At 37.0% G+C, this 72,089-nt stretch overlaps 2 protein-coding genes across 3 annotated transcripts; both read right to left on the reverse strand.

Moving 5' to 3' along the window:
• Window positions 1–9,808: 9,808 nt before the first annotated feature.
• LOC145680598 (uncharacterized) lies at window positions 9,809–25,331 on the reverse strand. Of its 2 annotated transcripts, none has more exons than XM_081751275.1 (3): window positions 25,148–25,331; window positions 17,127–17,425; window positions 9,809–13,267 (listed from the first exon to the last, which is right to left on the reverse strand). In XM_081751275.1, the coding sequence occupies exons 2-3, from the start codon at window positions 17,375–17,377 to the stop codon at window positions 11,743–11,745; spliced, it is 1,776 nt and encodes a 591-aa protein (XP_081607401.1). In that variant the 5' UTR covers window positions 17,378–17,425; window positions 25,148–25,331; the 3' UTR covers window positions 9,809–11,742. The 2 variants fall into 2 exon arrangements, with proteins under 2 accessions (XP_081607401.1, XP_081607402.1); XM_081751276.1 differs by lacking the exon at window positions 25,148–25,331 and adding an exon at window positions 24,873–24,892.
• A 13,182-nt stretch (window positions 25,332–38,513) lies between these two features.
• LOC145680599 (large ribosomal subunit protein mL62) lies at window positions 38,514–61,057 on the reverse strand. Its single transcript, XM_081751277.1, has 5 exons — window positions 60,762–61,057; window positions 53,147–53,192; window positions 48,947–49,089; window positions 47,770–47,939; window positions 38,514–38,674 (listed from the first exon to the last, which is right to left on the reverse strand). The coding sequence occupies exons 1-5, from the start codon at window positions 60,906–60,908 to the stop codon at window positions 38,584–38,586; spliced, it is 597 nt and encodes a 198-aa protein (XP_081607403.1). The 5' UTR covers window positions 60,909–61,057; the 3' UTR covers window positions 38,514–38,583.
• Window positions 61,058–72,089: the final 11,032 nt, after the last annotated feature.

Genomic DNA, 72,089 nt, shown 5'->3' on the forward strand with positions numbered 1-72,089 from the left:
TATATAAATTATTAAAACTGGAACTTTGGTCATGATTCATCCACAGTTAATTAGGTTTAATTTCGCCATTTTTCTTTAATACTCACAGGAAGACTGAATTATTATATGTTGAAGAAATTTGTAACTGTAACAATTATCTGAAGAATGTTTGTCCATTACAGCATTCTATTCTTTTATTATCATTTAGGCGGGGGCGACTAAATATTGTTTATTTACACTTACAAAATGTCTACAACCGATCCTGTTACTGTTTTATATATATCCTCCTGGAGGGATTTCAAACGAATTTAGTATACGTATACATTACCATCTGAACAATTTAACCCTAAAAATGCTTTCGATCACTGAAATAAATTCCTGCCTACGCTCCTGTAAAGCAGTAAGAATTTTAGGGACTGATCATGGGGTAATGCCTCCCTGGAGCAACGACAGTTCCCCAGAAATCATACCTCTGATAGGTCCGGATGTGACACCAGTATTTGTGTATTACCACTCCTCACTCTAAGTGTATTGAAACTTAAGTCAAAGGAACTGTTCTGAAATCTTCACCGGTTCTCTCCTCTGAAACCGCATGCGAATGGGGCCAACCTTGGTCATATACCACATCTGGAATATTACCGTTTATGTCAGAGATCCCGAAAAATATATATTCGACACAAATAAAGGATGTTTTCGATTTTATTTTATTTTATTTATTTATTTATTTGCCTGTCACCCTCCCACTCTGACCTCCATGCCAACCAAGGCTTAACTTGAACTTCAGCAACATCGACAGCGTCACTATTCATCTGCGACTACGAAAACTAATACCATAACGATTTCGATATTAATATTGTTCATATTGAGTACTTTTACATGCCACTTGCCTCCTTATTACGGATGACTTCAGTGCCTCGCCCCCACAACTATGGAGCAATTTCAACAAACTTACGTATAGCTATAAACCACCATCTGTAAAATAAATGTGCGGGTGACCTTTTTCGGGGAGGAATTCATTAGCTACTTTTCCAATATCAATGTGGTAGCTTTTTTCTCTTTCCATGCTAAAGATTGCCGAAGAGTTCAACTGCATTTGCACCACTGTCCTATGAATATAGATTTTAATGGCATTTACTTTACTAAGTGCTTGCTTAGGTGTTACAGGAAAAGTGAGATTCTGTTATAAATGAGTAGGGGTCTAAACAAATACGGAAAACTATTAGTAATGATACTACTCGAAATGAGTTTTCGCAATATAATGGAACAGTATTTTATTCGAATGTGAAGGAAATCATTGCATAAATTGGCCCTTCCCCTCCTTACAAGTCTAAGCTACAATACGTATCTAATAATTTTGAATTAGAAATATATGCATCGAGTTTCATATCCTTAACTTTAAGGTCTCCTGAGTTAAGTAAATGACTAACCTTCCTGCTAACGAAAGAGTAAAGCTTTGGGCTTTAATGGTATCTGGAGTGTAATTATTAATTTCAGCAACCCCGAAAACTATTGAATAGACACTCATATCTTACATTATTACATTTTCACCCCTCCCATTAAACCTCCATGCCGATAATGCTTTGATGTGAACGATATAGAAGGTTTCATAATTCATGTACTCAATAGCTATGGATTTAACATTAATATAGTTTATTTTCAATTATTTTTGCATGTCCCTGTGTCTCCAGGGGCGCCCATTAAGGGAGTAAGAGGGGGCGATTGCCCCCTCTAGAGGAAATTATACTTTGCAAGATCGAAAACCCAAAAATTGTTTGAATATTTACCCCAAAATTTGGAACTATATTTGAAATGTCGCTTATACTTGCCCCCTTTGAAAACCACAATATGGGCGCCCTTGTGTGTCTCTCATGATAGAGCTAGAGATGATACGGGTTTCGATTCCCGGCAGGAGTCGTGTGGTTCGCGTTCCACGTTAAGTCGTAGATGCACATCTTGTATAGAGTCACAGCTGAAAGACACGCTGAACTCTATGTCACCTCACCTCGTGAGATATTCTATTTTTGCATAATTTCTAAACCACTTTTCTTTCTTTGAATCTCCTCCTTCCTCTTACGACACGCATAGGTTCAAACCGAATCTTTCTTCACGGTTGGAGGACGCAAGGCTACTGTACCATACGCGTACAACCCTTATGAGTTGCGCAGTTTGAATAGCACGCACGAATAAACCACGCTTACATTTATTATATATCATTAATAAAATCTCATATTAGGACTAACTTCGCACACCAAACTTTTAACAACGACTTTTTAAATTCTGTTCATCATCTTATTTATTATTATTATTATTATTATTATTGTTGCAATAGCTATATGAAGCAATTATTTCGGCCAATTTCGTTAATACACACCATTCAGCAACCGGTAGTTGTAGAAATCAGGCTTTTGCAACAGCAACTGTTAGCTCAATCGGTAGAGCGCAGACTTATGGATTCAAGGGTTACGAGTTCGAATCTAGCCTAAGCCAAAAGATTTTTTTCTGATATATTCTTGAGATGGAAATGTTTCTCTCTTCACCTCTCTTCACAAACATCTCGTAATTCTGAATAGAGATGTTTGGATGTGAAAGAAAAAAGTATACTAGGATATAAGAAAAGAAAGATAAATTACATGATACCTTTTGCAATTTTTAACTATATTTTCACCTATCTAGGACGTTTTTAAAAAGTTCAGACTTCTAGACCCCCTTCTCGCTCTCTTACGTGTCCTTTAACTAATTTCTACAATTACTTATTGAGTCTAATTTACTTATAATTACTTATTGAGTAATTATACATATATTACAGATGTCTCATCTCTTTCTCTTTTCTCTACATCATGTCTTGAGATGAATGTTTTGACAATAGGTTACAGACACGATTTTACAAAATAATACGATCTGCGATATCAGTGATACATATTGTGGTGTTTAACTTAACATATAAAACAATAAATAGAAAAACTGAGAATACGAATCTTTTCGTGCACTGATGCTTCAAATCTGTGTCTACTCCCTATACCTATGTTAATTCCCTAGTCAAAATAAAAACTCTTCAAAATTAATCAAAAATTCTTATACAACCATCCTTCCTTGGGGTACTGCGCGGTCACATACCCGTCACTGTGATGTAAAGGCACTTCTGGCGACGAGGATACAATAATCACACAACTTTGCTCGTATAGGTACAAAGAAAGAAAGGATTTTTAAGTTACGAGGGCTTCGACTCAAGTGCTGCAGATTATTTCACTTATCTGGAACATAAATCAATAAATAATAGTTGCCAGAAACAAAAACAGACATTTGAAAAAAAGAAAAGAACGATATTTTTTACTTAAAAAAAATCTTCACAGAGAAAAAAAACTTTTTTACAACACTAATCAGACCTTAAACCTAAGAATATTAAAAAAAAAAAAAAAAAAAGATAGATAGAAAGGGATTTCGTAAGCAAAATAGAAAACGTGCATTTCGTTTCTTCTACACATTATACATGAGAAATATCATACATATTCTAAATCTATGGATTTAATAATAGTATAAAAAGGCATGATTTTGATATGGAATCGTGAACTCCACGTCGATTAAGTAATTCCCTAAAACTTCTAATACTAGAAACTACAATAGTAACATAACTTATTTTCGTTATTTAGGGGTCAGGAGTCCCATGAGGCTTTTTATCAACAATACTTAATTATGAAAAAAAAAAAAAATGGAGACCTTGTGTCTGGAATCAATTTTTGTTATTAAGTTTGTACGGAGTTCGTAAGAGAATCAGCAAATGACGTGATTTTATTATGACTGGTAATTTTAGGTCGTTATGTAGCACAACTCGCATTTATAGTTATATAATCTCAACGCAGAACTGAAAATAGCAGTATTCAATAAGTTATAGAATTTTCTACAGATAAATAATTTTATCAACCTTTGGAGGTTAATATCTTACATAATTGAAAAAATTGAATCCTTTCAAGATATGAGATTAGTGCGAAAATGATAATAATAAAATGCTAGAAGCGCTCTAGCCAAAACTGCGCAATCTAGCTAAAGCGGTTTGAGAAATTATAAACAAAGCTACCTAAATATAAATGCTTCTGAACCATTTGATGTCTGTGTAATGAATTTTAGGAAGACGTGGTTGGATATTTCCTCTTGGATATTTACTGAGATAGGGGTAAAAAAAGTTTATTACTCGCTTTCGTTAGACACGTTAACTTTCAAGCTAGGGTTCTTTTTTCTTTTCATCTTACGATAGCATGTAACTAGAGAGGATGCAACTTTGACTCATAGCTATTTGATTAATTATTTGATCTGTATTTCTTTAATTTATATAAGGAATTACTTTTCTAAGGTTATTCTCCGACAGAAGTAATTTTTGTAGCAAATATGAGCGGAAATTCCACATGCCACCTGTCACAAGTAGAGCTTTTATACGGCAAGACTTATTAACATTATAATCTTTGATTATCTCGAAGGCGGCGCATTTTTGGAATCCATATAATGTAAATAAACAAAACACTGGAAAGAGTTGAGTTGATTTTGAGTTTAACGTCCCTGTCAGCAGCGAGGCTGTATGAGACGGGACCTACTGATTAACGTGGAATCCGAACCAAATGAGCTCCCGCCAGGAATCGAACCCGGGTTTCCCACGCCAAAGGCGCATACGCTAACCGCTTAGCTACGGAGCTCAAAACACTGGAAAGAAAAATCGTTGGAATCACCTAGCACATCAGTAATAACGACTAGGCATTGCACACTCTTCCTTAATATCATCCCTTACAGGTATGTTGCAAACTAAATTTTCATAATTTTGATAGCCATCTGTCTGTAGTACAGATACATGTAGCAATATGTATCTTAATTTAAAATCATGACTTTCATCACTAAAATCTGAATTCTGGCTGTTTACAATTAACCAATATCAATCAAATATTTTCCTTTTATATTTCATATACAAAGCGCGACATTGCAATAGAACTAAGACGCGAAAGTCTTATAAAATAGAATATGCTCTATGAATGAGATATGCCAGAGAATATGCTATGGTAAGAAACAAAGTTACACAATTTATACTTTTACATGAAAGCATAACGAAGACAGAATTCTCGCCAAAATATATCGAATAACTACGAGGTGCATTCAAGTTATAACACCTCCAATGTTTTTTTTCTCAAGACTGGTAAGATAGAAACGTGCTGCTTTGTTTAAAAATACGCAAGCACTCATTGTCAATGCATGCCAGAGATGGCAACACCGTACGGCACACAGAACTCTAGTGGCAACGGTGAGAATGATGAACTTTTTTGATACTTACGATATTTACAAAGTGGCGACGTTATCATCACAAGAACAGGGGGTACTCACTCGTTTTCTCCATTTGCGTGAAAGGCCCATTCATGTCGTCATCACTCAACATCATTTCCTGACAACATGCCACGCGTCTAACCTTGTGGTCGTCCGTCCGTCAGCATTCGTGGCACCCATCTGGACGACACTTTTCGTATTTTCAGATCTTTATGCAGGATTGTGTGCATAGATATACGGAAATGTCAATTTTGGAGGCAATGTGTTCCACATTCATTCGGCGATCCTCCAAAACAACTTTCTCGACTCGGTCGATCATGTCGCCAGACCGACTTGTGCGAGGCTGAGATTGTTTTGGTTTGCTGTTACACGACGTTCTGCCTTCTTTGAACTGCACGAACGCACATTAGACACCACCATCATATGTCTCACTCAAGTGGCGATAAATTTCAAGTGTTGTGACACCACGCAAATGAAAAAAAAAGAAAAAAAGAAACAACGAATGATTAGGTCGCCATTTTACGAGTATTGTGTCAGAAATAGTCATTACTCTCACCGTTACCGCTAGAGTTCTGTGTCGCACGGTGCTGCCATCTCTGTCCCGCATTGACAACGAGTGTTTGCATATTTTAAAACAAACAGGACGTTTCTATGTTACCAGTCATGAGAAAACATGGAGATGTTATAACTTGGATGCACATCGTAATGAAGTTGTAAAACAGGCCAATGTTTGATGATATTTGTCGCAGATTATATTATGCACGTATGTTCTACGGTATCCCTGTGATTTGAGACTAATTAGTGCGAAAGATCTGTATTCCGTTTAATATGTCATGTTTGCTGGTGTATGAGATTTTCTATATTCAATTTTGAGAATAAATACATAAGCAATGCATATTATAAGTAGAGCATATTATGTAATATCAACTCCCTAAATATGTAAAAAAAAATCGCTTACAAATGTAAGAAATATGTAATATTATATAAGAGTATGTAATATTACATATTTATGAAAACGTAATATTAACATGCGTATGAGTATTCAATATTTAAACGAATTATGAAAATAAAAAGGAAAATCTACTACACTTTATCCTGCTTAATGCAAGTCCCCCAATGAAAAATGTTTGAACAGCTGAGACCATACGTCACTGACGTGACTAACTGCAGGATAATAAAAATCAGACGTGAATGAAGGAAGATGTGAATCGGCTAGAGAAACAGGAAAGCCCCGAGAAAAGCAATGCATACGGCATTTGTATGTCAGCAATCTCATGTGGTGTGGTGTGGCCCCGTTTCAAATCTAGAACCTTTTACACTAAATGCGCATCCGTCACCACGGCCCAATTTTGAAATGAAATATACGCAATATACAAATTTCAATACTAAAAGCAACATAAGACGAAATATATTGTTTTATATATATTTATTTCATGCAGGGGAAAGCAGTCCTATATCTTTGAAACAATACCAGCTGAACTAAGATTGAAGAATATTTCCACTAATGAACATTTTAAATTTGAAATAAAATACAAAAGATGTGCCTGCAGTTCAACTGTGTGTTGTTACACAATAGGTTACAAGGTACATTTCCAAATGATCAGAAGTAAAATTTTGTCGGCGATCGGATAAAATATTCTTGTATGGAGAGAATGATCTCTCCACATCACATGAGGTAACAGGGGAATGTAGTTGGGGGAAATATCTTCAGGGGGGTTTCTTGTTTCACCACTGAGAAACTCACACACTGCCAATAGGCTGTCGTAACACGGGTTTCTTTCTAGCACTGCATTTAGTTTCTTTCGAACTTTTTCTCCTACATCTCCACACACACCTTGCAGTAGTCTTTTTGCATCCTCTATGATTTCCATGGATTCCGGAAGAGGTCGCCCAACAGTCTCCAGCTTTTTAATGCTTGTAGGTAGTCAACCAAAATTGCTGTCTATGTACGCGATGAGCAATGCCAACTGACACAGGAGACTCCGATGAAAATGAATGAACAACAGGCTTAATCTTTTGAAACTGTTCATTGTAGAAATGTACTGCCGGTATCCAAGTGCCCCATCATGTTAGCACAGGCTCCAGAGGAAGTGGCACGTCTGGCAGTTGATCTCTGTAAACTTGAACACGTTGTGGTGCCTTAACAAACATGTTTTTCGTGGAAGAAACTAGTTGATTTACTTCGCAAAAGTTGTCTCTCACCTCTTCAACAACACACTGAAGAGCATGGGCCATACAGGTGAAATGAATTAAGTGAGGATGAAAAACTGTAAGTGTTCTAGCCGCTTTTAACATGTACGCTGCACTGTCTGTATAGAGAACAACGACCTTTTCTTCATGAATTCCTCCCGGCCACAACACTTTAAGATCATCGTTTACAAAGCGAGCAATCGTGGAATGATTCGTGCGTTTCAGCAATTTACTCGTAATAAGATAGGATTTAGATGGAGCATCTTCACTTAACTTTCCAATCACTAAATTTGCTACATAACGTCCCAAAACGTCTGTTGTTTCGGCCAAAAAAATCCAAATATATGAACTACCTATTTCTGCCCTAATGGTATCTATAGCTTCCCTATAACAAACTTCGAGATAACACTTTCGAAGAGTGGATTCGTCAGGAATTTGACGCCGGCAGTACTTCTCCAGAAAAGCACGGTATTTTGGCACTTGAACTTTGCTCCAAGTATTGTTTGCTGCTATCATTGTTTGGCACAAGTCTTTGAAAAACTCACTCACTGAAGTATCTTGTTGCATTTGTGTAAAGAGTACTTGTTTTTTTGCAGTTCGCAAATTATTTCTTGCATGCAGTGCACTTCGTACATGTTGTTCTAACTAAGATTTCATTGAACATCCAATTTTTTTATCACACACTTGGCACAACACCACTTTACCGTCCGTAGTAAACGCATCATCGATAGTTACCCACGACCGCAATTTCGCGGATAAAGTCGAGGCAACCGGAGCCATTTCTAACTTCGACGGTCAATACAGAACACGTGCGTTTTGCAACTGCAATACTAGAGTACTGTCCTCCAATCATTCAGTTGTACAAGCGAAGTTCTTTGAAAGCTTAGGTTACCTGCTATGATATTGCCATTGTCGCCAGCTTCTTGGAACGAACTCTTGTAAATTCCTGGAAACACACTAGCATACAGCTTTAACTTGTATTGCAGGATTTGCTTTCATCTTGTTTCCCGTCCGACCTCCGATAACAATCAAATAGACTTCATTTTAGGAATTTCCTGGCCAGTCGCCTGTCAGGCACGTGATCTGTCTTCCTCCAGAGTTGAGAATAAAAGGCGCTGCTAAGTACCCCGGAGGGAGAAGTTTTACTTGTTTCTCATATTTCTTTTGTTATCGGCGAAAATTCTATGAAACATGGTTTGACAAATTAAAAAAAAATATATATTTCTCTTTCGGTAAAGAAACGAAAAGATAGACATGTCAAAATTGAATTTAGATGTAAGCCTTGCACAGTTGGATTTTTTTTTTTTTTAATTTTAAATTAAAATTTCAGTAAACGCAAAATTTTAAGACAGTTTTATGTAAAAAATATGTAGAAACCATAGGAATATGTAATATTGGTCAAAATATGTAATATGAAACTTGAGTTGAAGCACCCTACAGGTGTGAATCACAAACATTTAAGGATTTGACGAACCTACATATGAAGGAAAAATATGTAATTACATACAAATCCGGATATTAATTATAAGGATTCTTTCTTTCTTTTCCTTTTAAATATACAGTGATATTTTAACAAGAAACGTATACGGAGTTAACAATGCGTAACTCCAAACTACTTTTACTGAATTACTGAATTGTATATAGCTGGAATGCTACTGTACACTGTAAGGAAACAAGGAAGACATTAACCCATTGGTGCAAATTCCGTGGGGGGGGGGGGATGAAGGGGACATGTCCCCTCCAATTTTGGAGCTGAGAGGCTGTTCCCCCAATAATCCGGTTTAAAATGTTTTTGGGGAGAAATTTGATGATTTTGTCCGATTGACACAAAGGAACGTGAGATGAAATTGATGTCCCCCAGATTAAGCCTTAAATCTGCCCACCTCCCAACGTTGAAGGGAACTGCTCCTCTGATCCTTCACAACTTTGGTTTTCAACTTCATAAATATTTTGGACATCGAAAAAAATAGGAACTGTTTAACCCCCCCCCCCAATTTTGAAGACAGTTTTGCGCCGCTGCATTAAACAACGCAAAATGGGGAATACTTATGGAAATTGAAATAACTAAAATTTGTGTATCGGCATATTAGATGCATTCCATTTTCGGACTTACTTTTAAAAGAAAATAAGTGCGTCTTATGCATCGATAAATACGGTAGTTAATGAGTTATTTTATTTTACCAATTAAAATAATTTCTCTTCAAAACCATGTGTTGTAAGTGTTAGAATGCTTTGTCTTTTTCTTTTTTTTTAAATTTGTTTTCCTTTTTAATGTAAAGATAACCTGGCAATTACACAATTGATAGGGGAGAATCGGTATCTGTAGTTCAAATGAATTCGGTTTCCAGTAGAACAATTTTCCTTAATTTATTAGGAACTTTTTACATATAGTTATATGTAGTATAAATTCTCCATTAAACATAAGGCACCCTTCCTATACTATAACTTTTACTTTACTTTAAATAATAAAAATAAACCATAAATATTGTGCAAAAAGAGTTATTCAATAACAGAAGAGAAATAAAATACGGAAGAAGATCAACGAGAGAATCAATTAATGAAAATTTTAATACAAGCTTACCACTGCACGTTTAAATTACTATCACTGGCCACTAGGCACTTTAATATCAGCGATATCTGCAGTCGATAATTGATCTTACAATAGCAACCAATCAATGGTAATATGTTTTTCATTGATAAAAAGCATAAGCCAGATTGATAAAAAATAGTATTAATCGGGAAGCTCATATTACCATTATTGTCATATATTTTGAATTCGTTCATTATTAAACCTTCATAAGGACATATTGTGAGATGTAATTTACATGAATTAACACTATGAAAAATAATTCAGCGTCGATTTTATTTGGTCTAGGAATTAATTCGTGCGGTTTTACAAAAGATGGCGTAACTAGCTTATTGTCCCATAGTTTCGTTGATCCAAACATGCGTTGAAAACTACTGTCATTGAGCATCTTGTTTAGTATATGTCAGTTGCTTGAAGCGGAAACAACAACATTTTTTCTTCAACTGAAAATGGCGCATTTTGTGCCTGATAAAGTGTTTTTGCGGGGAGTTATTCTTCATTGCTTTAACATGAAGAAAAGTGCTATCGCAAGTCATCATATTTTAGTGGAAGTGTTTGGTGACCATGCTCTAGCTGAGCGAACGTGTCAGAAGTGGTTTGCACGGTTTAAAGATGGTGATTTCAGCTTGGAAGACCAAAAGCAATTTGGACAGCCAAAAGAATTTGAAGATGAAGAATTGAGAGCATTGCTTGATCAGGATTCGTGTCAAACGCAGGACGAACTTGCAGAAGCATTTGGAGTTGAGCAAACAACAGTTTCCAAACGTCTCAAAGCCATAGGAATGATTCAAAAGATGTCTTATTGGGTTTCACATGAATTGAAAAGAAAGACGTTGAAAGAAGAAATACCGTTTGCGAATTGCTGCTTCAAAGACAGAAAAGGAAGGGATTTTTGCATCGAATTGTAACTGGTGATGAGAAGTGGATTCATTACGAGAATCCTAAACGAAAAAAGGCCTGGGTGAAGCAAGGTGAACCAGGTCCTTCACAACCGAAACGAGATATTCATTGTGCAACGGTTATGCTGTATATATGGTGGGATTTGAAACGTGTGGTGTACTATGAACTTCTGAAACTTGGTGAAACTATTAATGGACACCGCTATCGACAACAATTAATGCGTTTGAAGCAAGCTCTGGCCTGAAAACGACCAGAATGGAATAACAGGCATAATAAACTTATTTATCAAGATGATAACGCTCGACCACATGTCGCAAAACCGGTCAAAACCTATTTGGAAAATGTCGGATGGAAAGTGTTACTCCACCCGCCATATTCACCAGACACTGCTCCGTCTGACTACTACTTGATCGATTGCATGAATAACGATTTGATTGGACAGCGGTTCACTTCTTCAGAAAATATCGAAAAATGGATCTTTGATTAGATTGCGTCAAAAGATGAGGAATTCTTTCGACACGGAATCCGTAAATTGCCTGAAAGATGGGAGAAAGTAGTGGCTAGCGATGGACAATATTTTTGGTAACGTATTCATTTACTTTGTTTTTGAAATAAAGCTTCAATTTTTATTAAAAACCGCACGAATTAATTCCTAGACCAAATACAAAATATTAAAATAATAAGAAAAATACTAAAAGAGACAATAACTTGCAACGGAAGACTGTTTCGACGAAAGTAACGTATATCGCAATTTCTATTTCAAATACAGAAGCTTGTACAACTATCTTTCACGAATGTATTTTTAATATATGTCTTTTGACAGATTTTCTCTCACAGAAGGTCTTGTCACAGATATTGCATTTAAATTGTTTCTCTTTTGTGAGTTCTGTTTCGTTGATATCCACATACTGTTTCTCATCGAAACTTCGTTGACAGTACTTCTTTTGGTGGCACCTGAGGTTTCCAAGATCAAAGAACGCTTTATTACACTGCTCGCACTTGTAACGCCTGTCACCTGCATGTCTTCTCATATGAGCCTCCCACGCAGACCTCCACGTAAAGGTTTTATCACATTCATTACAGCTGTAAGGTCGGACACCCGTGTGTATTCGCAAGTGGCTCTTAAGGCCAGAGCTTGTAATAAAACCCTTCGCACAAAAACTACAACTAAATGGCTTTTCACCCGTATGGACTTTATAATGTACAGTTAAATGTTGCTTCTCCAGGAACGATTTCCCGCAATGAGTACAAAGAAACTGTCTCAACCCCAAATGGTTCTTCTGATGCCTCTTTAATTTTGGGAGATCAATAAATGCTTTTCCACAGAATTCACACTTGCATGGCTTCTCTTTGTTGATTTCGTGTGTCTTCGAATGATGTCTCAAAGTGCTTCTGTCAGAGAAACTTTTATTACATTGCGTGCATCGAAATGGCCTTTCTCCCGAATGAATGCGTAGATGCTGTACCAGAGTATTTCTTAACGCGAAAGTCTTTCCACAAAGTTCGCAACTATGACTTCTGTCTCCTGAGTGACAAAGGAGATGCATTTGTAATCCATGTTTAGAAGTGAAAGAACGAAGACACTGATTGCAGCTGAAAGTCTTAAGTCCTGAATGACTGCGAAGATGGCTCTCCAGGTTCCCTCTGTCGTAAAACTCCTTTCCACACAATTGACACTGAAATAACTTCTCGCCACGGTGACGTCTTTCATGAGTTAAGAGGGTAGAACTCGTCGCAAAGGATTTTGGACAGAAGCGACACGAATAGGGTCTCTCTCCAGTATGTGTACGCATGTGACTCAGTAAGTTAGCTTTGTGAGTGAAAGCTAATTCACAATACTGGCAATGAAAAGGCTTAACACCTATGCATCTTCTTACATGACTCTCTAAATTTCCTCTATCATGGAAGGTTCTTTGACACACCTTACATTCGAAAGGTTTAACTCCTATGTGTCTTCGTAAGTGTACTTGTAGTGTTTCTTTTCCCTTGAAACCTTTACCACAGTGATCACAATTGAACGGCCTCTCTCCTGTGTGACATCTCATATGCCTTTCCAGGTGAGAGATAATAGCAAACGCTTTGCCACATATTCCACATAATTTGTCTTTCTTCCTCACTCTTTTTTTCTTTTCATTTCCTTTACATTGTTTTTCTCGATTAGCACCAAAAGTGGCCAGTAACGCCTCTAGTGAGGTTGAGAGAACTCGAGTAGAACTTTCTTCATTGCCTTGGCTGTTCACAGATCGTACAAGTTCCTCAAGATCCTCTGGAATTTCTTCTTTAATCTCAAGAGACACCAAAATGTCTTCTTCTCTAAAAAAAAAAAAAAAAAAATAAAATATAACAAAATTAATATTTTCACAAACATATCTTTTAAAGAATCAAGGCAAATGAGTATCCATACCCTTTTCATTTATGTCAACTGTGAATGAAAGTAAGAGTTTAGTATGCAACTCCTGCTTGTGACTCCTTAATGGAGAACAACGTTCTGATCATGCAACTTCAATACTAGCTTTAGAGTTATGTCCTAAGAATTCAGAATTTCCTTCAAAAAATCTTGGGCACAACTCTGAAATTTTTATTAGTAGTTGCTGCGACCAAGCCTTCGGCCCACTGGATACTATAGGTTAAAACCGTGCTTAATTAACAGCTTTAATTGTTCACGATTAATTAACAGCTTTAATTGTTCACATTTATTTATTTATTTTTAAGTCTCCCCCAACTAATTTACTGTTAAACCAATATTAATGGTCAGATTTAAATATGGTACTGCTCTTGTCTTAATAATAAACCGCAAAACCAGTGGTGCTATTCAGCCGGCGCCGAACACATCGTCCCACAAAATTAGGAAAGTACGCAAAAAATATGTTATTTACATTCTTTTACCATGCACTCCTTTTTCTTCCCTCTTGTATTTTCATAGTTGTTTTATGATGTACATACAGGTGATGGACAAAACTATAGAAACACCTGAAAAATTGCACATTACCTTTATTAATAGCGAGGAAGACCACCTTTGGCACGCAGAACGGCCTGCAATCGACGGGGAATGGTGAAATGCAGGTCGCGTATGGCTGTCAAAGGTATGTTGTACCATTCTTCACCAAAACAGCTGCACGTTGTTGTAGAGACGACGGTGGTGGGTAGCGGGATCGCACCTTGATCTCTAAAAGTGATGACAAGGGCTCAATGATATTGAGGTCTGGCGATTGTTGAGGTATGGCATATGTGACACTTCATCTTCGAGCTCATCAAACTAGTCCTGGACGCTGTAAGCTTATGAACAGGGGCTCTGTCATCTTGAAACACGGCATTACCATCTGAGAACAAAATTTGCACCAGGGATGCAGCTGGTCACTCAAAATGGTTACGTAGTTCTTGGCAGTGACATGTCTATGCAGGGTGATGATGGGTCCAGCACAATACCAGAATATGGCTTCCCAAATCATCACTGAATCACCGCCATGCGTCATGGTAATAGACAGTCTGTATCGTATGCTTGTGCTGGCGTTTTCCACACGTAAACTCGGCCAGCAGTGGGAAATAATGTAAAGGAAGACTCATCCGACCAGAATACAGTCTTCCACTGTCCAGTTTTTATGGGCGTTGCACCACGGTCTCCGTATAGCAGCATGGTAAACAGTCACTAGTGGTCTGGGAATTGCAGATCTGCCATAAATACCCTGCTTGGGAAGTTCTCTTGTGACTGTTTTGACGCCAACAGGGTTTGTAAGCACTACTCAGGTCAACTGTGACTTTGGCGCAGTGGTGATCTGCTTGGTTCAATCCTACCCAATGTGCGTCTGTCTCTGTCACGCAACACACACTTGCGTCCACGCTGGTGCTTCGCTGATGGGGTTTTTCCAGAACACTTGTAGGCAGTCATGATTTTCTAGACTGTGCCTCTTGATACACCAAACATTTCTCCTACTTTCGTCACGGAAGCTCCCACCATACGCGTACCCACAATTTCCCCTTTTTGAAACTCTGTCAGCTCCGACATGATTTACGATAACCTGCACGAACCGGTAGCTGAACTGTAACTCCCACCTGTTCCACTGGAAAGGTTGTATACTTCACAGGATGTGCTGATGTGCTAGTGACTACAGCGACACCAGACTACTGCCCTGCTAAGCGAAAAGGCCTTATCTCCATTTCACATACTTTCGAGAAAATAAGCAAAACGCGTTTTAGCTAGGCTGTACGTTCAAATTTGTTGTATTTCAGTAAAACTTTATTAAATATGTTTTCACGATCTAAAATTTGTGTGGTAATACAGTTAAATATTTTTGCTTATGAATTGGCACTTAAGGTCTTTTTGCTTACTTTCAGTTATAGGTTTGAACATAAGGTAAACACTCATAACGTCATTACCCCCTACCTATTGGTCAAACCACGTCAATTTCACTTTAGATAGGTGCAGAATTGTACTACGAACATTCCCATACCAATATATCGATTTTCGGAAAATGTGGAGTTAAGGTCTTTTCGCTTAGGACGGCAGACTACCTCTTTTACACCAGCTGTTTCCATATTTGTGTCCACCCTCTATGTATATATATATATATATATATATATATATATATATATATATATATATATACATACATGACCTTATTTTTAATTAAAACCGCATAAGAAATATAACGCAGGGGCTAAACGTTTTTTTTTTTTTTTTTTTTTTTTTTAATGGAAAACCGAACTTGATCCACATGACATATGGCTAAAATACGAACCGTTAATAACTGTAAAGTTGTTATGTTTTTGTCCAAGGAATTTTGTACTGTATATACGAGGAAGTGCTGAAGAGTTCTTGGCTTTGCTTCTTCCCGTCCACATAAAATCTTGGGTGTAGATTTATATGAAAGCTTATATGTATTTGTGCAAATGTAAGTTTCTTGTGACTACTTCAGATTTTCCTTCTAGACTTGATGCAGTGATGGTAAAAATTAAATTTCTAGTTTAACGTCCTACCGAGGTTAAGGGTACCGGTGAGATGGAGAAAGTAGAAGGGAACCTGAAAACCTCGAATAAATCCACGCACATAGTTTTTGGCCCCCACAAAGTCCACTTGCGCTACCTGGGATCGAACCAGAGACTCCACGCACCAGAGGTGAGCGCTGTACGAGTGAGTCACTACAGTCCCATTGATTGTGGAGGCCCAAGTAAGTTTCACATCGTTGGAGTATCGGACAATCATAAAGTTTTTATTTTTCAAGGGAAAGTCTGCAAAGGACATTTATACTGAGATGTCACAAACATTGGGAGAACAGTATCTTTCCTACAGCCCATTAAAATCTGGATACCTCGTTCTGAGATTGATCATTTCACGCTGAAGATGGGTCTGCAGCGGATATCCTCCAACTTCACCTGATCTGGCGACATGTGATGCTGTTCATGAATTGACGTTACTAGCATTATACTGAACATGCTCAAGCTTTTCAGCAACATGGGTGCTAAAATGTCTGAATAATAATCAGAAGAACAACGAGTTGAAGCGTCCAAAGCAGTTTTGACCTATTTTGAGGCTAACGTTCTGATATTTTTTTTTCTTTCTTCGATTCGTGATTGAGGACGAAACCTGGCTCCATATATATGATACTGAGACCAAGGAGCAGTCAGTGGAGTGGCACCACTTCGGATCTCCGAGGCCAAAGAAGTTCCGCGCTCAGAAATCAGCAAAAAGGAACGTGGTTCAACTTTCAGGGACAAAGGCGGTATTCCGTTAGTGGGCTATCTACCACAGAACTCTAGTATCACCGACGAATATTATGCTAACCTATTGGACCAGCTACACGAACCAATTAAGACGAGACGCCAAGGAAAGTCGTCCAACAGAATTCTGATTTTACAAGACAATTGCTCAGCTCACACGTCCCAAGTTGTGAGTGCTAAATTGAACAACCTGGTATTTCAATTGGTCCACCATCCTCTATTCGCTGACTTTGCTCCTTGATTACCATTTGATCCAAAACTTGAAGGGACATTTTTTTTTTTTTTAAGGACATTCCTGACGTCCAACATGTTACAAAGGTCTGGTTTCAAGTTCGATCAAAGTATTTTAATTCCATCCCTCTTGCCCTACTCGTTCTGGACAAAGCTGGGGACTTTTCAACACTCCGTCATATATATGGGTAAAAATTCACAAACTAATATTTTAAAATTAACTAACCTGAAGAGTGGAGGATCATCTATTGCTCTTATAAGGTTGTCTAAGGAATCATTTGTATTAAAGTTCAGATCTTCATCCTCTTCAGTTTTAATGATTCGATTTTCTCCTTCGAAAACTTCAGCATCTTCAGATAAATTGTTCTTACTTGAAAATTCAGTTAAGCTATTAGCTTCCTCTTTAACATTAACAGTGGAAGCCAAAGAAACACATTTTTGTTTTCTTCTAACATTACATCTTCTATGTTTCCCCATTTGGTCCCTTCAGCATCAAGAGCAGTCTTTTGCTTTCAAATGGAAGCCCTGAAAGAAACATACCAGCTTAATCAATTTACACATCTAATAAATTTAAGAAAATTAGTGCTATATAAAACTAAACGTTACAGCCCACGAACGATATTACTGCACAATACATTTATTTATTTTATTTTTTTAACTCTCAGAAACGATCGAACATATAATAATCAGAATAGTTAAGATCGGTTAATACTTTTCAATGTCATTGTAAGAAGTACTAAAAACTGAGCATGGCAACACAATGAATGAATTTTAGCTGCGTGAAGAGTGATCAGCATCCGCTTTGTACACCTGAGTTTCATATCTCTTTTCCAGGACTACGAGCGAGCCATTTATCTATATGCAGGACCAAAATCAGTTCCATTATTTTGAAGAAAAATGGCTACTGACTTTTATCGACGGCTATGAAAAAAAGACACAATTTACTTCAGAATAAATGACTATGCAGCGTTAATTGTTAATAACAAATTATTACGAGTATAATAATTTCTATAAACATTAGCCTAATTTTTAATATATTCTGAGCTAAAGAGTCGAATCTAGCGTCGTCTTCTTTAAATGAGAAGCTATCTTCATTTGTATTGGCTGCATTGTACGATGAAATATAAGGATACATCAGTAATAACTGTTTGAATGACACAGAATAAAGAAGAAAATGAAAAAGCTAATTTCCAACATCATTTCTGGGCGTAGTGATATATAGTAGTTATTCATTTGATTAGATATGCTGAGTTGCCGTCGTATAGATTCATTTACGTGAAGGTCTATCCAAAGAAATAGGACAGAGGTTTATGTTCCTTTAGTTCTTAAATTGAGTACTATCTCGGTAAGGATTAGAGATACAAGGGCTCGGAAAAAAACGTTTTTTTTAAGAAAAAACTTATTTTTTTTGCTTCGCTTTTTTGCTTGGGAAATTTTGGGCTTTTTTCAAAATTTTGCTTAACATACTTACATTATGAATTCCAAAGGATTAACCAATATATATATAATAATCTTTTAACTTCTTATACACAAAAATAAGTACTTTTCTTAAAGAAAAGATACACAAATAACTAGCAAAATTGTATGTAGTATTTTTACTTAAAATATCACACACCCTCTTTTTGAAACAAAAAATAAAATATGAGAGAAATACGTTTATATGATAATCTTCAAAGCTGCACATCAAGAGCTTAGTTTCGGGTGGTTCTGTACATTCTTGAAATTTTTTTTAAGTTTTAACTTTCATATACATTGTATGAATATTTCGAACAAATTTTTCATTCATCGATCACATACGTAATAATTTTACCACCTATCATGTGCTTGGAATCTGAAAAATCGGTAAAATTCCGAGTTCTATAATGCACTCACTGTTTCTTAAGCTTGTTCAGAATCGGGAAAATAACAAATTTTCTGTTAATGGATCATATGCTTAATAGACTGTTCATCTGATCGTGCGGTTTCCTAGACTTATAACCACCACCACGGTTTACCCACTCCTGAAGGTTTTTGAAATTTTAACGACAGGAATTCAATATATCATTACGAAACTAAAAAACTATGGAATACATTTAAGAAGAATAGAAAAAATCAATCACTGTTCCAATTCACAAGAAAGCGACAAAACTGAATTTAATAATTATTGAGGCATTTCTCTTAACATTCTATTAACAAGATTGATTCCATACGCAGATGAAATTATTGGAGATTATCAGTATGCAATTAGGGAAATCGATCAACTATCGACCAAATATTTACTACTCGATAAATACTCGAAAAGAAATGGGAATATATTACCCAGTACATCAGCTGTTTATTAGCTTTATAAAGGCTCACGACTCGGATAGGAGGGAAACATTGTACAACATTCTTACAGAATTCGGAATACCGAAAAAGCTAGTTAGATTAATTAAAATGTGTTTAAATGAATCCCAAAGTAAAGTCCAAACAGAAAAATTCTTCTCCATGAGCTTCCACGTCGAGAATGTATGAAATAAGGAGATGCGTTATCGCCATTATTGTTCAGCTTTGTTCCGGAGTAGGCTATAAGGAAAATTAAAGATAGCAACCAGGCGCTAGAGTTGAATTGTATTCACCAGGTTACGGCGTATGCTGATTATGTAAATTTAATAGGGGATGATAGGAGAACAATAAAAAGAAATGCAGAGTCCTTATTAAACGCTTGCAGAGACATTGGTTTAGAAGTAAATGCAGAGAAAACTAAATACATGGAAGTCGACCAGGATCGTAATATGGCAAATTATGGATGCGTTAAAATATCAAATAATACTTTCGACAAAGTGGATACTTTCAAATATCTGGGATCAATATCACCAGACCAAAATCATATACACAAAGAAATTAAATGTCGACTGAAATCAGGAAATTCGTGTTATTATTCAGTTCAAAGTATTTTGTCGTCGTGAATTCTGTCGAGGAATTTGAAGCTTAAAATATATAAAACGATAATCATACCTGTTGTGTTTTATGGTTATGAAACATGGTCGCTTGGGGGAAGAACGCAGACTGAAAATATTTGAAAATAAAATCCTGAGACGAATATTCGGACCCAAGAGGAACGGGAATGAGGGAAACTTTATTACCAAGAACTGCATAATTTATATGGTTTACCAAACATCGTTATGATCATCAAGTCTAGGGCAGGTCATACAGCCAGAATGGAAGAAGGGAGGAACGCTTTCAAAGTTTTAACTGGAAATCCAATCGGAAAACGTCCATTAGGAAGACTTAGGCGCAGATGGGAGGACAACATTAAAATAGATCTCGCAGATATGGGAATACAAAGTAAAAGCTGGATCCAGTTGGCTAACAATTGAAGTCAGTGGAGAGCTTTTGTGAAAGCGGCATTGAACCTTCGGATTCCATAGGCCATAGAGAGAGAGAATATATTTAAGTTAAGCACAACTGCACAACAACCATAAGTGAGTGGTTAACTTTTGCGCTTCTATCGGGAAGTCCAGGATTCAACCTTGTATTCGATCATTTTGACAAAAGTTTTTCTTAATTATATCTGTGAATGTAGAGATAATGCGTGTACTGTGAGTTCTGGCCGACTTCCTTTCTTATCGTTCTTTAATCGTTATTATTATTAATTACCAGCAGTGACGGATCTGAGAAGGGGGTTAGGGTGGGGATGTTTTACGGGTGAAGCTTGTACCCCGAAATTACAGCATTTCTAAAACAAACGAAATATTTGTAATGCCTTTACTCATAAAGTTCAAGCTCTTCTCAAATAAAAATTCGGTATTTTTAGAAAAACTAAACATTAATAAGAAAAAAACCCTCCCAAAATACTTTTCTAAATCCGCCACTGATTATCAGTATAAAATGGTCTTCAGGGTTGTATCCGGAAGGTTATTGCTGAATATACAAACAAAACGAAATATTAGTTATACTTGTACTCATAAACTTCCAAATAAAAATTAGGAAATTTTAGAAAAAACAAACATTAAGCAGAGAAACACCTCCCAAAATACTTTTCTGAATCCGCTACTGATTATTTGTATAAAATGGTATCCAAGAATGTGGAAGTACAGTTTGACAGTTATACTGACAAACGTACGCTCTGACGGATATATTGAAAAACAAAAGTTTAACACATGTGCTAGAAGCTAGAGTAGGTTTACTAATCTCTAGGGAATGAAACACGGACGACTAAAACGAAACGATGTAGAAAAGAAAAAAAATGTCGATAACTCAGAAGTTAAAATAAAGTTAAATTTAAAGTTAAAATAAAGTAGAAGATATTTATATCTTCTACAGTTGCCCTCAAATACTACGTACTTTATGTTTACTTGAATTCATAAAACATGTGTTCCATCCATCATGATGGCGAATTCCAGAGCGAAATATAGCATTTAGGTCATGAAATCTTATTTAACTCTAGAGTACGCTATAAGAAAGCTATTTAAATAGAAAACTCATGAAAATGAAAAAAGCCAAAATTTCCAAAATTTTCTTTTTTTTCTTTCTTTTCTTTTGCAAAAAAATCCGGCTCTTTATGTGCAAAAAAACATCGATTCAAAAAAAAGCCGGCTTTTTTGCATGTCTAGTAAGGATTGCACTAGAAAAGGGCCAATTTTCAGCATGAAGTTCAATCATTTCTTCTATAAAATACTACTATTTCTTCCATGAAACAAACAATACTATCTCTTCGATAAAATAAAGTGTCATCTGAACGACATACTCACTCTCTTAACAACTATGAACCGATATGAAAATCTCGTATAAGACTGATAAATTTGGAACACTACTGAACGACTACCCCTCACCCTGAACGTGGGAGGAAAGCATAGGCACCCTTTCCTAAACAGACATTTCAAGCTTTCATACTATATGAAACAACAACTTAACAAAGCTTAGCATGCCACAGAAATAATCAAAACTATCCTCTTTTAACACAAATACAATATATCACATTTTACTAAGATTAACTAACACTACCAATTATATCAGACTGTTTATATTCCTCAAGTGATTTTGGCAATCAACCCTGATGATGGCTTTAACAGACAAATGAAGAGTTTCGGCTTAAATATTCTTACATTTTATTCAACTTTCCATTAATATGTTTCATTCCAAGACTATAATAATCCGTATACGATTTCTAGTGCACACAATTCATGCAAATTATTGTAAATTTGGTTTGAATATTCGCCTCAGAATGCCCTTCTTGCTCTAAAAAATAATCGAGCACATAGTAACGAAGGTTAGTAAAGATAAGATTTCTCAATATCATTGCACGAAGTACTGAAGTGACCACGAAATTTACAAACTGTAAAGATGAGAAGTAGGCAAGGTTCTAGAACACAGGTCCCCCTTCCTATTTAACAATAATAAATACAGAAAACAACGTGTCCTGCGGGGCTCTAACCCGCCTTCACTCGCTATCGCTCGCTCGGCAATACTATGTGAATTAAATATTAAACTTTGGTACAGAAAGGAACCAACTTAGTTACTAACCAATATTGGGGGACCTATGTTCTAGAACCTTCCCTGGGGGAGGGGGGTATTCGTCACTTATATCACATCTTCACAAACTCGCTTGAGAAGAAAATTACTATGAATCAGAGAGAATAATTGCAGGTGTATTTCTTATTCATGGCATAAGATACTGCCTTGAAAAATACGAAAGAAAGAAACTACTTGCCAAGGGACGTTATCCTTCATACATTTGACCGGTTGAAGGCCATAGGTGCCGGTACTACCAGTAAATATGTAAATACGTTAGTAAAACTATTAGTATTATTTCTTGCCTTTCATGGTAACACAAATTTGGTAAATTTGGTTTTCCAACAACAGTTTATTTCAGTCATTTGTTGTTACTCTTTAAAAAGCATTCTGTGGATTCAACACCAGCAATAGCGTAAAAATTCTTGTCAAATTTAAGAAGATGAATACTTTAACAATAAAATTATTATTTATTATACGCTGAGATATATTTAATTTCACTTAAGACATTTTGAAACATACTTTATAAAATATGAATTATATCTTTGTTAATAGTTTTAAATTAAATTTCGGGAAAGAACCGTCTTGCAACAAGTGCTCGGGAAATTTCCATAATTGAACGCACAAATTATCGGAATTGAGCTTCATCAACAAAATCATTTATTTTACGCTGGAAAATATTTATTTCATATAAGATATTTTGAAACACTTATTTTATAAAACATGAATTATATCTTTGTGTTAAATAAATATATTTGGTATTCGTATTTGGCGAGGGAGCGCGGTGGCTCAGTGATAGAGCGTTTACCTCCGGTGCTTGAGGTCCTGGGTTCCATCCCAGCTCGCGCCGTGTGGACTTTGTGGTGGACAAACACCGTGCTCGTGGGTTTTCTCGGGATTCTCCCGTTTCATCCCACTTTCAACATTTCACTCATCTCTCATCATCACCGTCTCCTTTAGCCTAACCGGCATCGCGTGCGACGTAAAACAAATTTCATTTTACTTCATTTTTTCGTATTTGGCGAACACGACAGAGGCTCCTGGGATGACTCGATCTACATCTGTTCGTTCGTTTGTCTGTACCATACACACTACAGGGTACATACAACTTTTGGTCTTTTAAGTTTAAATTTTCAGGGTACAAGCACGAGATACTAAATTTCCTGTCTAGGTTTTGGCAGCATACCAACATAAAACTTCAAAATGGCGGCCATTTTTTCAAAATAGCGGGTATCCACGCTACAGGGTGCAATTTTCTAATTTTTAAGTTGAAACTTTGAGGGTAGAAGCACGAGATATTCTAAATTTGCTATGTAGATATTCTTGGCGATCCAACGAAAATTTCATAATAGTGGCCTTTTTTTTTTTTTTTTTCAAAACAGCAGTGAATAGAACATTGTTGCAAGTTGTGACAATGACAATCTTCAAATACAAATCACATTTTAACACTTTTACTCCAAAAACATTGAAATATTTCGAAAAAAAAAAAAAAACGAAAATACCCGAGAAAACCCATACGGGCCCAGGAGGGTTGGTTTTTTCAGAGAAACCCGGTTTTTGGGTTAAATTCCAAAGTTGGGCGTCCGTCTCCAGTGAAATTTTTAAAATTTACAGGAAAGATATGGATAATTTGATCGTTTGTGTGCTTGATAATATATAAGAGTCTCGAAAAATCTGTTTATCTGTTATATATAAGCGGTTAAAAACATGGGACTATACGGCGAGCGGAGGGAACTACTTGGCGCAAGGTAACCGAACAGTTGCATTGTGGGAAAGAAACGAACATTTATGTTATCAACATGGCGAATGTACAAGGGCAATGAACTAACAGTTTTAACATTTGTGAAGCAGTACATTGATAACAAGCAAAATCTTTTAAAAGTTTGTGAAGAGCACGGATTAATGAACCTTATAACAAATTGCAGAAAGTATGCAAAGGAAATAACAGCGAAAAAACGTGGCAAAAGCGGAAGCCCAACTTCGGAATAAATGCCCGGTTTCTTTCAAACCTTGAAAGAAAATGCATGTAATAGAACAGAACCTTCATTTACAGGACACATCACTTTGTCAATCAGTGCGCAATTATTTGTGCATATCTCCGACTAACAACAGTCTACAGCATCTTCAAGAGTAATTTAAACCGAGAAAAGTGAAAGAAAAATCATTATAATTTGAGTGCCTATTCTTTAGCTGCACGTCTTGAGTGCACTTTTACTTGTTTTAGTAGCCACCTAGCACGGGTTGCTTACTGGGATTTGGACAGTATCGGTAGTTTATGGGATGTCACCACGCTGTATTTGTAACCATCGTGCAGAATTACTATACGGATCCATAGTACAAGTAGTAGTCGTAGGAGTAATAGTAGTAGGAACGGGTTAGAAGCCCCGCAGGGATTGGTTGGGTTCTGTTCTCCACATAAAATAGGCAAATTAAAGACCTGCCCAATTTTTTCTGTATATTTTACAATCTATGGATCCGTATAGATAAACTGCACTGTAACCTTAATAGTTAAGCCCTCCTAAAGTGGATCTGCATCAAGGTATTAATTCATCCCATAGGAAAGAATGTTTAGAGGTCGTCAGAGCAGATCTCTTCAATACAGAACTAAATACACCATAACAAACTGGTTCCAGATTCTTAGCCTACACTGCTCAAACATTAAGGACCAAGTGCTTTATTATTTTTTAAAAGGAAATCATTTTTAATTCTTCTCAGCTTGTCTGTTCCCCTTTACAATATAAATTACTGGGTCTCAACCTATTGACAATTACTCACCAGGTAATAATTAACTTTGTGACACCCGAAACAGGACTTCCTACAGTACCATTTCCATCAAATCGGACCCGAATACATGCCACATGATACCACTAATCGCATGTATGCTCTTTATTATTTACACGTATTAAACTATCGATTACAAGGGTGACGACCTTGAGATTTCAGGACTGCTGTCAGCGTTTCCAACCCAAGAATCCAATATATCAAGGGTTAAATTCCGACAAACTCCGCCACAATAACCGAAAATTTTGAAAACCTAACGGCAAGAATTGGAGAATGTGGTTGCTGTAGTGTATGATACAAGAAAAGAAGGACATAAATTTTAGTACTTAGATATTTTCGTGATAGTGAACACGGATCTATATGGTGTGATTTGAAAGTTTTAAGATTGTGCTTGTAATTTAAACATGTTATTACTTTCAGGATATTGCAATCTATCTCTTTCAAAGTAGCCCTCTGCTGCCTGAACACGCCGATTTCAACGGTGTTTCCACTCCTGGGAGCATTCATGAAAATTATCTTTCGTAAGGATGTGAACTCTCTCCGTATTTGCTCGGATAACTTCAATTGAGTCAAATTTCTATTTTAGCAACAATTTTCATTTAGAAATAGATAGCGGCCAAGTCAGTGTCAGGGGAATAGGGGGTTGAGGAATGATAAATTTGGTCAGAAATTCCTGGATCGATAGTGCATAATGCGCTGGAGCATTGTCGAGATAGAAGGTCGAAGTTTTGTCTTTCTAAAGGCCCAGTTTTCGCCTTTTCCTCTGCAAATTTTCACGCAAACGCTGAAGTACATTTTCGTAGTAATCCTAGCTAACTGTCTGCTCCATAGTAACAGTTTCATGATGCACGTAGAGTCGATAATCCGTAGAACCACTAACATTTTATCTTCACATTCGACCGACTTTGTCATGCTTTCCTCGGACATGGTGAATCTGGACTCTTCCACTAAGAACATTGGGCCTTTGTTTTCGGCTCATACCCATTACCTGTTATTAGTCTATTTAACAATCCTGGGTCTGATTAAGAAGATCTTGGGACAATTCAAGTTGGTGTTGTTTCTGCTCGTCTGGCAATTTCGGAATGAATTTCGCGACACAACGCATATTCAAATCGTCAGTTAAGATTGACTGAACCACGTAGAAACTTAAACTCAGGTCGTCAACCATCTCTCTAAGTCTGCGGTCTGAGCGCACTAAATCGCGAACTTTCACAATGTTTTTCTTTCACAACAAAGTAGATGGATTCTTTAAACGCCTCAGCTCCAACCTGTAGCTTTTGATTTCAAATCTTTGGTTTACGGTTATTTGTAATTTCACGTTTAAAAAAGACAAATATTTTAAACTATGTGTACTTTAAATAAATTATTTAAATAGATCTTTCTCACAAGGTTTATTCGTTAAAAATATTGTTCAAAGCCTTTATATTTTAATAAGCCTCCTTCAAAATCAATGCAAGTGAACTGTGCTACCATCTTTGTAGTTCTTTTAAACTATAAGTTTTTCGGCGTTTATATGTTTATGGCCAATCCTTTCGACAATGAGATCTCGGAAACTACAGGCTCTAGAAAGATACCGTTTTCATTGATCGATTGCAAATTTTGCGTAGATTGAATTGAATATTTTAGAAAACATGGCCACTATTTCTTTATTACATTTTTACGGATACACTGGAAATGTTGAAATTTAAAAAAAACTTAGCACCATATCCTACGCATTATACATTCCAACACCACATTATTGTATATAGGGATTGTATATGTCTCAGGCGTTTGTTTCATGGCCAAATAATAATGAAAAAGGAATGATAACCATTTCTTCAGTCTAACAAGGAGAAAAACAGTCTTAAAGATTTCTACTCGACGCATATATCGTACGACACGCAAACTTATTAAGTGACGGCGTGGCAGAGCGAAAAGAATCAGCGACTCAAGTGCAGAGGGTCCCGGGTTCGATTCTCGTTCGAATCAAACTTTTTTCTCTTGTTTTTTGCTTCAACCAATAAGGTTGGCATTTATTACTATAAGTAAAATATTAATTCATCATATGTTTATAATGAATAAAACAATAGAAAATTTCAATCACTTGTAAATTCTTTTAATGTTCCATGTTAACTAGGAACAAAATTTAATCTCTTCCGTAAATATTATTGTTACTGCAGTCGTTGTGTAAAAATGTTCTTGAAGCTTCGTGTCTACATCTGTTGACAGTGTGAGAATTACAAGGGGAATAAGGGGGAAATCTGCTTTGGTTATAGCAACATCCAGTATTAGCAAAGGGGATTTCCCCCTCAACTCCTTTGCAAATCGCACACTGTCAACAGATGTAGACACGAAGCGTAAAGAATATTTATTACACAACGACTGTCGTCAAGGGCGCTGACCATGGGGGCCGGAGGCCCGTCCCTTCCAAGTTCATGTGGACCCCTGTATTTTTATGAATATGTGTTTTAATATGTATTTTTTATTGTTACATGTATTGTTGTATGTATTTCTTATGAATGCCCCCCCAAAAAAAATTACAGAGAAATCGGCGCCGTTGACTGTCGTAACCATAATACAACTCGTGATTAGTATATTTACGGAATAGATTAAATTTTCTTGCTAGTTAACATGGAACATTGAAAGATTTTACAAGTGATTTTAAAATTGCCATTGTTTTATTCATTATAAACATATGGGGAATTAATATTTTATTTACAGTTACGAAAGGTTACTTTATTAGTTGAAGTAGTGGCGTATTTAGGGGGGCTTCCGGGCTTAAGCCCCCCGAAATCTTACTTACTATAGTAAAGTATATGAAATATCTTGCAGAATTTTCACATTTTCAGGCAAAGCACTCCCCCCCGAAAGTTAGCAAAGCCCCCCAAAACAAAATCGTAAATACGCCACTGAGTTGAAGCAATAAACATAACAAGGATTGACTCGAACTCGGGACCCTTTGCATATGAGTTGCACACTTTAGTCACTCTGACACGCCGTCACTTGATAAATTTGCGCGTCGAATAGTATATGTGGTGAGTATAAAACTTTTGAAGACGGTTTTTCTTCCTTATATTTGCCCATTGCGCTCTTCCAGTTTGTAATATTAACTCTTTAAATGTGCACTACCTCCTCGCAAAAAATGGCCCCGAAGTTCACTTACCAAAGTCTGTCGTCTCCTTGTAAGATGAATCTTTATTTTCGGAGTGTTTTGCCCAATGAATACCATATATAACTGACAGAATAATTAATGTATATGTAATGTGTTTGCTTATTAAATACTGCATACAAGAAGAAAGAAAACACTGGTCATACATGAATTAGAAACTCCAACCGGAAGTAGGCTCAAATCTTGCAAAAGGTGCGAAATATTGAAAAATTCTCCCCTTTATGATACCCCTTGCCGATTATTATTATTATTATTATTATTATTATTATTATTATTATTATTATTATTATTATTATTATTATTATTTTATCAAGAGGTCTTTTACTTGTGTCTTGAAAAGGACATGCATAGATGTTGTGAGGAATGAGAAGGAGATTTACGCTCATATGCGAATGATGTGCTGTGTAGAGAGTGCAGGTTCAGCTAGTCTATATATTAAAATGCTAGATTTTTATATATGTCCACAATCGTTTTGACAATGAGATCTCGAAAACCACACTTGGTAGAAACGTACCACTTTCGCTGGTCGATTCCAAATTTTGTGTAGATCCAGTTCTAATTCAAATTTTCAAAAACCGTGTCGTTATAGTTCTATTCAACTTTTTAGGGGCCGTTTTGACCCTATAAGATTAACATTGTTGTAGCCGAAACTACGGTATTAGGCAACCAGTAGAGAAATTATATATGGCGGGTTGACGGACATCGCAGGCGCTTTGCTTAAATCTGAATGTAAAATCTATTGCATGCTGACAACTTCAAAGGCTTCAAGAGACGCAATGAGGTGTAATGGACGGATATGGATTTATTAGAAAAATATTTCCACTTGATATCGTGTTACTTCTACAAATTTGCTGCAAACTCACTCCATCAACCTTTACTCGTGTGAGTAAGGAGACATACACAGTGGGAAGGAGATTTATGGTTATAATAGAACGATGCGCTGAGAAGACAGCACAGGCTCAGCTAGTCTATATATTAAAATGCTAGGTTTATATGTTTGTCTCCAATCCTTTCGACAATGAGATTTCGGGAACCACACTTGATAGAAACGTGCCGTTTTCGCTCTAATTGAATATTTAAAAAACTTGGCCGTTATTTATTTATTACATTTTTTAGGGGTATACTGGAAGTGTTAAAATCTTAAAAAGAAAAAACACCATGCCCTATGGGTTATACATTCCAACACAACATAGTTGTATTTCTCTCAAGCGTTTGTTTCATGGCTAAATGATAATGAAAAACGAAGGATAACCATTTCTCCAGGCTAAGATGAATCTTTATTGTTTGGAGTGTTTTGCCCAATGAACACCATATATATCACTGGCATTATAATTAATTATGTATGTAATATATATACTGTAGTGGAGAAACACCGTGTGCGTGGGTTTCCTCGGGGTTCTCCCGTTTCCTCCCACTTTCTTCATTCCATCATTTCATTCATTTCTCATCATCACTGTCTCCTTTAGCCTAACTGGCATAACCGCGGGATGTAATGATTGTTAATGATAAGCGTGACCTTTCATTTAATTATCAAAATGTAAGAGGTTTAAGTTGCAAGTTGAGCGGCATATGTTCGAGTATCGCTGCTAATGATTTTGATGTTATATTATTAACTGAAACCTGGTTATGTGACGGAATATATAATAATGAATATATAGATTATAGATATAATGTTTATCGACAGAACAGGCAAAACAGGAAGGGGAGGGGCGTTATGATCGCTGTCCTCAAGGGTTTTGTTGTTGAAAATATTCCAATAATTATTGATACAATTGAAATACTGTTCATAAAATTGGTAGTAGCAAATAAATCTTTTTATATAATTGTAGTTTATTTTCCACCGAAAACAAAAGTTGATAAATATCAAGAATTTTTTTCCCACAAATCGAGCAGGTTAAGGATATTCAGCAGAATAACTTATTAATTTTCGGTTATTTCAATATTCCAGAAATTACCGATTCTGATTATGACTTGTTGCAAGGTAGTCTGATTTGTGTTTTGTTGGCCAACTTCTTGTCATTAGTTAATTTACAGTCATTTAATAGAGTGAGAAATAGTAATGGAAATACTTTGGACTTAGTTCTTTTTAACGTTGAAGGAGGTTTAAATGTATCTAAGTGTATATTTCCTTTATTACATGAAGATAATCATCATCCCTCTTTAACCTGTCAACTTTATATAAGAGTTGGGAGTTTACTATTAAACCAAATCCTATTATTGTATATGATTACAGTAAAGCTGACTTTTTCAATTTATACAAATCATTACAGAAACAAAACTTGAACGAAGTAAGTAACTCCAATAACGTTGATAAGGCCGTGGATCTTTTCTATGAAGTAGTTAATAGTGTTATTGATAGATACGTACCTAAGAAAAGATTATTTAAGAAACGCACTTACCCTTGTTGGTTTACACACTATTCTCAAGCAAAAAGTTTATTATAGAAAACACAATACTAAATCGGAATATAATTACAATAAATTTAGTCAACTTCGTAGACAGCTAAAACGTATGTTGAACACTGCGTACAAGAGTTATATTTTACAAACTGAAAATACTCTAAATAAGAATTCTAAATGTTTTTTGGAATTTTATTAAATCCAAGAAAAATAATAATTTTGTAAATAAATGTATGTTTTACAATAATCAAAAGTTAAACTCTGACAGGGATATAGCAGACAGTTTTGCGCTGTATTTTCGAAGCGTATATAGTTCAGAGTCTTCTTCTTACGTTATTCAAGTTTCTCAGAATTGAACAATTGATTTCATAACTGAATTTGAAATTAAAGAATCCATCAAAAAACTAAAACCATCTAAGGCAAGTGGTCCAGACTCTATTCCTAGCTATGTGTTAAAAGGTTGTGGTGATATTTTAACTTCACCTTTGTATTATATTTTTAATTTAATATTGAAAACGTCAACATTTCCTAAATTGGGGAAAGTCAGTAAAGTGTAAGTCTTACCGCCTAGAGGTTGGCGCTGATACCAACTATGACAACTGAGGGGGAAGAGTCGCGTAGGAAAATCACATGACTAATTGTTTAAGTGGAACGATCTCCAGGAAAGAAGCAAATCTTCTGATGGAAATCAAGATAGCAAATGTATACCCTTGAATTGCGTTTACCCCCCCCCCAAAAAAAAAAAGTTTGTAACTTTCGCGGCCTTTGAGAGGAAAATAACGCTTGGCGCTTGCTTATGGAAATTTCACGTTATATAGGGTTTAGGTTTCAAGATAGTGGGGAAAATTCTCACTGGCAAGGAAGTCGTTCACGAAGACAGCTGTATATGAAAATGCAAAATTCGGAATCAACAGCATTTGAAACTACCCCAGTTACTGCTCCAGGGTTTCATCCTATACGTTTGAGTGATCACAGAAACAGTCTCAATGATGTAAAGATCAGTTAGGTTCATCAATTATATTTTTCTCCATGTGCAAACCACCGCCGCTATAGCGGACCATTTCTCTTACTCTAACGCAGTCTTTCCCAATTTGTGGTCCGCAGACTTCCGAGGGTCGCGGGACGTTTTACATTAATTGAACTTGATCTTATCATGTTATTCACACCTGAGATATTTGTCATGTATTTAGGTTTCAATCAGTTCGGAAGAATGAAAGAGATTCTAGCCTAAAATTTATATGCATAACATATCCCAACATCAAGAACTTACGTTATTAAGACGCAAGCAGTCTATTTATTCTGATTTGGACAGATAGCGAATTAAGAGAACGTAGAAGGAAAACTAAGTTTCTAATAATTCAGAAGTATATAACTGTTTTGGGCCTCCGCAGCCGACGACCCATCCATGTGCAAATGTTAACACCATGACATCGGCAACTACGACTGACATGAACACGTGACCATCGCCACTGAACCTTGGCGCAGTGGCAAAGCACTGCATTGTCTGATGAATCCCGATACCTTCTTCATCATGACGATGGGAGAATGTGAATCCGTCGTATTCCTAGGGAACAGCTCCTTGACACCTGTCTGCAGGACGCAGACAAGCTGGTGGCGGCTTAATTATGCTTTGGGGAACATTCACGTGAGCATCCATGTGTCTAGTGGAGCTCGAGCAATGCACGATGACCGCCGACACGTATTGCACACTGCTTGCAGACTACGTACACCCCTCCATGACGACCATGTTTCCCAACGGTGGAGGCATTTTTCGACAAGATAATGCACCATGTCACAAGGCCATGTGTGTGATGGAGTGGTTCGAGAAACACAGGAGCGAGTTCTAAGTGATATGCTGGCAACCTAATTCGCCGGATCTGGACCTAATCTTACACATCTGGGATGTGACGTCAGAGCAGATCGCCCCCTTCCTGGAATTTACGGGAATTAGGTGATCTGTGTGTGCACATGTGGTGTCAACTCTCTTCAGCGACCTACCAAGGATCATTGCGTCCATGCCAAGACACGTCGCCGTTGTTATCCGTGCCAAAATTGGACATACTAACAATTAGGTAGGTAGTCATAATGTTCTGGCTGATGTGTGCGTATATTTTGTTTCGACTCGACTTGACTCGTGCGCCCGTCATTAGTTGAGCCTTGTTCAACAAAAACTCAAAACTCTGGAGTCAGCACTTCTAAATCGCAAAGGAGACTCCCTGTTACATGACAACGCCAAACCCCACATGACTAGGACGACCCGGGACAACATTCTACGCCTTGGTGGGGAAATTCTATTGCATCCGCCATACTCTCCAGACATTGCACTGTCCGATTATTACCTGTTCCATTCCTTGGACAATCGCCTTAGAGGACGCCAGTTCAAATCCCTGGTAGAGGTGCAAAATACACTTGATACTTTCTTCGCTTCACAACCCACCAAGTTTTACCGCGATGGAGTCCATGGCCTTCCAGAACGTTGGCAGAAGGTCGTCAATGATGATGGGGACTATTTTTGATCTTCCAGGTACGTCTTAGCTGATATATCGATGTTCGAAGGTGGTGGGTGAACAGAACTTTCTTGTTTACTTTTATATATCTCATTCATTTAAGTTTAGTCTATTATTATTATTATTATTATCATTATTATTATTATAGAACATGATTTATTTATTTAATTACAGTTCCCACTTACAAGTTTCAAATATATTTTCAGATCAAAGAACGTTAAACAAAATGTAGCTTCATTGTGAAAATAGAATTATAAATTTTAAAGTTAAAATGTATAATCAGCATTTAAAAACTGTCCAAGCATTATGATATAGCACCTTTTGTTCGTTAACAACAAAATCGACTACCTTTAATCAGTTGTATGGTTTTGGTTGTCTCAACATTTTAACCGAGAAAAAAAAATTAAATGAAATATTTTGATTGTTACGTTCCACTGTTATGCCGGCTAAGCTAAAGGAGACTGTGATGAATGAAATGGTGAAATGAAGAAAGTGGGAGGAAACGGGAGAACTCCGAGGAAATCCACGCACACATTGTTCGTCTACCACAAAGTTCACTTGGCGTGAGCTGGGATCGAACCAGGGATCCAATGCACCAGAGATGAACGCTCTACCACTGAGTCATTGCGGCCCTTTAATCCGAGAGAGACTGCTAACCAATTTGTTAGTCTCTTCGGTATATGAGTCTTTTGGCATGAAGCATGTGTTTCTGGTGTAAATTACGTAGTTATGAAATGCTCTCTTTTCTGACCTTTGTAAAGACACCTGTGTAAATCTTTAGAACGAACCATGAGTATCTTTCCTATTTCATAATTTCACTCCAGAATATAAACGCGCGGATCCAAGGGGAGAGCTATAGGGGCTATAGACCCTTCCCTTGACGCTCAAGTATACACAGGATAAAATGGGCTTCAACCCTACTTTCTTCACACTGGATAAAAACGGCAAACTATGGTTTAGCTCCTCCCTTGATCATTGATCATATTGTGGATCGGCAGCTGTTATATATACAAGGGTGAATAAAAAAGTAAGGTGAATTGTTGATTTATAGAAAAGCGTACAGAGATACGTCGATGAAGCTTTACTATGTTTGAAGTATGGTATCACACTATTATTCGAAGAAGGAACCGTAGTTGTCTAAACATTTATTCCAACGTGGCACCAAATCATCCATGCCCTGTTCAAAGAAATGTGGTTCCAGATTTCCTAACCAGGTACGTGGAGCCTGTTGTGCCTCTGTCAGTGTCTGGAAACGGTGTCCACGGAGATGTTGCTTCAGGGGGCCGAACAAATGGTAATCCGACGGGGCTAAATCAGGGCTATACGGAGGGTGATCGAGAATTTCCCACTTGAACCCGCGGAGGTGTGTACGGGTCCGTTCGGCTGTATGTGGACGTGCGTTATCATGCAGTAACAACACGCCCTCTCGGAGTGCCCCCGCCGTTTCTGCCGTATGGCTGCTTACAGCCTGTCCAGGGTTTGGCAGTAGGTGTCTGCATTAATGGTCGTACCCTTTTCCAGAAATTCAACATGAATAACACCGATACGGTCCCAAAAGACAGTAGCCATTGTTTTCTGGGCAGATGCTATTGTCTTGCATTTCTTGGCTTGTGGTGACGATGGATGTTTCCATATCATGCTCTGACGTTTGGATTCAGGTGTCCATAGAGGTATCGGAGTTTCATCGCCCGTTATGATGCGATGAAGGAATGAATTTCCTTCGTCGGCATAACGTGTGAGGTGGCTCAGGGAAATGCCCATTCGCTGGTTTTTGTGTTCGTTACTCAGAAGCTTGGGTACCCAGCGCGCACACACTTTTGTGAAGCCCAGTTGGTCATGGACGATACCGCTTACGGAACCAGAGATATTCAATTCATTGGCAATGTCCTGCAAGCGCACTCTTCTGTCTTCACGAATCATGGCATCGACGACAGCCACATTCGTGTCGGTGATGGACGTTGATGGTCTGCCACTTCTGCCATCATTTGTGACAGTACTCCTACCACTTGCAAATGCGTTACACCACACGTACACTTGTTTCAGCGACATAACACTATCTCCGTAGACCTGCACCAATTCTCGATGAATATCACATGGTTCTGTTCCCTTGGCCCAGAAAAAACGAATGACACTGCGCACTTCCTCCTTGGTGTAATGTTCCAGTCGTTGCGCCATCTTTGAGTTGCTCTCAACACCAGACGGGTGGACATAGAATGTTGTACACACTTCTATTACCAGATTACCTGTAACATGGAAAAGAATTAATTAGCTACACACAATACTATAGGTTTGACAGGCAATTTCACCTTACTTTTTGATTTATCCTTGTATATATATATATATATATATATATATATATATATATATATATATATATATATATATATATACAGGGTGTCCGAGAAGTCCTTCCCTGATTACAGAAATTGATAACTCAGGTTAGAAATAAGATAGAAATATGAAACTGGTGTTGAATTGTTTACAAACTATAAAAGTTTTGGTCACATCAGTACACTTCCATATGAGCACCCTTGGTAGCACGTAGCACATCTAGGCGATATTCAATTTCCATCCACACATTAGCCAACATCACTGGAGGGATCGATGCAACGACTGTGGTTATTCGTTGCTGCAGGGTTTCAAGATCTGGTACACGTGTTCGGTAGACCTCATCCTTGACATAAGCCCATAAAAAGAAGTCTAATGGGGTTATGTCAGGAGAGCGTGGAGGCCAAGCTGTTGGTCCATCACGACCAATCCATCGCCCAGGAAATGTCCTATCGAGATAGGCACGGACGTCCAAACCCCAATGAGGTGGTGCACCGTCTTGCTGAAAAACGACATCGGGGCGATACTGAAGCAGCTGAGGAACAGCATACAGCTGCAACATATCCAGGTACACTGCAGATATGATGGTATCCTCAGCGAAGAAGAATGGCCGATAATTGGATCGTGCAATAACGCGCACCAAACATTCACCTTTGGACTGCCTCTGGTGAACTCCCTGACCTTCCTGGGGGGTTCTGTACCCCAAATGCGTACATTATGGCGATTCACTACTCCACTGACAAAGAATATCGCTTCGTCGAAAAAGGCAATTCGTCTGAGATAACCATTATCGTCTTCAATACGTGATAGCATTTCGACCGCAAAGTCATATCGACGTGTACCGTCGTCGGGCAACAAGGCCTGAACGAGTTGCACTTTGTAAGCACGAAACAATAAACGTTTGTGTAAAATGTCATGGATAGAGTTTTTTGGCATCTGTAATTCACGTGAGGCCCTGCGCACCGATTTCTTAGGACTTCTCAGAAAAGACTGCCGCACAGCCTCCACCGTGTCTGCTGAGGTTCTTGGTCGACCAGACCTCGGAAGGTCAGCAACTGACCCTGTGTTCTTGAACTTCTCATACCAGGCTTTAATGCTCTTGACATCAGGTAGAGTCCTCCCAAATGTTGTCTGGAACTGTCTCTGCACCGTGGTTGGTGATCGTGTCTCATGGTACCACAGGACACACTGTGCCTTCTCCTGGTTGGTTGGCATGGCTTCTTACTTACGTACTACAAACCTAAAACAAACAAAATTGAGACTTGGTAAAACAGAACAAACCTAACACAGACAAAAACTTTTATAGTTTGTAAACAATTCAACACCAGTTTCATATTTCTATCTTATTTCTAGCCTGAGTTATCAATTTCTGTAATCAGGGAAGGACTTCTCGGACACCCTCCAAACCCCGAAAAAAGTAGTCCAGTGCCAAAATCCGTGGAAGTGATAGACTATAGGTCGAAGGTTCGAATCCACTCTAAGATATATATATCTTAGAGTGGATTCGAACCTTCGACCTATGGTTTATCACTTCCACGGATTTTGGCACTGGACTACTTTTTTCGGTGCTTCTGTTGATAGTTCAACTAGATAGACTGTGAGTAAAGCTTGCAGCGGTCAAAATCGGGATAAATTTTTCTTTATAATCGTATATATGCAAATCCATTCTTCAATAGAACTACTCCGATTCTGCAGACGATGTGTATAATTACTTGAGACAAAATGAATGTCCAAGAATTCATGAAAGAATATTAAAATGTTGTTCCGATGATCTGCGACCACAGGGTTGGAAATTATTAACAACAAAATTCATACAGTAGAATGCATTGCATTAAGAAATGCAATATAAAAATATTCTAAAAACAGTTACGTGCAATCTAAATTCTATGGGATTTACATTAAACTTTCTGTGCAAACAGCAAATAAAAACGAAATTAAAAATAATAAAAAAAAATAAATTTACTGGCACATTTTCAGAAAATCTTTCCTCGGGGTCCCATCGGTTTATTTTATTGGGAAAAACTCACTAAGATCGACTGAGCGACTTTCAAAAAAGTAGCTTCATATATATGCGGCCTTTACAATAAATTTCATAAGTCCCGCGGCGGTTCTCTTGTTAAAAATTAAAAAAAAAAAGTAACTCACCAGGGATATACGCAGGGAGTGGGTCCTCGAGTCTAAACCTCCTGAAATCCGACTTTTTTGCTGTTTTTGTCAACTTTTATGAGTGATTTTACAAATTTCAATACATACAATTTGTTTTCATATTCAATTTGATCCCCCCGAAATAAATTCCTCTGTACGTCCCTGGATAGGTTGAATCACGTATTACCAGAAAAGAGCAGAAACTTTTCAAATATTCCTGCTTTTATTCTGCTGATTTCAATAGATTTTCATAAATTACTCCTTAGTTTGGCTTCAATGAAGCTAATTGGGCAAGATCATGTTTTAGGAAAACTCGAATTGGCAGTGAAACAAGAAACAAATCGCATAATATAGAAGGTTAATCATTGCAGTCTGTTTGTTGATATGATATTGCCCCTACTTCCATATAGGTCTTTTTAGTAGTTTTCTAAATATAAAATCATATATTAAATTTGTGACTTAAAATTATTTCATTTTCCTATAGGCAGATATTTTTGATCACGGACGGGAACAAAATTACATTCGTTCGTTCAATTTCTACCCCTGTCTGCGACAGAAAGCCAGGGAAAATGCGCCAAACATAAAGGAAATTTGCAGGGATCTAGGTTCATCTTTCGGACTTAGTTTTTTTACGGGCCGTTTACGTCTCTATGACCAGGACTGTACAATTCTCTGTAAAACTCTTACGTTCTCATACACTGCTAGTTAGCGTTTCGATTATAATCTGTCACTCAAAAAGAAATATAAGATTCACATAAAAGATAATATCCAAAGATATATACAATTTTATATGAGTATACTCTATCTACATAATAACTGAAATGCAGTAGAGATATGAATCAAAATAATTTATTACAAACAGAAATATTAACAATTAATTACAAATACATGCATTATATATGGCTAGAAATCTAAAGTAGGGCTCTGTCGGTCACGTTTAGTTGCCGATCGCATTCTTTTTGCCATCAATCTCTCACGGGCATTTCTCTCCTGCCTGAAAACCAAGAGCAATTTTATTAGTTTCTAGGTCTTTTCCCAGAATGTTTTAGATATTTGATTTAACAATATTTACACAACTAAATATATTCAACAATTAATTACAAAAATATAAATTTCGTTTATGTCTACAATATTATTACGAAAGATCAATCTGAAAATTTATTGGAATGGACTTTATGAATATACGTTAATTCCATTTTCCAAGCACCCAGCAACCTAACAACTATGAAATAATATGCACGTACAAAGTAGTGTGTGTATGAAACTATCTGTGTCAACACAAGCATGTTTAAGTGGCTGGCATGCTTCGTTACCATGGAGATCAATTTACATTATGAAAACGTGGTACCTAAAACATTTCTCCTACAGAACATTTCAGTTCACGCAGGAAGGAGTGATCTTTTGTTCTACACTTCAGGAAATTTTGAGAAATGTAAAGTATTTCGTACGGCGATCTATTTGCTTGTGCCATTCTATTTTTCGCTATGTTATTTCCTTTAAAAAAAAAATCATCCAAATAAGGCAATCAGTTGTAATATTTAATATTTTAACGACTTCGATTGTAGTTCTATTTACTCTTCCACGGTATAAAATTTAAAAAGTGCTCGTGAATGCAGCACGTTTGTAAAACAGAGTATTCTTGCTAGAAACTCAATATTTATGTCCTGCAGATCATTTTGTAAAAATTCTTACAACCATGACTTCGAAACTTAAATAGAAAATAAATAAATACATAATTATTACTCATGTAAAAATATATTAACATGAACTTTTACAATACGCTAGCTCGTACAAACGCCACAACTACATTCTTCCGCTGATGATCAATAATAAGGCCAATGTATCACATACAATCACTAGCAAAGCCTGAAGAGTGAAGCGGGAGCGGGAGATACAAGGAATATTATCTATTAAAATTTTCTCCTTGAGCTTGTTTCTTATATCTACTTCAATATACATTTACATCACCTTCTTATCATATTTATGTAAGGGACCAGATATGTCTGTCTTGAACTTCTGTGCTGCATTCTGTAAACACTTTACACACACGCACACATAATCCAAGATGTGAATCTTGAACAATTTAAATCAGTTCAATTTAGTAAATTATTGTTAACTTTTCTAAACATGATTATTTCCGAAAACGTACTGAGGTAGCAAAAATAAGCTTAGTAACGTCCAAGAGATCGTGAGCTTTATTGTGTGTATTCACTCATGATACACAAATCTAATTAAAATGCCGAGATCAAGTACGTCAGAGAAGGTTCACACCATTGTATTGAAACGCTTTATAAGATTACTCCCTGACCACATCCTTTTCTGATGTATTGTATACTTTTTAAATTCATTACATACAGGTTGTCTCAAAAGTCCCCTGACATAGGGTAACTGTTATCATCAGAGTTACAATAAAATGTAAGAGGGGAAACCGTCTCCAAATATAATGTTTTCAATCTAAAGTGAAGGAGTTGAGTTGAGTTGATTTTAGTTTAGCGTCCCTTTCAGCAGCGAGGCTATATGAGACGTGGACCTACTGATTAACGTGGAATCCGAACCACATGAGCTCCCGCCGGGAATCGAACCCGGGTCTCCCACGCCAAAGGCGCGTATGCTAACCGCTTAGCCACGAGGGAGCTCTCTAAGGTGAAGGAATTTTTAAAATTGGATGAGCCATTTGATTTGTACACTCTTTATCCGCCCAATGTTAAATAAAATCGAACGTTGGCATTTATATGGGATTGGGGGAGGGAAGGACGAGACAGGAGGTGGACAAATTTTGTCAAAGTATGGTGAATTGAGACATGTTTTTGTAACGTTTCAGACTATTTTTAACTTACCGTTAAAATTATTTTACCTTTCTGTTACAATTATTGCCCACAGTTCGATTAAGTCAACACGATCCAGCACCTTTAAGTTTTACTCATAATTACAAGAGAAATTAGGCACATTAAATGCATATCACAATTAACTTTCATTCTTAAAACTCCATGAAAAATCTTTCTTCTGTTGTCATAGCAACGCGAAATAACTATATCTTGTTACAGCAACTCTCATTACATGATTATTTTATCTATCTCCACATATATTCTACCTTCTTCTTCTTCTTCACAACAGATTGTGCACTTTTAAGCACCGTTGCCCAAATAGCTACAATTAGAAATGGAAGTAATTCTCAGATATCAGATATACAATATCGTTGTATTTGAAATGGGGGCCGGCAATCGAAACGTTATACCCCGGCCGGCGAACGATGATTTCTGACAGCCCAGCTCGCGAGGACGACTGAGGAGTGCGGTGTGGCCATGTGCTTCTCGCGCAAGGGGAGAATCGTCTGCTTCCTCGTTGAGAGCGGCCGGACTTCTAACATTCCGTACTAATTGTTAATGAAACAATGAGTGAAAAACACAATATATTGTATAATATTAATTATGTCTTAGTAGCCCATATACGATAACAGCAATACGATAGAGTGAAATCTACAGTGTATGTAAGAAAGAAAACAACAACAAATTTTAGTGTGAAAAACCCTACAGCGAACTAAATATAATACACACAAATGTAGGATTTTTTGTTATACATAATGAAAAACTATCCCGACACACCTTTTACTATCACTGCTGCCCTAGAGGAAAAACACTATAATCTTCGAATAATGCATTCTCGCCCGTGGGAATACTTTTCTCTTCAGATGTTTTAGCATCAGAATCACTATCGCTGTCGTCACTATCTCCATCATTTATTGTAAGTCGGCCTACTTTCCAACAAAACTTTTCGCCCAGAACACTTCTTCCATTTGAACCCAAGACCCTTCAATACCAACGATAAACTAGTTTTACCCCCATCGAATAAATCACTATCCTTAAGTGAAACAAATAGTTTTTTCCGGGTAGGAAGTTTTTTCGCTGGTAGTAGTCAGAAAGATACCGGCGGATGGCATCTTTTTGAAATGCATCTAGATTTGTCACTCTTGAAGGGTCTTTTTTATTTTTTATTTTTCTGGGAGTTCTTAACACCCCTGAAGGCTCATTCAAATTTTCTGGACTTTTCTTTAGTGATCCTTGTTGCTGTGGCTGTTCCGATATGCAGAGCTGCAGACACTCTCTGCACAACCTTAGGAAGTGGAAGTAATGGCTCTCCATTTTCCCTTTCTGCCTCAAAATATTCCCACAAATTATACACAAGTTCCCTGAGATTGGCTATTTAAAGCAACATCGGTTTCTCCCTTGTGCTTCAGGATACCATTTTATCTCAAGCTCCACGTTTATACGGATCAACAACAAAAATTAACTCACCAACACAATATTCACACAACACGCCAAAGCGGAAGTTCTAAACAAAAATAAGCAAAGGGATTTGACTAAACGGACAGCAAAAGGGAGGGAAGGGTGAGTGAAAGTTTGTCAATGTGCGGTGGTTACCATGGAGACGCGACAGGTTTCTGAGCCTAGGGTTGGTTGACCTGCTGTCTTCTGCTAGATCGCCGTGGCCTTGTGCAAAGCTGTCAGAAATCATCGTTTACCGGCCACGGTATAGTATAACAGACAGTAACTTCATTCACTTATGTTTTGGATCCAAGTAAATGGCAACGTTTCATTTTCATTTAACATTGGGCGCATAAAGAGTGTACAGACCAAAAGGCTCGTCCGATTAAAAAAAAAATCCTTCACTTTAGATTGGAAACGTCATATTTCGAGACGGTTTCCCCTCTTACATTTTCTTGTAGCTCTGATAATAACACAGTTACCCTATGTCAGGGGACTTTTGAGACACCCTGTATGTAAATAATAAAGAAATTAACTTATTGTAAAATTTTATACTTCTCACTACCTTTGGTAAATGGGTTAGAATCTGCCTTCGGGCAGAACTTTCAGGTAAAAGAAAAGTACACTTTTACAATATCAAATTACAATGTTACTTGTGAGAATTGCAACATCAAGAAACACACGTATGAGTGTAATGAAATTTACACCATAAATGATTACAAAATTACAAGAAATTATTAGAATTTCAGAAATGTACATCTTCTAAACCTGGTAAATCAGCATTCCGTAAAGCCTCCACCGGCTACAATCAAAGCATCAATACGTCGTGTTACCGAACCAAACTGGCATTGGACGTGTTCCTGAAAAATTACTTGTCACGCCATTTGCATGCGAGTGCCCAAATCATCGAAATGGTCTGCTGAGGACTGTGACAAACACCTATATCCAAGCACGTTCGATGGTTGACAAATCAAGCTAACGTGGGAGGCCAGAGATTCAGCTGTATTCTTTCGTTCTTGAAAGATTGCACAGTCCAGGATATATGTGAATAGACACTGCGCTGTTTAAATAATAATAATAATAATATTTGGTCTAGGAATTAATTCGTGCGGTTGGTACGCACACATTGAAGCTGTAGGACAAACACAAAATACATAAATACCTTAAGAAAAATATTGTCCATCGCTAGCCACCACTTTCGCCCATCTGTCAGGCAATGTACGGATTCCGTGGCGAAAGAAGTCCTCATCCTTGGAAGCGATCCAGTCAGAGACCCATGTTTCGATATCTTCTGAAGAAGTAAACCGCTGTCCAATCAAATCGTTGTTCATGCAATCGAACAAGTAGTAGTCCGAAGGAGCAACGTCTGGTGAATACGGCGGGTGGGGTAAAACTTCCCATCCGACATTTTCTAAATAGGTTTTGACCGGTTTTGCGACATGTGGGCGAGCGTTATCATGTTGAACAATAAGTTTATCATGTCTGTTCTCCCATTCTGGTCGTGTTCTGGCCAGAGCTTGCTTCAAACGCATTAATTGTCGTCGATAACGTTCTCCATTCATAGTTTCACCCGGTTGCAGCAGCTCATAGTACACCACACCTTTCATATCCCACCATATGCACAGCATAACCTTTGCACAGTGAATATCTCGTTTTGGTTGTGATGGACCTGGTTCACCTGGTTTCACCCAGGCCTTTTTTCGTTTAGGGTTCTCGTAATGGATCCACTTCTCATCACCCGTAATAATTCGATGCAGAAACCCCTTTCTGCTCTGTCGTTGAAGCAGCAATTCGCAAATGGTTTTTCGTCTTTCAACGTCTCTGTCTTTCAATTCATGTGGAACCCAATGTGACATCTTTTGAATCATTCCCATGGCTTTCAAGCGTTTGGAGACTGTTGTTTGATCAACGCCTAATGCTGCTGCAAGTTGTTCCTGCGTTTGACACGAATCCTGCTCGAGCAATGCTGTCAATTCTTCGTCTTGAAATTTTTTTGGCTGTCCAGCTCGCTCTTGGTCTGCCAAGCCGAAATCACCACTTCTAAACCGTGCAAACCACTTCTGACACGTTCGCTCAGCTAGAGCATGGTCACCATACACTTCCACCAAAATACGATGACTTTCAGTCGCACTTTTCTGCATGTTAAAGTAATGCAGCAGGACACCCCGCAAAAACACTTTATCAGGTACAAATTGCGCCATGTTCACTTAACTACAAACTGGTGTTGTTGACGCTTTAATCCACTGCCCTATACTACGAACGATACGCGATGACAGGGGTTTGCAACACATGTGTGGATACACGGAACTGTGGGACGCTCCATCTCTTGTCCACCCGCACGAATTAATTTCTAGACCAAATAATAATAATAATAATAATAATAATAATAATAAAAAGCATTTGCACTTGTCTGAAGCGGTAACTCTCGGCTTCTAAAATATCTTTGATGTAGCAGCCAGTGGTAAGGCTGCAGCGGGATTACCATTTAAAATTCGTCCGTTAAGACGCTTCATAATGCACTCAACACGATAGCGTCTAACGTGCATGCGGCCATCATTGTAGGGCAAGTTGAAGTAGGACTCGGCGGAAAACATGACCGTCTACCACTAAGCACGCCAGAAACTGTGTTCGAGCACCCATTATGGTCTGAGGCGTTTGATGTTCTGGGCGAAGCCGACACAATGGCATGCGTGTCCTCAGTCCAGTGTTTAGCCAACGCCGAGGTACTATCAGCAGAAACACAGCCACATTATTACCATGCTCCACTGTCAAGTTAACGCTATGGACAGTGCTGAACGTTCATGTAAGCAAGATGCCTGCCATCCTGTAATGGGTCACATTGGGCAGTGTACGCGCACACGCGCACCAAATTTGGTGCACGAGAATCTGCCTTCCTGTAACCGATCACGTGGCCTCGTTCGAAGTAGTTATCCGTTTATTTTGCTGCTTTTGAGGTTAATAAGGCATAGTGACGCCTGACTACACATGTTTTATGGTCGGCTGTTTATGGTCCACTACTACGTGAGGATTGTGTAAACGGCCATCCCACAGTATTAATACGTCCAGAGAACCGAGGATACTACTGGACTCACGCCTCCGGCATCCCACTAAAATTTAATTGCCTATTCGTCATATTCTGTTGTGCAAACCACGTGAATTTGGACGCATTGATTTCATTCCTTCATGGTCTTACAATTTTTACAACAGCAGTAGATGAAATTAAATTATGAAGTAAAACTTACTTACTAACTTACTAATAGTCCCCTCTATGACTTTTCTCGTGGGGACTAAACCAGATTATATTCTTTTCCCGTTAAACTCTACTATCCGTAACTGCACTGACAAAACTAATACCTGTACTCAATATATAGTACTTTTTATTTTTATTTTTTTTTTTACTTTCTAGATGTATGTATTATTTTCCAGAAAAAAAGAACACGCAAGAATCGTTGTTGCCAGATTCTATTAGAGTAATTTTGTATTTTCAAAGATGAACAAAACTAATAAAAAGAAATTTTGGAGTAATATACAAATATTCAACCACTGATATTGTAAATAGTTAAATAATATATATACCAAAGTAATAAAGTTATATAGTATAAGAGTAATAGTTCAATACTAATTAATGAGATTGGCGATATTGGTATCCCATTCCTTACCTAAATTCCCATTTTCAGTATTGAGTTTTGAACTTACCATCTTAACGTAATATGCATCAATAACATTTCTTTCAATACCATTTATATATTTCTTATTAAATGTCGACGTTCTAGATTTATCTGCTTTGTATGTATGTTGTTACATAGGCTCCGACAGAACTTCGTGCTCAGGACCACGAATTGCGACTAGTATACCCGTTGGTAGCAACAATCTGAATCAATCTTTTAACCTAGTTATACATTAAAAGGTAGAATACAAGTACAGTAACGTTGTACAAAATGATAGTGATCATGTGTTATCTGAATGCGAAACCATAGGCGACATCCATTACATTTTTCAAAATATACATGTATTAATCTGTACTTGTATCTATTTTAGTGTATTCCATTTATACTACCTAAATTAATCTAATCAAATTGGACACAATGTCGAAGACATTATATTTCACTATTGATCATCCAGTACAAAGGGTTCAAAATAGGGATTAATTTTCAGGGACGAAAATTGAAGGAAATATTTCAGTTATGACTTTTCTCTAATGAATTGCACATTCCCACAGTTTTCAGATCTGTGACTATTCCATATGGACAGAACATATCAAAAGATAAGGGAACATTACTATAGAAAGTAATAAAACGACACTTTACAGATTTTAGAAAGTAATAAAACGACACTTCACAGATTAAGAAAATTAAAACCGATTTAAGATACAGTAAGGAAAACATAATACATACAGAAACAAAATTAGAATTAATCGTCTTAACATTAAGCTGAAATAATATTTCATAAAATTTTGACATACACAGGCAGCAGAAATGAGTGTGCAAGTTCCACGAGTATTTTCTATATGAAATGAACAAGAAATGCAAGTGAGTAGTAACAAAATAATTGGAATGAATGAAATGTGGGAAGAAAGCAGAACATATGTGAAAATCCACATATATACAGTTGCTCTGTTACGCTAGAAGCAAATCAAAAACCCTTCGGACAAGGTGAGTGCTCTATTACTAAGCCAAGTGGATTTTCTGATACAGAAAGTATAGCATTACACAATATTACCTTACGAATCACACATTTCACTTATTATATTGGAAAGTAACAAAGGCGTTAAATAAGTTTTACACAGATGTGTATAATATTATTATTAGTTGCAATACGATGATGAAATTTTAGGTATACATACTTTGATAGTTTGGCTTCAAAATGGTAGTAATTGTTGTTTCTTGTTGTTCATACGTAAACCACAATGGACAATGACGTAGACATCAGGACCTGACAACGGTTGGTAACGGAGTTGTTCAAAACCGGTGTTGAAATCACCCATATCAATTCATAGGAAGTCACTTTCGGTTTCAAGAATCACACATTGGACCGCACCAATATCCAATGTAGGTTGCAGCGGTTTAAAAAACCTAGACTTTCCAGATCAGACCAAAAAATTATGACCTCCTTTTTCTGGGATTAGTCCTGTGTCGTTTTCATAGACTTCTTAACAAGGAGCGTTATTTGTCTGTCACTAAATAAAGTGCAATGCTCTCCAAACCAAGAAACCGGAGATGAAAGGCAAGGCCATCAAACTCCATCATGACAATGCCAAGCCTCACACACCTACAATGACACAGAAAAAAAAAAATGAAAATGGGATGGGAAGTCGTCTCTCAGCCTCCCTATAGTCCGGCCTTGATTCCCTAGGATTTCTTCTTGTTTGGTCGTCTGAAGGCGCACCTGCAAGGGAAAACATTCGACAGCGACAAGGCTCTCATTTCTGGAGTGAAACAATGGTGTAAAAGTAACCTGAATTGAGTGTAACCACCTGAATTTTACCAAACTGAATTCTAGGCACGGAAATAACGTTGGACGAGATGCGTCACAACAGATGGAGGCTATATTGAATGACATGGTCTTGTAGCCAAAGGATCAAAGTATGTTTGCCTAAAATTTTATTATCATATTGCAATTAATAAAAATATTATAACCATCTGTGCAAAACTTATTAAACGGCCCTTGTACTACAGCCTGAAATAAAGGTAGAAACGGAGACCACAATATTAGAATTGTATCACGTTCGTAATCGAGAATGTTTGTTTATCCCTGCGAATATCAAGACTTTTTGACGAAAACAGAATCTGTGTATTTTGTTGGTATTACTCCCAAATACAATGCATACCTTCGCCTTTTAAGCTCCTCTGATTCTGGTGATGGCTCTGGAGGAGTTTCCTCAGCCGCTCTCACGGTTGCTCTCAGTTTCTCCATGGCATCTGCAAGGTTCAGCTGCTGTGATCGCGTTACATCAGATCGGATCACTAAAAATCCTTCCTTCGTAATTTTGGTTTTGTTCTAAAAGTACACAAAAAAATATAAGTTTTATAAGTTTTACGTATTAACCAAACTACAGGGTGGCCCAAAAGTAGGTATACACTCCTGCATTGATCAAGTATAACATACTAGTTTATGGATTTATTTCCTTTGACTGTTCTGGGCTTAAATTATAAGTAAAAAGACGTTAAGAACAAATAATAAAGAAACTAGGTCTACCTGTTTGATAACAATAAGAAATGATATAAAATATAGTGAGCTGATCAGTACGGGACTGTATACCTACTTTTGGGCCACCCTGTATAATAACAATAATAATAATCAACCTGTACAAGCAAACCAAAGCAAAGCGAAAAAAAAAAAAATTAGAAATAATAAAATTACCCAGTGGGATTCGCGCCAGATTCAAAAGTATTGCATCACCACAAAGATGAACTGCTTAAAGCGCATGGCTATCGAAACAACTGTAGAGTTTTCCTCCAGTTGTAAGTATAGATAACGAACTTCTTAAACTTTTTTTCACGATTTTTTTTTTGAACGAAAAGCGTGTGTCTTTTTTAAAAAAAGTTTCCTGCATTTACCAAGATACTATTTTATTCTAAAAGTATCATTACATTAATTAACAAAAGTAGAGCTGAATATATCATAAAACATAACTGTGAGCTATGTTCGGAAATCTCATTATTTTCTCCATTTACCTTGAATGCGTTGTTGCCGAACTGATAATTTTAAGGTACTTAAAAATAAAAAATTACGCGCGCAGTTTGTTTTGGAGAATGCACTTCTTCACATTAATTTTCACAAAACTATAATAATAGTGTGAAAAATAAGCAGTTTTGAAATGCTAGTTACGTGCACTTCTTTCCAAATACGTTTCTGCGAAAATTACAGATAAAATAAATAAATAAATAAATTTCATTTTGATAGCCGAAGTATCGTATCGTTCTATTAATGCCACTGCAAACATCACATTTTTTTCCAAGTTTTAGGTTAACGCGAAATAATGAAATAGAATAAGAAAAACAAACCTTCTCCATTACTTTTCTTCTTGTTTCTTGGGATAGCCAATCAGCAGATTCCACGTGGAAGCGAAGATCAACTTTCGTATTTACAGTATTCACATTTTGTCCTCCTGGGCCACTACTGCGACTGTAAGTTATTTCTAGTTTATCTGTAAGTAAATAAATTTCTTTTGTTTGTTTTAACTGTACATTTTAATTTGAAGTTTAGTAATTACAACTTAGGTTTCTTTCATATTTAGGCGCAAAGATCAACTGCACCAAAGTTCCATGCTCCTTAAATTAGCCAACAATAAAAATTATACGGATTTGTACACCTATTGACGTCTCCACTTCTATTGTTGTAAATCAAGTCTGGAATATCCATTCTAGTTACGGAATTAAATTTTCACTCGGAAACAAGGAGCTTAATATTTGTTAGAAAATTTTCCAGTGATTTTCCAACAACAACAAATACTAGACCTTGAAATTCAGGCGCAATTTTTATTAAAAATATATTCTTACAAATATAATAAAATTAGTCAACACAATTAAATACAATTCTAATCTGCTAATGAATGTCAAGAAAAGGAGGGAGTACGTTTATTTGGTGACTAACTCTCGCCATACATAGTCCCTCGCTTGGAACAAAAATAAATAACTAAGAACTTAACTTAAAGGAGCAATTCATCATTTACCTGGCACCAAACAAGGAAGTATAAATCAAAATGCATTCTTAAATAAGATTTGAAATGCATGAAAATAGATGATGAATCCTGGTAACGGTCTTTTTTTTTTTTTTTTTTTTTGTTTGTTTGTTTAACGTGCTACAATTATGATCTTTAGGCTAAAGAAGACGGATAGTGATGAAAGTGCATGATTGTGAAATTATTATTTTTTGTGCTTTCCTACCAGGAATTGAGCCCAGGACCACGTGCACGAAAGGGACATGCGCTAGTAACTAGACCAGCTGGGAGGGATGGTAATGGTTTCGATGCAACCTAAAACTGCTAAGTAATAATGTTACATTCTCTGAAGCTTTTCTACTGGATGACTACAACATATTCCACGTGCAACTGAAGTACGCTCAAGAAAAATATACGTAATATAGATTGTTGGGAATGCTATACTGGGTATTCTTTTCATGTCGGGCACTGCCAAATTCACACAGAATATTCTACTTAAGATTTTGTTGAAACCAAATGCAATTTCTCTTTAAGAGAAGATTAAGTACTGACAAATTACAGTAAAATGCTAAGGAATAAATATGGAAATAATAATGATGTACTCACACTTGTATACTGAATGAAAAATTAATACCAAGAGTAACATTTTTCTACTACAGGGTGTCTATTAAACTTCCAAAATGAAATTTCGTGACTTTTTTAGTGACCGTTTCTTTACCAACCATAAAATTTCCTAACATTCTCAAGAGCGAATTTGGGTGCGAATTAGGCCGAATTCCCATGCATGTGACAGAAGAGTGCTTTGCTTTGCTTTCGTAGCGTCTAAAGCGACCACAGACACTTTTGGTGGTGAATTTTGACGTTTTATAGAACAAAATTTTCCAGTCTGTACTTATATTTGTACAGATTTAAAAAAAAAATCGTGACCCAAAAGCTGAATTTCGTGCCTTTTTCTTGACTTTCATGACCGTTTTCTGATTTCGTGACTTTTCCGGGAATTTCGTGACCGATAGAAACCGTGTACTACAATATTTGTCCACAATAAAGTAGATTGGATAGTGATGATGGCAAAAAATATCATGTATCATCTTTCAGAACGGGTAATGATGTTATAATGATGCAAACAAGTATTATACCTACACTGCCGGAAGGAAAGCCGACATGTAAACGCTAAAGCTGCTGTTTAAAACTGGGGCCTTTTTGATATGATAAGATTCCTTTATAGCTTGTTTCTTTGCTGGAAATAAACAAGAAGGTCCATGGGCAAGAGCCCGCTCTTAACAAGAGAAGTATTTTTAAGAGTAGACGAGAGTGAAGAGGTGTGAGCTTTTTGCTTGAAAATTTAGTTAGGGATAAATTAGAGTTTACTACTCTTAGTTTTGAATTTTACTTTATATACGGACACTGGATTGTTTGTTGAGCGAGAGTTACGTTACTGTGCTCTCAAGGAATCCGGTCTTGTGAAAAGATCAATGGTTAGGTTTGTATGTTTAAATCCAAAGTGTCTGGATTTGTGTCCTAAATGAAGTTTTATCTCAGTAGGGCCATTCTGGTCTCACTCTCTAGATATTTGAATCTTTTAATCTTTATGATCCTGGACTGCAAACATCACCCCTTTTGATCTTGTTTTTTAAAAGAACATCAAAAGCCTCAAATGAGAGGTTAAACATTTATCTTATTTTACCTCACTCCTTTTACGCGAAATTTAGTTTATTATTATTATTATTATTATTATTATTATTTTTTAGTGTACTATCTAATAACTGAGGATTACACAAGTACGAATTAGGTCAGGTTTGTAACAAAAGAGAACACTTTTAGCAAATTAAGGGCGAAACAATCAGCCTGAAAGAGAACGCCCGGTTCGCTGTCCACAGATTCATGATCAATTCGAGAACTGTTTTAGACGAACCTAGAGCAAGTGAAATTCAAGTATACAGACAAGAACTTATTCTCCTTGTTCTGGAAATACAGTTGTTGGGAGTTCGATCTCTATAAGCGGGATAACAATTTGAGCAAAATGAAAGCAATTAGATATTTTTTTTCCGATTTCTTAATAAAGGATTATTAAGAAGTTGAGTACTTGATTTAAAAAAAGGTTTTGAACTTCGGACCTTGTATTTATAAAAACTACCCCTAGACGATACATATGTTGAAAATATAATCCTTCTGCATAATAATGACATCTGGCGGCTTTGGTTACTAGCCACATTGAGATTTTTGAATCAATTTATGATTTTTCTTTAGTTGTAATATAACTAGGGCTCGGTATCTGAAAAAGGACCTAAAAACTGGAAAAAAGGATGTAAAAATAAGATACAATGTAATTAGAATTAGATACTTAATGATATAATGCTCAAGAAATACAAGCTTCTGGTAGTATACAATATACAGTTGAAAGAAACGGTGCATATACTCCTTTCGGAGGGTCGACTAGTCAGGAATCTTCTGATTTGTGTGTACTGCTTCAAAAACATTTTGAAAGTTTCATTGTTTATCTTTGCCAACGGAGACGACTTAGTATGTCCACTAATACTTTGTCCTAACAGAAGCTGTTTTTCCTCTTTCCCCGCGGCCTGGGAAGCTGCTTTCACGTCCCACGTCGTACTGGACATGGAATAGTTTTATCTGTACTCACTTTTACTTCGCAGAAAAGAATATATCCATCCCTAGAAAAAACTTCTGTTCCAAATTTATACACAAACTGACGCAAAAAGGAAGTTTTCTTAGGTTTAATTTTATGCATGTTAACGGTCTGTCCTTCCACAAACTGAAATTCGAACTAAAATACGAAAACTTCCCCACCCTCATACCCCTGCTGGAGGACATTGTTACGCCTCCTTATCTTACTTGTGATTTTGCAGATCTGGTCTTATCAGTCCAGTCGTTGAAGAATGTCTTACCTTTTGAATTTTCTTTACTAAAAAAAAGATGTTTAGGAGGTGATGGTGATTTGAGTTAATGGCCAGTAAATTTATTGTCGAAAGAAGAAGTTCAAAAAAAGACGTCAAGACCTACAAAAAGCTTTAAAAAAGACCAATAAACAAAAAGTCGCCGAAAAAGGCAAAAAAGAACAAATAAAATCCACCATTTTCTGGCCTACAATGACCCAAAATGATAAGATATTATGTTAAGCCTCGTCTTCGGTTACTCGTAAAAAAAAAAAAAGATTTTTTCTCAATTTTCGGGCCCCAAATATAACAATATTTTCATATTATATGTTTTACGGTTTTCCATACAGACTTGCAAATACACTTTCTCTCGCCTTTTCTTTTTTATTGAGAGAGAGAAGTATAACATATTTTCTAAAAAATACATAGTACAACTTTCTCTATTATTATTTGAATGTGCATTTTTAATTTTTTTTCTTAAAAAAGACAAAATATATTCTTTAAAGTTACCAATAGCAATACGAAAATACTTTGAGCACTCCATGCAAAGAAATTCATGAAGATTAAAAAGAAACATACTTTAACAATTGTCTTTGAGATTCTCCTTTACTTATTATAGTAAGTTTATTTTAAGATAAAATGGTAATGCTGACCTAGTGGAATATAGCCGTTGAACTTCTCTGAAGATGGCTGAGGTACCTGTAAAATAATAATAATGAAATATACAGGAAGAATAGTACTTAATATAATAATATTAAAAAATTGATACACAAAATGAGATAATGAGAACCTATTGATATGATACATACAAATACAAAGTACACAAATAGTAGCATTTCAGGATGAGAATTTGTGATTGGGCACGGACTGAACTCGGGTGCCAGCACGTTAATCATTACGCTTCTCAGCCTTCCTCTAGACAAATCATATGTTTACATCGTGAGATTGGTGCTATCTCTAGTCACAATTTTTCTATATCTTTGAAACTTACTAGAATTTCATCCACAGTAAAAACTGGACACCTAAAGAATTGATTTGATGTCCATGTCTTAAATAATAGGTGTTAGACAAACAAAGAAACAAACTAAAATAAAATGAAATTATAATGGAACATTTAGTTTTGCTCATTGCTATATTATGGTGATCGCTCCATAATTTTACTATACTTGGGAATACTATTTTCGGTAACGATTTACAACAGGGTTCACATTTGTGAAATTTGCAAAAGTATATAATTTAATTTCGATACAGCACTGTGCAAGTAATGAAAATATGTGTGAATCTTCCCTTTGAGATGCGTACTTACGGAGAAACTGAGGAAGGAGAATGGAAGGGTTAAACACGACATACTCCATAAGGAATTCAATATGGAGGGTATGCGAAAGTGATGACAGTGTGTTATCTCATGATGCGCATCTATAGAAAGGTCAGAGATGTAAGTACCCATAGACTTCCAGGTTATTTATTTCGTAGATGATTTAACTTTGAATAATGGTCGAACTGATAGATATTGTCTTTAAGTATCGAAATAAATTAAAGCTTAAATTAAATCTTCGATCGATTAAGTTAGATCTTCCTGAAAAAGGAAAATACAAGACTTTAGGATGTGATGGAATATAGAACCTTTATTGTTTTTAGATCCGAAGGAAGAATATTTGATAAAGTTCTTACAGAAATGTGGATTAATGAAGACAATGTTAAGTGCGAGGAATGAGATGAATTGATGGTATTAATCAAAAGAACTTTAACGACAGCTTTTAATGGCCATTTAGCATATCTTAGTTGACTTTTTTTCACTATGTTCATTCAAATGCATACTTACCATTGCTTCAGGTCTGCCCCCATTCTGACTCATCCCCGCGCAGGTACATCGTTTCGCGATATCCTTGCTCGGGTTAGATGCAATTATTGCTTTCACTGAACACTTAGTAAAGATTGGCTGATGTATTTAGCACTGTCGTTTTTATGGGATATATTCGCACGCATATATTATAAATTTACACATAATTGGTGTGCAGCATACAGACGCTGAAGAAGCCAGTTGTCTGTAAATAACCCATGCAAAATTAGGTTTTATTGAATTTTGTACCCGTATTTAAAGCCATATTCCTACTTAAAATACCATTAAACATACATATTCTATTGTACACATGAAACTGGAATTCTCTTATGGAGCCGAGCTGGCTCACTTGTGGCGCGGGATCTTGGTTCGATCCAGCTGTCGTCAAGTGGGCTTTGTAGTGTGCATGGGATCTGCCGTTTCCTTCCACCTGTATCATCCATCTCATCATCAGCGTTTCTCTTGGCCTCGGTAGATAATCGTGAGACAAGGCTTGCGTTTCATGGCACACACTTTGCACCATTGACACTCGCTTATATTTCAGTTTCTAGAAAAAAGGAAGTACACAATTTTGTAAAGTAACCTACAGGAGGGTAATTTTATAAATACAGAATAGGAATAACATTTCCTATTACTTTCACGATTCAAATCCCTGAGCCAGCCGTCCTGACTGAAGATTTCTTTAGTTTCCCTTAAATACTGGGATAGTAACGAAAGTTCACGAGCCAGAGATAAAGAACAGCTTTATTAAATGGATATATTTTTAATACAGTTTTTTGAGGCGGAGGAAGGAGGGGGGGGGGGAAACTAGAATGTTCGAAATTATATATATTTTTAAAAAATTCCATTTTTTTAACAATAGATTTTAAGATTAAAGGAACTTTGTAACAGTCAATAGTTGCACTACACGCCACATACTCCAGTAGACACGCAAGAATAATTCAGGAGATTCCCGATCTGATTGTCGTTAGAGCCTATCTATCTCATCTATGCCCTCGGAAAGTATGCGAACCATACTTCGGCCCCATCCCCGCCAACCCTCTGACGGAGGAAATTTTCCCTTTGCTTACGGAGAAAAAGTGAATAACCTCAGCTGTGTTGCCAATTTGTCATTCAATCGTTTGGCCTTGACGAGTGAAGATCGTAGGCTACTTAGAATGGCTAACAAGATAAAGGACAGCGAAGTCCGTGAAATAATTCATTTTGGCAACGCTTCTGCATCTAACAATTGGAAGATCTCGGCCGCAACAACTGTTCCCTCCTCTTTTGAGGGTGGTACGGGAAAGCACATATCGACTGCAGCGCCAGAAGGGGCACAGATCAAATAGAAAGGCTCTAGTATTGAGAAGATAGAGGAATATCTTCAGGAAGTTCCTTTTTAAAGTAAAGCGTTTAGATATGTAATTAAGTGACGTATGAAAAAGACATTTTATTAATTGTTTGTACTAAAAACAAAAAGAATGTAGTCAGATTGCTTTTTATTCATGATTAGCAGAAATGTCATTTTCTTCTGAGCATCCGCTTCTCCCTTAGAATACACATATCAATGAAAGTGTAACAATAAAATTCTATGAGATATTCAATTTTTGGCATATATTTTGAACCCCATCCTCTCTTAGGATACGCTCTTTAATCAAAGTTACATTATAAAATCCCAGCTTGAGGTAGGTACAAATTATGTTCAAAAATCCATTTCAAACTGTTCAATCGTTTCTCCGTGATGCGATCCGAAACAACAGGCAACATAGCTTTCAGTCTAACGAAAGAAATTATAAAAAAGACCTTCTTCCTCCCTTAAAACGAGAACTCTCAAAAATGCTGGGACAGGGGCCCACTTATTATTAATGAAGAATTTATATATAATGTTTCATCTTCCTAACTTGACAGGATCATGAGATACTCAATTTTTTTGCAGATTTTGACTTTCTGATCCCCATTTAGAATATGCATTTTAATCAAAGTAACATGATAAAAAAAACAGTGGGTTTTACCTTAAAGAAAGAAAACACACACACACATCTGGAATTTTTGGGCTCGGGAAAATTTCAACAACCCTGGTAGCATATGCTACTGATTAACAATAGTCATATGGTAATTTTACGGTTAGAAGTCAATAAACGCTCTTCTAGGGTGTTTGTTTCGAATTTTATCGAAAAACGCTGTATTTACACGTTCCTAAAGTAAATATGCACTGCAGAATGCAATTCCAGCCATAAGAAAAGGCAATGCTATGCTACTTTAGAGTGGGTCGTAAATTTGTAAGATCTACGGAAGAAATATGTTACTTGATTTCACAACAGGAATGTATTACTAATCACAATATATCGGGATCTTACCTCTCATGTATAATAAGGTAGAAATATGAAATGCAAAGGTGGTCTTTACCATGTAGTACACCATACGAAAGAAATGACAAATTGGGGACATGGTGGTAGAGCGCTTACCTCTAGTGTGTGGGGTCCTTGGTTCGATTCCAGGCCAAATAACTTTGTGATGGACAACACTGTGTCTATAGGTTTTCTCGGGGGTACTCCCATTTCCTCCCACTTTATTATTCCACCAATTCTTGCATCATCACTCACTTGCTTTGTAATCATCGTCTTCCTTAGCCTAATAGGCATAATCATGCGACATTAAACTCGCCCAAAGATTTAATTTCAAAGAAATGATAAACTGAAGTGCTACATGAAGTCAGTGTACGAAGTAATGATGGAAGTGTCGGAAAACAATGGCACAAAGGCACACATTCTTTTTTTTTCACTATCATCGTTTATGTGTATACCAACCATCGGTTACGCACCCATACTCGGGACCCCTTGCTGCGCTCCTGCCTTGATTCCATTAGATACAATTCGCCCTTTTTACTGGTCACATAGTAATAGTTAGTTGGTTTTTAAGTTATCTGCTTTCAACACTCAAGCCTTCCAAAAGTTAGTCTGCAACCAATAATGCAACTCATCCCATAGAAAAAAGCTTTCTAAGACAGTAAGAATGGATTTCCTGCTAAAAGAAGCCAATATTTTTATCAATGTGAGGATAGTGCCAAAAAGATTTCTTCGGGTTCGATTCCCGGCAGGAGCTAATGTAAATGAAATGAAATCTTTAAGTTTTACGTCCCATGGTTATGCCGGTTAGGCTAAAGGAGACGGTGATGATGAGAGATGAGTGAAATGGTGGAATGAAGAAAGTGGGACGAAACGGGAGAACCCCGAGAAAACCCACGAGCACGGTGTTTGTCCACCACAAAGTCCACACGGCGCGAGCTGGGATCGAACCAGGGACCCCAAGCACCGGAGGTGAACGCTCTACCACTGAGCCACCGTGCCCCCCTCAGGAGCTAATGTGGTCCGGATTCAACATTAATCAGTAGGTCCACGTCTCCCATAACCTCGTTGCTGAACGGGACGTTAAAACTCAGCAGCAACAACAAAAATGTTTCTTAAAGTGCTAGGAGTAGATATAGTTAAAATGTATTTATGCAGTAAAATTTCATGTGGACCCTTATTTTATATCTGCATCCTATTTCCATAATGAACTCAGTTTCACAGTTATTACAATGCTCGCTCCAGCCCATATCCTTACGCAGACATAAGAAATTACAGTGTATTAATGGCACTACTCGAGCAGACGCTTCTACCACATTTTGACAGATTTTTTTTTTTTAAATTAGGTTAGGTTAGAACTTTTAGGGTGTATTACCAATTTTTACAGATTTCTTACATTTTTAGGTTAGGTTAGAGTTACCTAACCAACTAATATTCATCACAATGGTTCATTACTAACACACGAGCCGAACATTTCCGACGTCTATTTCTACCGAATTTCCATTCTTGTATTCTGCCACCTTCCGCTCCAGTAAATAGTTGCACATAATAATACTTCCACTACCATTTAAAATTCATTTTAATATGCTGTGCACTCACACAAATTACTTATATTCACTCTTTCATTTCTTCACGAAAATTGTTTCATATCGTGTATTGCCTATAAATTTTCCGTGCACGCTTACTTTTGGCTTAACTCTCGAAATAAATGTAGAAAAATTACAATTCTTTCACTAATATCCTCCTTGTTTGTTAAATGATTCGCGCTGGGCATGAACATTTCTAACTTGGCATATATAAAATTCAAGGGGGTCATCGGAAATAATTGTTGAAAAATTACAATTCTTTTACAATCTGTGTATAAATACGGCATCCAGATGCATCGTATAACAACATACCAGCATGTGCTAGGTTGACCCTAAAAGGCACGAATGCTAGCTAACCGAGCCGGGGCAGCGCGAAGCAGTGGGACTCAAGCAACAACTTAAAGATGGATCCGAAGAGAGGAGGCGAGTCAGTGACGGTGAGTATACGAGTAAGTGAGGATAGTAAAGACAAGTTGGCTTTTACAATAAGAATTTCAATACCACTTGTCATAGTTTCATACTAGTAACGCTCCACTTGTAAACATAAGATACAGCTTCTGTATACTGTGCAGAAACACACCGCCGGTAGAAAATAGTATCCAATGAAGTAATCTTTGATAACACTCATCTATTTTATTCGTCGTAAAGCACTTCAATGATTCTACATTAGTAATCCTACACTTGTAAACCTAAAAAAATAAAAATAGCTGTATTATTTGTAATTAATTCTATTGCCTGCTGAAATGTTGGCCTATGTTTAGGATTTAGATTTCTGGGCTTTCGGCATCTAAGGCCATTTAGCCCTCCACGTTTGAAGGTTGATGTCCCTCGGCGGACACACAATCCGGGGAAAGGGAAGGAAGGAAGCGCCCTGGAACCTATAAGTTAGGTACCACCCCGACATTTGCCTGGTGTGAATGAGGAAAACCCAGGAAAACCTCATTCAGGCTGACTGGCTGGCCTGAAAAAGCGATTTACACTTTGTCGACCGAGTGCCTCCACCGGGAATTGAACGCGGGACCGCTCGCACCGAAGGCGAGAGCAGGCAAGGTCCTAGATTACTGGTCCCCCTTCCCATTGAGCAGTAATAAAGACAGAAAACAACGTGCCCTTCGGGGCTCTAACCCGCCTATATATATAAAGTTACAATTTTGGTAATTTCTGTTTACATTGGGTAAAATTTAGATTAAGTTAAGTTAGATTATGTTAGTTTAGGGGTCCAGATTATCTTAGTGTAATTTTCCAAAAAAGATGTTACATCTAAGTAATTGCATCACCCATTTCTCCTGTAAATTTTGTGTTTTTTTACGTGCTTTCGGACTCCTGCTAAACATACTCCGAAATGTGTTCTTTATGAACTTGAGTGAACCCGGGGATATAGTATACATGAAGCTGCATCAGTTCCCGAAGGAGCAGGACGCTCATACTTTTAGGGATTATTCATTGAGTATGTACGAACTTACAAAGGGGATAACAAAGCGACTTTTATTTACTTATCGACTGATACGAAAATAAGAAAAAACGTACCTGTACTTTATATCTGCATGTGTAGTGCCCTTGTACTTTATCTATGACTATGTGTGTGTGGGGGGGAGGAATTTCACGCATATCGCATGTCTTGTGCACATGGATACTTCTTATTACTGCACTACGTAGAAAATTTATGGTATTTCATGTAGAAGTGGTAATAGAACACAGAAGAAACGCAGATCAGGGGGTTCTCATGTATACTATTACCGAACCCGGTTTAGTTTTAACCAAATCGATCTGAAGCTACCCGGACCCTATTCTACCCTGCTTATCTTTACCTTACCCAATCTACTATACCCTTTTAAAGTGGTCCTACTTATGAACGCGCAGCTGGAGCGTGTGTTGTAAAGTACCGGATATAGTATACGAGAGTGCCTTATCATTTAGCGAGGACTCACGAAGTGCAGTCTTTTAAGGATTATTCATTGAGGATATAGGAACTTAAAAATGAGGTAAAAATGCGACTTTCATTTAATTACTGAGTAATATAAAATAAAATGTACGTCGGTTTGCGTTGCGTTTCCTTGTGTTTTATGGTATGCGAAGAATAATAATGTGCCCTTGTACGTAGTGTATGAGTATATGTGGGGGATTTGAAACACATATCGCATGTCACGTGCACGTGGATGCTTCTTACTACTTCTAAATGTAATAAAATCATTTTTATACGTAGTGCAACAGTAGGAAGTATCCACGCGCACAGATCATGAGGCACTGTTGTATACTATTACCCCGAATTATTTAGTTCTATTTGTAATGGCTTTGTTCAATTTTAACTATGCCTCATATAAAGGAGTTGTTATTAGGATTGTTCACAAGGAATTATAATGTTTTATGGTGGGTACATGAAGTACATTTATAGGTAACATGAGTTATTTCATTTCGCCCAATCTAATTATTTTGCAAAAAGTAAAGAGTATTAAATGAATCTTAAACTTTGTAATGTTTTTAATGTCAAGAAACAGAGAGAAATTCATCACTATCATACCTTAGGTGTTGAAATGTGAATATTTGAGCCAGGATATAAATTTTCCAGGCTTAATTTACTTTTGTACCCATGTCTGCTTATCAATAACGAATTGTAAAAAGTTCGACCAATAAATTTGTTACAAACTGTCTTGAGTGTGCCAGCCATCTAATATATTAGTCCAATTACTTAAACTTAACCAATCTAGCACATATTAATTTTTAAATTTACTCCTAATCAAACAACGTAACGTAACGTAACACTGTACGAGAACGAATTGCTTTCGTCCGTCTTCTTTTTCTTCTTCTTCGCATGCCTCAACATATGTTTTTTATCCTGTGTTTTAAGTGAGATGGTTTACTGTGAGCAGGCGAGAAAGGAAATTTTAGTGAATTTCTCTGTGTTCGAGGAAATTCTACGAAGAAAATTGACAGTTACCATGTTACGGAAAGGAGTAGGTGCCATATTTTGTTGGAAGATATCGTATTTAAACACTGACAAACATGATACTCAGTACAACAAGGTAATATTTATTACTTTCATTGTATTGTCAAGCTGTGGTAGGGTTGGGGCTGTTCCTGTCAATTAAATTCTTTGGTTAGTAGTCAGAAGTGTATTAGAGTTACGTGTAAATATTTCTCGTGTTATCCTATTTTATGGAGGCATATCCATGAAATATCAACTTCTTTTAGAAGTAAATACACTCTTACTGCCTTAATGTTTCTGAAGGACTAGTTGCATTAGTGAGTGCAGATTCACTTTAGGAGGACGGAGTATAAAACAATAACCAACTTAGGCTGATCTGCACATGAACATCTTTTTAAACACTTTATTACTACGTACCTGTTGTTATTTAAGTATGTCTTATATACAATTAATCCTGTCTCATTTCTGACGTTTATTTTTTACTGTTGAGCACAAGTGTTTCTTATTTTTGTTTCCTGTGCTCTTTACTACATCCGTATGCATATATGTAGCATTACAGCGCAAAATTAATACCCTCCAAGTATTAAGTGTTGCTAAATATACACTACTCAGAAATTACTAAAACCACGAATACTTACAATATTACGTAAATAACTTTTTAGAGGGAGTTTCGGAGTGGTGTCTCCTATCGAACACATATCCCTGGAATATTGAAAATTACAACACTCATGCAAAAATACTTCTTTCCTGCGTGCTGCCCCATTTTATATGGGCATACTTATATTCATGAAAAATACATTTCTTTTAGCACAACATGAACTAAATGAAGAGCTCCATTTCTAGTTGCGGATTGACTTTAGGAGAGCTAAGTATAAATACAATGTGGATGTATGACATAAAAACTATAGCGCATAAAACGCGAACCAACTTGTGCTGATTGGCTTCTAAAAAAGACTATGCTATCTAACCGAATCAGGGCAAGAGCGCAGCAGGGAGGCCTGAACCGGAGTTAGACAGTACGTCCCTAAGGAGGCGCGTCAGCGACGGTGGGTATATGCATAGAGATAGTGGAGAAACACTTTATATGACTTAAACTAGAAATACGTAATCACTGAAGAAAGCAACGTTTATTTTAAAATAATAACTGTGTAACAGTTTTCGCCAACTAAGTAAACGTATAGGCTACATCAGACACTGTCAGTTAATGAGCATCTGTAAACCGACGACCAAGGAGAGACTTTTTCACTGTTCCGAACAGTTGGTAATTGCTGGGAGACAAGTCTAGAAAGTAGGGAGAGTGTGGCATCAGAGTAAACCCTAGTTGATTAATGACAGTTGTAGTTTCCCGACTGATGTGAGGAGAGCGTGCATTATCATGTTGCAGAAGCACCTCTTTTCCCATTTCCCTGGCTGCTTCCTTTGAATGGTACGACATAACCGTCTTAGGGTCTCCACATACGCAGCACTGTTAATCGTGGCTCTATTTTTCAGCCAGTCTTTCAAGTTAATACCTTCCGTGTTGTAGAATACTGTAGCAATACGCTTCCTAGCCGAAAGTGTTGTTGTTTGAAATTTCTTTGACAGTGAAATGTCATGATGGTTTCACTGGATTGATAGCTACTTCGTTTTGGTGGAAAAAGAAAATGGAAAATGTTAAATGAAAAAAAAAAAAAGCAGTATATGTTCATTTTTTTTTTTTTTTTTTTCAGGAACCAAACTTTCGAAGAGAAGGAATTAAAATACCTTGAACCTTGAACCTTGTCGGCTCATGGCAGGGTTGGCTGGTTTAAACCAAGGTGGTTTAAACCAAGGTTTAAACCAGCTGGTTTTTTCAAAAAAACCAACTGGTTTAAACCAAAAAACAAAAAATGTTCGTAAAAGTGTAAGTGTTTGTAAAATCTTGATGAACACACATTTGTGGGTTATCACGTTTCACTCCCGTATATTATTCGTATTATATTCAGACCTAAATTCCCCATTCATTACTCAAAAAGATTATAATACAAAAGCAACTTTATTTTTACAATTTTATAAATGTTTATTTTGTGATTTTTTTGTAGTTGTTATTATTGTTATGTAATTGCAATCGAAGAAAAATTCTAAATATTGTTTTGTTTCAATGTTTACTATTGATAAAATACATCGAAAATGCCGTACTTTTTGTGTGTGTGTGTGGGGGGGGGGTCATACAGACCCCACAAGAGGCATTTAGTGAAATAAGTATCTTTGGTATCTATCCATGTATAAATGAGTTTGAGCCAAAGTGGACTCAAATAATTCGTACCTTTATTCACTTTTCTTATTGATATGTAGATTAAGTTGGTGTATTTCTTTAATTTGGCCTAATAAAAGTCATTGTTAACTAACTTGAACTAAATTAGTTCTTCTGTACTCCGTAATACTTTGAAATTGTTCATATGTAATTCTGTGTAATGGTTTCACTTGTGCAACTGTTTATCTTTTTGTCCTTCTGAAATGACTCTTGACAGTTATATTAAGCAGCATGTAAAGATCAGTACAAGGTATTTTTTTTTTTTTTATCAGGATTCCTTCGTGAGTGAGTCGGCAGACGTATCGCATTTGTGGCCAATTAGTCCTGGTTCTGAGTTCAAATGGAGGACAATTTTTCTCGGATGTAACTCGAGAAGCGGTTTTTATTCCGCTTTAAGCTTATGTGACCCCTTCCAGCATAACCCGGTTGTTGCATAATAACATCAAGGCGAAACAAACTTATTTCTGTCCATATATGATATGAATATATAGGGCAAATCATTTAAACCATAAAAACCTGGTTTAAACCAAAAAAACCTGGTTTAAACCAAAAAAACCGGTTTTTTTGGGTTTTTTAATAAAAACCATGGTTTTTGCCAACCCTGGCTCATGGTAATTGAGCCAGTTTCCATTACCAGTCACAAGCCTAGGTATGAAATCTTCAGAATTATGATAAAGGCGTTGCAATAGTTTCTTGCACACGTCCATACGACAATGTGTTTGTTCTGCAGATAAGAATTTTTTAACCCAGCTTGCACTGATCTTCCTCAACTTAAGTTGCTGTGCACGATGCGCTGCAGAGTGTTTCTGGTTAGTCTTGTGGCAGCCTCCATTTCAGAGAATGCGATGTATTTGTTCTCTTTGAATGGTCCTCTTTATACTAAAGCGATGATGGCTGCTGCTGTTGTCACTTTTCTTTCAGAATTGCTTTATATCCCGATGGCAGAACTGTCTTTCTGTGATGAGCTTTTATAAGTCAAAAGTTTTCTGCAGGAATTCTGCAAAAAATTTCTGCAGAAGGAACACTTGTAATTTAAAAAAATAAAAAAAAAAATACGCTTTACGCGACCTAAAAAACAGTTCAAACTATATTTATGCGAGTACTCCATCTATTTAAGACATCTACACATAGTAGGCATATTTTTATACTTTGCTGTTGGCTATTTTTTTCTCCTCTGGCAAATTATCTGTACAGGCACGGCAAATTTTCTGCGATCACATCGCAGATCGCGGCATATTCTGCTATGGGGCTTTATATATATATATATATATATATATATATATATATATATATATATATATATATCAATGTGCTACCCATTTTCCAACCTTTTACCCAGCTGTATAGTGTTTTCCGCGACGTGCAAGTTCTCTTCAAACTGACACAAATCGATATGAATTTCAGAAACAGCCATGTTCTGTTTCCACAGGAACTACGACGTCAAGCGATGACCTCCATAATCGTTTTCCATGTTGTCTGTTAGTAACACTCACAAGGGTTCAAGAAATGGGCTTCACAGGCTGCTACTCTCGTCCCCGATGCCAGTGACACTCCCAATGAAGATCTAGGTACTAGTGGCTGCCTTCTCACTTTTGGTGGTCCACTGCACCTGGAACATGAAAAGAAAGTGTATATCATTATAATACGTTCCTCGTATACACTGTACAGGCTGTCCTATTAATGCGTACAAGAAATTTAAGGGTAGATAGCTGATGTCAAACAAAGAATAAAAAGTCCTTTTCGACTTTGGCCAAAAGTCCATACGGTAGTTTCGGAGATATAGGTTATCGAAAGTGTGGGAAAATGAACTTTAGAGATCTATATATTTACTATCCTAAACAATAGAGCAAAGACGGTATGGTCAAGTCAAAGACATCGAATGTGCTCTATCCAAAAATGCTTATGCCGCAATCGTGAAACCCGTGCGCAAGGGATTCCCCAAAGGAAGTGGCGAATCCTGGTCAATTCTCTTGCGAAAGAGAGGTCTACATTAGCGTGGTTCGAAGACTATAAAAACAGCAAACAGTAATTCGTTATCGGTAATGGGATATCTTCAACGAATTCAACATTCAACATGTCCCCACAAATAAAAACCTGTTAAGAGTGAAATGGAAATTTTCCATCGATCGCACAGTGCGAAAGGTGGTAATGCCCTGAAGGGGAAATTTCCCTTGGTATAAGGATTGCTAGATGTACCGACAAAGTTTTAAATACATTATTTTGCTTCTCTTTAGTGAGTAAATATTTTGGTTACCAGTATAACAGTTGTTTTGTGTTATTGTGATGTAAATTACGATGAACATGTTCCATCATTTAATACTATACTATTCAATTGTCGTAAAATTGATATACCTACAGTGAGGCCCGCGACGCCATTTAGTGCTCTGTGATTGGCCCGCCCACTGCTCCAAGTTGCACACCACTGCTGTACAACCTGCATGCTGATTAGTATGCACTTTTCCTCATGTGCATGTTCTTTTTAATAGTTTCTCATATTTCCTATGTTTTTGGTTACTGCACTCTTTTTTCATTCATGTTCGCATGCCAATTCCTATTGCAGGTATACACACACTGTGCTGCTGCTGTTCACCTCGAATGGCCCACTTCTCTCATTTATGGTAACTAATGCATATGTTTTTACCTCTTACTGATGTTCCAGTTATGCAACCCCACACAGCTAATTACAAAATTCCCGCGCCATGTTGAATTCGTTGAAGATATCACATTGCCGTCAACGAACTACTGGTTGTTGTTTTTATAGTCTTCGAACCACACTAATGTAGACTTCTCTTTCGCAAGAGAATTGACGAGGATTCCCCACTTCCTTTGGGGAATCCCTTGCGCACGGGTTTCCGATTGCGGCATAAGCATTTTTGGATAGATCACATTTGATGTCTTTGACTTGACCAAACCGTCTTTGCTCTATCGTTTAGGATAGTGAAGATATAGATCTCTAAAGTTCATTTTCCCACACTTTCGGTACCCTATATCTCCGAAACTACCGTATGGACTTTTGGCCAAAGTCGAAGAGGCCCCTACTCTTAAATTTCTTGTACGCATTAATAGGACAGCCTTTATATATATATATATGTGTTCTCTTATTGTGAGGGATTTACATTTAAACTACATTTTTCAGAAACATTATTTTAATGCTTTAATGTATCGACGATAGACCTTATTGTGATGGGGGAAAATTTAAAAAAAAAAAAAAAAATACTCATATGGCTAATCCTGACAACCATATGCTGGAATAATTTTTAAAATCTTAGTTCTCAAATTTCGTAATCAAAAGTAGTGGATGTAAACCTGTTTAACTTCAGGGACATTCCACGTCGAACTGAGCCTGGGTACCATTTTACAAACATTGATATAAAAAAACATTCAGTACGTAGTCATGTGGGAGAAAGTCTCCAGGTAATGATACGAGAACATTTTTCGCGGTGAAATAAAATTACGTCATCTGGCTTCGCTGAAATCAAGGGTCCGCGTGGGAGCAACTACGGAGTGAGAATAGTCTAATGTTTGCACCCATGCAGCAATCAATGTGTTCACGTGTTTCTTAGTTGTTTGTTAGTGAGGAAAGAAGGCAGGAAGTTAGAGTTTATTTGACGTTGTTCAAGCCACATACATCATTGGAGCTATTAGGAAAGTGTGAATGAAATATCGATTGTGTTGTGTCCCGTCCGTTACGCTGAAAGGTAAGAAAGTTTATTATTATGTTGACGTTCGTAAAATTAATATTTGTGCTGCTGGTATTAAAGAGTATTCAGGTAGTAAATTATAAATTACTAACTGTTGTGTGACCATGTGCTATTGAAGTTCACGTATTGTTCTACTAAAAAAAAAAATGTCCCGTCCGTTACGGATTTCAGACTGTGAGTGCATTCTCATTGTTTCCTTTCGTACAGACGTAGGGTCAAGGTTATTCTTGGTTTACATTAATGTAAATTATATTATAAGTGCTTGAAAAGAAAGAAAAGAATATCAGCATTTCATTTAATGTTTACTAATCTGATGAATATAAAAGTATAGTTGTGCTTACAATACTTCAGTTCGTACTGTAATTATGTGGTTTGTACTGGAACTGTTATGAATATATAGAGAGCGATAAAGACAGAGAAAGAGAGAGATAAATAGAATTAAACCAACGACTACATTTCTGAACGTGCGTTTTAATAAACGCTCTTTTATTATGCATTAGTAAGGTTAGTAAATCACGCGGACTGAAATAGTTCAACCACGTAATGGCCCCTCTACTGGCTATCTTGAAAAGTATATGTCATGTTTCTTTTTCAAATGTGCTTTAGGGACCCTATTCTTTATTCAGGGGGCCGCGGTAGCTCAGTGGTAGAGCGTTTACCTCTGATGCTTGGAGTTTTGGGTTCGATCCCAGCCCCCGCCAAGTGAACTTTGTGGTGGATGAACACCGTGTGCGTGGTTTCCTTGGAGTTCTCCCGTTTCCTCACTGTTCATTCTGGAATTTCATTCATTTCTAATAATCACTATCTCCTTTAGCCTTGCGGGCATAACCGTTGTACGTAAAACTAAAAAAAAAAAGTCTTTATTCATTCACAGTTTCCAGAGAGAGAGAGGTGGAGAGATAATAAATGTAATTTAATTTGTTGTTTTCTTTATTTATAATTCATTTGCTTTACATTTAATGATGTGTATTAAAGGAGTTCATGGAAGATGATACTACAACTTGCTGCTATTCTTTTCAATGTAAAAATGGATAGAAAGAAAGAAGCTGAGAAGGCTAGATTAAGAATGAGAAAATACAGGGAGAAGCTGAAGACAAACAGTCAAGAATGGCAAACGCATCTAAGGAAGGAAGCTCAGAGAAAGAGAGAAGCCCGTGCTAAGGAGAAGGCGAGAATGGCAGGAAATAAGAGACTATTGAATGCAAAGAGGTCTATGGAAAGGGTAAGAAAACAGAAATACAGAGCAAGACAAAAGGAAAGTTTAGAGAAAGAACATATTAGTGTGTTAAGTGACCTAGGCTCCTCGTGTCCACAATCTCTTGGAAAGGCAATCCAAAGAGTTAGGAAGGCTCTGCCACAAAGCCCACGAAAGAAAAGAGCTGTATTCAAGAAACTGCTTTCGGATACTCTTCAAAATTGCGATTCATCCGTGAATTCGTTGACCAAAACAATAAAACCATCTGGGAAAAGAATGTCTTCTGAAGATGTACTTACGGTTGAAGCATTTTACGGCAGAGATGATGTAAGCCGTCAGTCCCCTGGGAAAAAGGACTTTAAAAGTGTTAAGTGCAGTGATGGTGGTAGAATGAAGTTACAGAAACATCACATGATGATGACAGTTAAAGAAGCTTGCCGTCTGTTTACAATTGAAAACCCTGCGGTTAAGATTAAACTCAGCAAATTTTATGAACTACGACCGAAGTTTGTGTTACCGTCATCGGAAATGCCTCATAATATTTGTGTGTGTAAATATCATTCAAATTTTACCTTCATTATTGAAGCTTTGGCGAAGAAGATACCTTGCTTTCCCTCCACCAGCAGTGACCTTATGCAAGAAATATGCTGCAATGTGGGATCCGAAAAGTGCATGACAGGATTATGCGAAAGCTGTAAGGAAATCATTTCCTTATTGCCCGAACCCGATGACTTTAACTTAGGTGACAGGATAAAATGGAAGCAATGGGAGGATATAGATGGCCGCCTAAAGCAAGTATTTGTCGAGGAGTCCGTAGTTGATGCTATAAATGAACTTCAGGGTCAACTGACAAATTTCAAGACTCATTATTTTGTGAAAAAGACACAAGAACAACATTTTGAATATAAAAAAAGAAGCGTGGAAGAATGTGAAGCAGTGTTACAAGTGGACTTCGCAGAGAATTATACTACTATAACCCAAGATGAAATACAAAGTGCACATTGGAATCATGAACAAGTTACAATTTTCACATGTGTTGCATGGGTTAAAAATCATACCATCTCTTACGCTATTGTGAGTGATCATGTGTTTCATGATAAGGTTAGTGTGTGGTGTTTTCTGAAGATAATTATTGACGATCTTCGATCAAATTTCAATGTTTCTGAAGTGTCTATATTTTCTGATGGCTGTGCCGCGCAGTTTAAAAACAAGTTTAACATTGCAAACATGTGTTACATGGAAAACGATTTCGGAGTACAGGGAGAATGGAATTTCTTTGCAACATCCCACGGTAAAGGAGCTGTAGATGGTGTTGGTGGGACTTTAAAAAGAACGGTCTGGCAGAGGGTTAAAGAAAGAACGGTGATGGTCAGCTCAGCCAAAGAGTTTTTTCATGTTGCTTCTTCTTATTGTAAAGGGATAAAACTCTATTTTGTTGACACTCGAACAATAGACATGCAGAAATCCGTCCTACAAAACAGGTGGAAAACTGTTAAGGCTATACCACACATTCAAACCAAACATTACTTTAGGGGCATCAATCCATTTCAGGTTGTAGCTGGATGAACAGCTTTATCAGAGCTCCATGCATATACAGTGTTAGACGAGGACGATAGTAGTAGTAGCAGCAGTAGTTCTGATTTGGATTTGAGTATGTTTAATACAAAAGAAGCTAGAACAGAAACTGTCTTTTTCTGATGTGTACTCTGACGATGAAAACTGATTTTTTGTTTTGTTTTGTTTTTTTTCTACAGAATACGTCTATGGTCTTTATGTTGCCAAAGTTGTTGTGTAATAGACAATCCTATTAGTTACAAATAACGTTACATCAGTAAAACTATGTTCATATCACACATATTGTAAAACGTGTATTAGAAATTATAACGTAGTATGTATAAAATATGGCTTTTGAAACATAGGACAAATTGTCCCGTCCGTTCGCTATACTATGGTTAATCAATCAAGCAGAACTCATGTCCAACAAACCAAATTGACACAATATGTTGTGTAGCAGTAGTTGAAAGATCAAGACGCCTCGTACTATACTTAATATTTGCAAACTTCTTAACAATTCGAAGAAATTTACACTACCTATTTGACAGTTGCGAACCACGTCCAATATGTGTCCCGTCCGTTACGCTCCATAAAAATATTAACAACTCAGTTCATATCTCTGACAATATTCTGAAATTAAGCTACAGAAAGCCTATTTTACTTACGTTTTCCCTGTTGTGTATATTACATTTATAATTATTAAGGACAACTAGAAAATTAAACTTCATTGTACTTGAAATATCTATGAATGTCCCGTCCGTTACTATGGAATGACCCTTCAATCATTTTGCAACTTTAATAAACTCTTCAAGCTGAATTCGGTTTTTTATATATTTTTTTTTCTCTAATGTAGAAATATTCTGTTGGTGTCCATTAGGAAAGGAATGATAGGAGAGGCAGTGGAGTATATATTGTTATGTCTTGGAGAATGTACGAAAATGTGAAACAGTTGGAATTGCTAGCTTGCTAGCGATTAGCAATTTCAATCCCCTTTACTATTAGAAATAGCCACATTCAACATCTAGTTTTGAGTGGAAAATACGTGAAGTGAGCGGTCTGTTTATTGTAGTTGTTTAGCGCAATACAATATACTACTCGTGTTATGTTTTTTTCCGTAGAAGTGAAATTACATTATGTCTTTAGGACTTAATTTAAAATGAGACAGGGGACGAAATGTAATGTACAACAAACTGGTGGTATATAGATAAAATTGGAGAACCCCGAAATGATTCTTAAGCCAGTATGGTGTCTACCACAATCTCGTTTGATATGGCGTCGAACCGAGGATTCTTCATAAACAGTGTTGCCTACAGTATAAGACAAAACTTGTGAATAGAATCACTCGTGTTTCATCAGATGCATGAAAACCCAGCAAGAATTCCATTATTACTACGAAAGTCCATAAGTGCTTATTCACCTCTTTAAAAATCTTTTTATATTCAATGTGAGCTGTCGCAACGTTCTCTACTGTCTGTAGTTTACAAGTTGAAAACTGCTTCTTCTTTTTCGAGGTCCGTTGTGGCTATATAGTTAACGTGTGCATCTTCGGTATATGAAACCCGGGTTCGATTTCCGGCGGTAACTCGTTACGGATCACACGTTAAGCTCTAGATCCAAGTCTCTTATAACTTTGGTGTTCAAAGGGACGCAAAATTCTAATACAACCCAAGCACCCGTATGCAGTCTTGTAGTGAGTACTTGTGTGTTTGGTTGGTTGAATTACAGTTCAGCGTCCCTTTCACCACCAAAGCTGTATGAAAGGTGCACCTATAATTAGGGTGATAACCAAATTACTGTAATGTATTCAAACTTTTCAAGGCTCTACCACTTGGAATGGAACCCGAAAGTCCGTACACCACAGGCATACGAATGATCCAAGATTTGATTCCTGGTGGGGGCACTCGGTCGAAAAAGTGTAAAAAGTTTTCAGGCCAGCTATCCTGAGTGAAGTGTTCTTGGGTTTTCTTCACCCACATCAGACAAATACCAGGATGGTACCTAACATAATGATCCCAGGCCACTTTCATCCTTCCTCATTCCTTTCTTCCTCTCTAAGTACCCGGGTAGTGTGATCATCGAGGAACATCCCTCATACGTATCGAGAGCCCAGAAATCTAATTCTTAATTCTAACCAAACGCATGCATGCTTGCTAGCCACTAGAGTCATTCCTGTTTTGTACCAGTTACAATATTTGCCGTTA

The sequence above is a fragment of the Thermobia domestica genome, chromosome 3 (assembly GCF_964235325.1).
Source record: "Thermobia domestica chromosome 3, izTheDome1.hap1.1, whole genome shotgun sequence".
Classification (NCBI taxonomy): domain Eukaryota; kingdom Metazoa; phylum Arthropoda; class Insecta; order Zygentoma; family Lepismatidae; genus Thermobia; species Thermobia domestica.

What these genes read in the sequence shown, in the direction of transcription:
- LOC145680598 (XM_081751275.1), bottom strand. Translation starts at nt 17,377, where the DNA reads ATGGGGAAACATAGAAGATGTAATGTTAGAAGAAAACAAAAATGTGTT. An exon ending in GATGATCCTCCACTCTTCAG is followed by an intron (nt 13,268 to 17,126) that starts GTTAGTTAATTT and finishes TTTTTTTTTTAG; the next exon opens with AGAAGAAGACATTTTGGTGT.
- LOC145680599 (XM_081751277.1), bottom strand. Translation starts at nt 60,908, where the DNA reads ATGGCTGGCACACTCAAGACAGTTTGTAACAAATTTATTGGTCGAACT. An exon ending in TTCACATTTCAACACCTAAG is followed by an intron (nt 53,193 to 60,761) that starts GTATGATAGTGA and finishes ATTATTTTACAG; the next exon opens with GTACCTCAGCCATCTTCAGA. An exon ending in CAACGGCTATATTCCACTAG is followed by an intron (nt 49,090 to 53,146) that starts GTCAGCATTACC and finishes ATTTACTTACAG; the next exon opens with ATAAACTAGAAATAACTTAC.